The following is a 71239-nucleotide window of genomic DNA, read 5'->3' as shown; positions in this document are numbered from 1 at the left end:
CCCCTCTTCCCCCATTGGGTTGCCCCACTCCCTCTTCCAGCCAGTAGTCTGAGCAACAATAAACAGAGTTGGAGAAAGAGGTGGGTTCCACCTCTTGGGACATGACTTAAGAAGCATGAGTCGCTCTGACTGGGCATGCTGCGTACACGCATGTCCTACCCCTCAAGTGTTCTGTGGTCATATGTATTCCCCGATCATCTTTTTTCCTCAGGCATATTCTCTCTCCCATCAGTGGTATGAGGGTCTGGGGGATAGTGTACTCTCAGGTGTAGGGAGTAATTTGTCTTAGCATTTATTTTGTTTTTTAAATTAAAAAAAATTTTTAATGAACAAAGGAGGTACATATCAGTTGGGGAATGACTGAATAAATTATAGTATATAATGGAGTACTATTGTGCCATAAGAAAAGATGAAGGGGACAGTTTCAGAAAAATCTGGGAAGGCTTTTATGAACTGATGTAGAAGGAAGTGAGCAGAACTAGAAAAACAATGCATACTAGAACATTGCAAAAATGAACAATTTGAAAGACATAAGAATTCTGATCAATGCAGTGACCTACCCACCAATGATTCCATGGTATGCTACCTACCTCCCAACAGAGAGAGGGGCGATGGACGAAAAATGCAGAATGAGATACATTTTTGGACATGGATAAGGTGGGAAATTGTTTTATTTGACTCTGCATATTTCTTACAATAGTTTTTTTTTCTTTTCCAAGGTGAGGGGGCAAGTGAGATAATATTTGTTAAGCAATTAGCGGAGTTCCTGGCACATAGTAAGTGCCATATAAAAGCTAATTCCTTTCCCTTTATTGTGTACCTGGAAAGAGACTGAGCTTTGAAGTTCTTTCCTTTAAACCAACCCCTCTACCCAGTATATTAATATTCCCTGCCCCACCAAGGAAAGTGCAAGCAAACAAGCTTGAAGAGGGAAGTTGAGGCTGGTACTTTGCATCAGTCTGAGAGGCAAAGCTACCCAGGGCTCCCAACTAGTTTGGCACACAGTAGGCATTCTATAAGTATTTGTTGAGAAGGATGATAACCAAGCCTAACAATCTAGTTCCAGGAAACTATGTCTACCCTGGCCTCAGGGCTCTGGAGACCTAGCCCTGCCTACGAGAATCCTTTCTATTGAAAGATTAGGAGAGTCAGCTGCTAAACTTTGGGGATAATGATGTTTGAGAGGCCAAGCCAATCCCTGGAGGATCAGGCAAGGGGGAGTAATATTGCCTCCAGGGCCACTCCCCATGCCCACTCACTCACTACCTTTAGCCTCCTGTCTGCCCAAGTCCAAGTCTGTCACAGGCTAAAAGCCCTGTAATCACAGACTCATAACATGTTAAAGGTGGTAGAGCCCTTAGAACATGGAATATTAGATTTGAGAAGAACTTTAGAACACAGGATGTCAGAGCTGGGAGGGGCCTTAGAACACAGAATATCAGAGCTGGGAAGGACTTTAGAACACAGGATGTCAGAGCTGGGAGTACCCTGAGAACACAGGATGTCAGAGCTGGGAGGGGCTTAGAACACAGAATGTCAGAGCTGGGAGGGCTCTTAGAACATAGAATGTCAGAGCTGGGAAGGACTTTAGAACACAGAATGTCAGAGCTGGGAAGGACCTTAGAACACAGGATGTCAGAGCTAGGAGGAGTCTTAACAGTTAGAATGGTGTTACTTGGCCCCACCTCACACACTAGATCCCAGAAAAGCTACTCCACATTGAGGCATTCTGTGGGTACCTATGGGGTACACCATAGGAGGAAGTGGGAAAGAAGGTACATGCTAGAAAACATTGTGGCCAGGGTGGTGTGTCCTTCTGATACTGCAGAGCTGCCAGTGTCTCCAGTGATGTCACAGAATTTCAGAGTTGTAAGGGATTGCAGCAACCCCCAAGACAATGTGCCTGACAAGCAGTCATCTGGCCATTGCTTATAAACCTCTGGTGAGGAGAAACCCACAACCTCCCCAGGGATCCCATTCTACGTTCAGATTGCTTGAATTGTCAGGAAATGCTTTCTCATGGCAAGCCTCAATGCATCTCCCTGAAATTTTTAGCCCCATTGAGCCTTGTTTCATTCTCTGCCCCCTCCTCCCCAGCCCAACCCAAGTCCGATCCCTTTTCCACATGACAATCTCTCAAGTACTCAAAGACAACTGTCATGTTCCCTCTGAGCCAGGGGTATGCTGGAGCCAGCTCAAACCCTGCTATGTGCACATTCCCCCCACCCCAAAGAGCTAGTTATTAAGCATTTAAGGGTAAACATCTCCAGTTCCTTCATCATCTCTTCTTTTTTATTATTCTAATTTAATTTTTTTTGAATTCCATTGTAAACAAAAATTTTCAACATTCTTTTTTAAAATTTTGAGTTCCAAATTTTCTCCCTCCCTCCCCCTTGAGAAGGCAAGCAATTTGATATAGATTATACATGTGCAGTCATACAAAACATTTCCATACTAGCCATGTTGCAAAAGACAACACAGACCAAAAAAATCCAAAAAAAACCCAAAAAAACTGAGGCAGCTAGGTAGTGCAGTGGATAGAGCACCAGCCCTGAAGTCAGGAGGACCTGAGTTCAAATCCAGCCTCAGACCAAACACTTGACACTTACTAACTGTGTGACCCTGGGCAAGTTACTTAACCCCAATTGTCTTAAAAAAAAAAAAAACAACCAACCAAACAAAAACCCAAACAACTAAGAATATTAAAGTTCAGAAAGTAAGCTTCAATCTGCATTCAGACTTCATCAGTTGTTTCTCTGGATGTAGATAGCATTTTTTATCATAAGTCCTTTGGAAATGTCTCAGATCATTGTATTGCTAAGAACAGCTAAGTCATTCACAATTGATTGCTATTTCTAAATATAATGTTCTCCTGGTTCTGATCATTTCACTTTGTATCAGTTCATGTAAGTCTTTTCAGGCTTTTCTGAAACCATTCTGCTCTTCATTTCTTATAGCCCAATAGTATTCCATCACAATCAGATACCACAACTTGTTCAGTCATTCCCCAGTTGATGGGCATCCCCTCAGTTTTCAATTCTTTGCCACCATAAAAAGAACTGCTATAAATATTTTTGTACATATGGACCCTTTTTCTTTTTCTTTTATCTCTTTGGGATACAGACCACTAGTAGTGGTATTGCTGGGTCAAAAGGTATGAATAGTTCTTTGGGTATAGTTCCAAATTGCTCTCCAGAATGGTTGGATCAGTTCACATCTCCACCAACAGTGCCTTAGTGTCCTTATTTTTCCATGTCTCCACCAACATTTGTCATTTTCCTTTTTCTGTCATACTAGCCAATCTGATAGGTATGAGGTGGTACCTCAGAATTGTTTTAACTTGCATTTCTCTACTCATTAGTGATTTAGAGCATTTTTTCATATGACTACTGATAGCTTTGATTTTTTTGTGAAAACTGCCTGTTCGTATCTTTTGACCCTTTACCTATTGGAGGATGACTTGTATTCTTATAAATTTGACTCAGTTCTCTATATATCTGAGAAATGAGGCCTTTATCAGAGAAACATGTAAAAAAAATTTCCAGTTTTCTGCTTTCCTTCTAATCTTGGCTGCATTGATTTTGTTTGTGCAAAAATAGTTTAATATCATGCAATTAAAATTATGCATTCTACCTCCTGTAATGCTTTCTATCTCTTGTTTGGTCACAAATACTTCCCTTATCCATAAATCTGCCAGGTAAAATATTTCATGCTCCCCAATTGGCTTATTATATTATCCTTTATGTCTAAAATCATATACCCATTTTGACCTTATCTCAGTATATAATGTGAGATGTTGGTCTATACTTAGTTTCTGCCAAACTGCTTTCCAGTTTTCTCAACAATTTTTGTTAAATAGTGATTTCTTGTCCCAAAATCTTAGATCTTTGTGTTTATCAAACACCAAATTACTATGGCCGTTTACTACTGTGTATTGTGTGCCTAATCTATTTTATTCCACTGATCCACCACTCTGTTTCTTAGCCAGTATCAGAATGCTTTGATGATTACTACTTTGTAACACAGTTTGAGATCTGGCATGGTTAGGTCACCTTCCTTCACATTTTTTCCCCATTGGTTATCTTGATATTCTTGGCCTTTTATTCTTCCAGATGAATTTCGTCATTATTTTTTTTTCTAGCTGTATAAAATAATTATTTGGTAGTTTGATTGGTATAGCACTGAATAAGCAATTTAGGTAAAACTGTCATTTTTATCATATTGTCTTGGTCTGCTCATGATCAATTAATATTTCTCCCATTGTTTAGATCTGACTTTATTTGCGCGAAAAGTATTTTGTGATCGTGTTCATGTATTTCCTGGGTGTGTCTTGGCAGGTAGACTCCCAAGAATTTTATATTTTCTGTAGTTATTTTAAATTGAATTTTCTTTCCATCTCTTTCCACTGGATTTTGTTGGTTATTATCTCTTCTAATGGCATGGAGTTGAGGCCTGTTACTATTTTGGTTGTCTTCCTTTGAATGCTTATCTATCTCCTTCCTAAATTGTGGTGCTTAATTAATGCCCTAATGGTAGAACTGTGAATTGGTCTAAACCAGGGGTGGGGAACCTGTGGCCTTAAGGTCCCGTGTGGCCCTCTACGTCCTCAAGTGTGGCCTTTGACTGAATACAAACTGTACAGAACAAATCCCATTCTATGAAGTTTGGAGGGGAAAACTCATATAAACTACTGACACAGAGTAAAGCATGCAGAACCTGGAAAACAACATACAAAATGACTGACACGATGTACACAAAAGGAACAATAGAACAAAAAGTAATGTTCTTTAATTATAATGACCAATTTTGGCCTTAGGGAAAAGATGAGAAAATTTACCTCCTCTTCTTTAGTTGGAGAGGTAGTGATGAGGTGGAGATGCTAGGGGTGCTGGGACCCCGAAATCATGACCCTCAGGTCCTGCCCGAATGAATTCAACCCAAATCTTCTTTCAGCCAAAGACAAAGTTTTATTAGAGATGAACCATAGAGGCCAGACTCTTAAGGAATCTCAGTATTTAAATGGTGGCCAGGATGGATTTTATATACTGCCAAGTAATTTGGGTTGTTCAAAGGAGGGGCTGGGAGGAGGATCTGGGGTGACTGGGAATGAGTTTAGGGAGAATGAGAGTGTCTGGGAGGTTGAATGGGGTCATCTGGGAATAGACAATGAAGGGCTAGGCTTTATTATGGTAACAAAGAACTGGGAGATAGGGAAAGAAGAGGGTGAATGGGGTCTGGAAAAGATCAAAGAAATACACTACGGATATACAAATATACAAAGGAAATATACTAGGCTTCTTCATTAGGGTATCAAAGGGAGATAAGGCCTAGGAGAAGGGAGAGCCTCTCCACTAGAATAAGTATAAGAAATAAGGAAAGGCCAGTTGAGTGGATTACAGCCTCAGGCAACCATTTGAGACCAAGTGGGTGAGTGAGGTCAAAGAAAGTTTAAGGGTTTGCTGGGGCCCATAGACAAATGGGACCCAAATTCTTTTTGGGGCAAGGGGCAAAGGGCTCTACTTGGGCCCATAACCCATCAGTGGGGGACTATGACCAGTTAGTCAATAAGCATTTATTAAGCACCTACTCTTGGCCAGGCACTGTACTAAACGCCAGGGATAGAAAGAAAAGCAAAAAAAACTGCTTACAATCTGAAGGGGGACACTTAAGGAAGCCAGAGCAGCCAGGAAGCTATGTGGGTGGAATATTACTATCAGATCTGTCAATGGATTTTGCTTAACCACTTTCTTCTTAAAATGAAAGGTTCAGGAGCAGCTGGGTGGTGCAGTGGATAGAGCACCAGCCCTGAAGTCAGGAGGACCTAAGTTCAAATCCCACCTCAGACCAAACACTTGACAGTTACTAGCTGTGTGACCCTGGGCAAGTCACTTAACCCCAATTGCCTGAAAAAAAAAAAAAAGATGAAAGTTTCACTAAGAGGCAAGGGAGATAGCTTCATGATAGAAAAATAAAAGGCGTGAATAAAAATATAGTTCCCAGAATTGAAGCCAGTGCTTTAAATATAGCCATACCAGGATTGTAGCAAGACCAGCACCTCCTCACTCCTGGAAGATATACCTTTCTTGATGCAGCTTAAGATCACATGAACTTGTTTGGCTGATATATCATACCAAGTCATATTGAGTATGCAGATGACTAAAAACCTCATATGTTTTTCAAACTACTACCTACCCATACCTCCCCTTATTGTGTCCTTGTGAAGCCAATTTTTTTTTATCAAGTATAAGACTTTACATTGATCCTTTTTAAATTTCAAATTTGACCCAATATTCTAGTTTATCAAGATTACCTACTCTTCTATTCAGCTGTGGGCCCAGTTGATTTCCCATCTGTAAAGTCTATTCAAGGTGTATCTACTTAGAAATTATATCAATGAGTTGTCTTTTTTAACTGCATGTCATAATCTAGATATGTTTTTCATCCACTTTGTTTTTCTTCTGTAGATTGTTAGGCAAATCTCTAGATGACCATGAATTGCATTAATGAAGCCCAATAATGTTCTCAGGTTTGATGTAGTCAGAACAATGCCATTCATGGAACTGGTGGTAAATTTGTTGAACTCATGATCCTTAGGATTGAGAAAAAAAATAGTTTAAAGATCATTTTAAAGTAATTCATGTGTGCCAAATCTACAACAGGTTAAAAAGGAAAAAAAAAAAGTGGATGTCCCTAACCTTTCAGGCTAACACCAAGAAAGTGGAGTAGGCAGGATAGTAGAGTGGAAAGAGTGTGAACCTTCAGAAGACCTGGATTTGAGTTCTGACTCATCTTTTACCTATGTGATCTTGGGCAAGTCATTTCATTCCTGAGCCTCAATATCTTCATCAGTAAAATGTACATAGTAGTTTCTCTTCCCCTGGAGGCCTCCAGGTAGAAGCTATAAAACCATTCATTAGAATGTAATGAATGGTATTGTTCCATAAGAAATGATAAGCAGGTGGATTTCAGAAAAACCTGGAAAGACTTACATGAACTGATGCTGAGTGAAGTGAGCAGAACCAGGAGAACATTGTACATAGTAACAGCAACATTGTTTGATGATCAGCTTTGATAGACTTACCTCTTCTCAGCAATGTAATGATGTAAGACAATTCCAAAAGACTCATGATGGAAAATGCTATCTACAGCTAAAGAAAGAACTATGAAGTCTTAACGCAGATCAAAGCATACTATTTTCTCTTTTTTTGCTGCTTTTTTCTGCTGTTTTTTCTTTCTTAAGGTTTTTCCCTTTGGTTCTGATTCTTCTTTAGGACATCACTAATGTGGAAATATGTTTAATATGATTGTACATGTATAGCCTATATCACATTGTATGCCATCCTGGAGAGGGGGGAGGAGAGGGAGAAGGAAAAATTTAGAACTCAAAATCTTAATTTTAAAAAGGTTGAAAACTAAAAATAAATTAATTTTAAAAAACCCACTAGATATATTGTTGAAAACATCCTTGTTCAGGTAAACGTTAGCCCTGATGATGCCAGCCTGAGGTCCCATCCATTTCTAGGATTCTGTGAAAGTGGGGATAGTCATACTTTTGCTCCATGCCTCCCAGATAACATGATATAGTGAACTGGGAGTCAGTCTGCTTTTAGATGGCTCTAAAGATCAGGAAACTTTTCCTTATAACAAGCCTAAATCTGCCTGTCTGAAACTGCAGTCCATTATTACTGGTTTTGCCCTTTAGAACCAAACATAATACGTCTCATTCTTCTTCCTTTGCATAAACAATACCTCCCCTGTCCTTTCTGTCTCTGGGCATCTTTCAATGGTTCAGGTGGTGGACAGCTCGAAGGGAGGGGTCTAGCCCAGGTGACCTCCTTCCTGCCTTCCTGCACACAGTCAATTTTGGATGACTTATTTGATCCCCAGCTCCTGCTGGGTAGATTAATCAGCCAACAGAAGCCACTCTCTGATCTGCACTAAGCTTTTTATAGACTGTGGGAGCCAATCACCAACCACAGCTTTAATTAGATCTAGGGTGGAAGGACCGCTGTGAGATTCTGCCATCTCCCTCCCAATGACTTTATCTTGTCTCTGAGCGGGAAGCTGTGGTGGTGGCCTCTAGGGCGCTGCCTGTGGAGACAGGACGTTCGCAGCTGACTCTTCCAATTCTGACTCTAACAGCTTCTTTACAACAGGGCATCAGAGCAGGTGGGAAGCCATCTGACCTGTTAAGATCTCCAGATCATTATTCTTTGCACGGGGGAGGTGCTGCGGGCTCAGTGGCTAGAGAGCTGGCCTCAGAGGCAGAGAGACCTTTGTAGGATTATATATGTAGAACTGAGTATGGCCCTCCAAAGTCCTTTAGTCCAACCCCCCTCCCCATTTTACAGACGGGGAAACTGAGGCCCAACGTGGTTGAGTCACTTGCCTGTAGTTACACAGGCAGTAACTGCTCAAATACCTTGACTCTAAATCCAACCCTCTTTTCCCTACACTTCTGATACAGTGACTCTGGGCAAGTCCTTGATAATAATGATAATAACAGATGACCCCTCAGGGCCCCCTGGCAACTTTTAAGACTATAAGCTGCAGATCAACCACTGATAGTGCACTGGTAGATCTTCTGGTAATGAATGGAGTCACAGGCCTGACCTCTACCTTGACAATGCCTGACATATAGTAGGTACTCAATAAATAGGATTACTATGGGCTAGGCACTATACTAGTTGCTGGATATATAAATGCAATGAATTATACAATCCCTACTTGTAAAGAGCTTATATTTTATCATGAGAGATAAATACATATACATGTGTGTATATATATAATATAGTATATATATATATATATATATATATATACACATAGGCAGACAGACAGAGAGACAGAGAGAGAGAGGTAGGGAAAGAGGGAAGGGAAAGATGGGGAGGGAGAGGGGGAGAGAGGGAGGGAGGAGAAGAGAGAAAGAATAAATTAAAATGAAGAAATACAATGTTACCAACTAAAAGGTAGTTTGGCAGGAAGGGTACTAGTTCCTGGAAGGAATCAGGAAAGGCTCTTGTAGAAGGTGGTTTTAAATTCCACCTGGAATGAAGAGAGATCCTTCCAGGTGGAAGTGAGGGTGGTGTGCATTCTGGGAATGGGGCATGGCTCTGTGCAGAAGTAAGCACATAGATAGGAGATAATGGAGTGTTATGTGTGAGGAACAGAGTGCAGGAGGGGGAATGATGTCCTGTGGAGTACAGAGATAGGTTGGAACAAGGTTGTGGAGTGCTTTAAAAGCTAAAGAGAGGAATTTTTATATTTTATCCCAGAAGCAAAAGGGAACTATTGGAATTGATTGAGGAGGGGAGTGATTTGGTCAGTTCTGTGCTTACGGAAAATCATGCTGGCAGCTGGGTGAAGGATGAATTACAGTGGGGACAGACTTGAGGCAGGAACACCCATAGGAGGCTCTGGCAATATTCCAAGTGAGAGGTGGGGAGGGGCCAAACTAAGGGGGCACTGGTGTGAGTCCAACAGAGCCAGGCTGGGGGTGAGGAGAGGTGGACGTGGAAGATGTTGGAGAGGTAAACATGGCTAGATTTGTCAACTGACTGGACATGTGGGGTGAAGGAGAGTGATAGATCGAGGATAATGCCGAGGTTATGAACCTGAGCCTGGAGGAATGATGGTGCCTTTGATGGAAATACGGAGTTTTGGAAGAGTGAGTTTTAAGAGAAAGATAGTGAATTCTCTTTGGGGCACATCAGTTAAAGAAACGAGGGTTGTTTGGCACAGGGAGGAAAAGACTTAAGCAAACAAATTAACACAGTCTCCGGGTATTTAAAGTGCTATCCTGTGTTAGAGGGGCGGCTAGCAAGCGCCAGAGTGCATAGAGTGGAGCACCGGGCCTGGAGGCAGGAAGACTTGTTTTTCCGAGTTCAAATCCGGCCTCAGAGATTTACTAGCTGTGTGACCCTGGGCAAGTCACTTAACCCTGTTTGCTTCAGTTTCCTCATCGGTAAAATGAGCTGGAGAAGAAAATGGCAAACCACTCCAGTATCTCGGCCAAGAAAACCCCAAATGGGGTCACGGAGAAGAGACATGACTGAAAACAATTGAACATGTCTTAGAAGGAAAAAATGTTCTTGACCACAGAGGGCAGAATAAGGAGCAATGGATGGAATTGTAGGGAGGCAAGATTTTGGTTCCATTTAAGCAAAAACTTTCTAACAATGAATTAAAAGTAGAACTGTCCTCTTTAGGAAGTAACAGGTTTTCTCTTTACTAAAAGTTTTTAAGAGGAAGCTGAATGTTCACTTGTTAGGAATGTTGCCGAAAGGATTTTGGTTCACATTTGGATTGAGCCAGATGCCTTCTGAGGTTCTCTTACCACCACCAAAAAAAAAAAAATGTGAGGTTCTATGTTTTGGTGGTGAGGGCAAAGGTTGAGGGCCTTTATTACCATGAGACTTGTTGAGAAGCTTCTTAACCTGTATGGGGGTAAGATGGTTGCAATGTAGAATGTAGGGTGTCCTCTATCCCACATGGGCCCACAAAAAGCTACCCCAGGTTCAGAGTACTGTATAGGTCAGCACCCATTCAGAACCATAGCTTATGAGCCCCTAGTGGTTATTTCAACCAGCCAGCCAAAGGACAAATTAGTTCAAAACAAGAGACATTTAATCAAACAGCATACCAAATAAAGGGAAAATACCACCCTGTCCCCAATGCACAAACCACATAAACTCCTACATTTTATCTTATCACCAGTGTGGAAGGGCACACACATGGGGAAAAGAAATGGTCATTAAAAATGTATGAAAGTGAATATACATGTGACCAGGGAAGGGCAAATCACACCTCTGATGCCACAGCACAGCTAATGCCCTTGCACGATACCATGTTTCTTTCCAAAGATTCTTTTTTTTCTTTTTTTTTTTTTTTTGGTAGGCAATGGGATTAAATGACTTGCCCGGGGTCACACAGCTAGTAAATGTCAAGTGCCTGAGGTTGGATTTGAACTCAGGTCCTCTTGACTCCAGGGCCAGTGCTCTATCCACTGTGCCACCTAGCTGCCCCTTTGAGCATGTCATCTTGGCAGAACTTGTCAATTTCCAATGGGCATCTATGCTAGTTTCATGGTCATCAAGTTTCTCTCGGCTATTTTCTTCTGTGATTTACTTCTTTAGGGCCATCTACTATGTTATCTATTCTTATCTACTAAGATACGGTAACTAGAAAGCTTCTCCCTTTCAAAGGCTTATGAACATTCATTACACCATAGCTAAAGCTGCAAGTCACCATACCTAGCTAAAAACTGTTGACAAAAGTCAGAGCACTCCTAGGCTAAGATTAAGTTTTTCTTTTGCTGTAGTCAGGTGCTGATTTTGAAGTCTGTGGTCCCATATAGCCACCATATTTAGTGAGAAAAATCCTAGTGTTTCCATTTAACCTGAGATTGAGATTTCGGTACTCCTCAAATTCATTTCAGAAACTCTGCAAAAGAAACAAAAAAACAAACAAACAACACACCTAGAATCCCAAGATTGTTGTCTTTGATAGGCATGAAAGTTAAAAAGAGCAAGGACAAAAGCTAAAAAGCAAAAAGTCACTTACTGGTTATGTGGCCTTGGGCAAGTCACTAAAGCACTTCGGGCCTTGATGTCCTCATCTGTAAAACTGGGAGGTTGAACTAGATGGTCTCTGAGATCCATCCTTGCTGGAGAGAGATGATAAAATAAGGTCACTGCCTTCTGGCCCACATTACTGCCTACAGCAAAAGCCCTTAACTTTTGCCCTTTAGGCAACATGTACCAGTATGAAATAAACAATGACTAAGGCTGAGAGAACCGATGTTATCTGGTACAACTTATCTGAATCATGAGCAGCTGAGTGGGTTTCTAGTTCCAAAAGAGTGTGTTAAGTGAACGGAGACACTGGGTAACGCGGATTCTGGTGTCATCTCAGACGCAGTTTTGACAAGAGGTTCTGCTTCTTAGGCTTCAGTTTCCTCCTTTGTAAAACGGAGGTAACAATGCTTGCATTACTTAGCTAGGATCACAGGATTTAAAAATTAAAACGACTTTGGAGACCATTCCAGTCCAAACCCTCATTTTTAGAGAAAGAAACTGACGCCCAGGGAGGGGAAATAATTTACCCACAACGAACCAGATATAAGTAATGGAGACAGCATTCAAATCTGGGTCTTATGAGTCCCAATAGGGTGCCTTTTCGATTAGAGCAGGATTATATCATGCAAAGCAAATCCTGAGGGTCAGGTTTTCCTTCATATGAGAAGCATACACTTTCCTAGGAGTTAAAAACAAATAGAACCAGATGTGGCTCTTTCAGAGATCACCCCAGGGAATTTACCTGGACTAGAAGTGCGGTGAAAGGTTACTGTGATAACAGATTAACAAAAATGCCCTCAAGCGGGACTCTAAACTGTAACTCCCCCTCTTCCCTCACCTCACCCCGCCCCGCGTCTGAAAGGGCGGCTCCTTTCCAGCCCACCAGAGGGAGTAGCAGCCCAGACTGCATCCCAGTCTGGCCTAAAAGGCCTATGGGAGATGTAGTCATAGAAAGCCTAGCTCAGGGAACCAAGAAGGAATAGCAATGCCCTCTGGGAATCGTAGTCCTGTCGCCCGAAGGAAAGCCCTCTCTCGAGATGACTCGCGATGCCTTTTGGGAATTATAGTGACAATCGGAAGGCCTTCCGGGCTTCCTCAGCTTCCGCTGGTCCCACCCCTTCTTCTAGGAACCCTAACTCCCAGAGGGCAGCGGGGCGCGAGAAAGTGAGAGGTCGAAGTCTGAGGGGGCTCCGAGGCAGGGTGAGTGTGACTTGTGGCGGCCCCCGGGCCCCGCGGCCCCCGGGCCCCGCACCCCCTCTTGAGCCCCTTCCAGCCCCCTCCCACGACTCTCCTCCTTGACCCCGGGACACCGACCCTGTCATGATCCTTTTCATTTACCGAACCGCTCAGTGAACCCCGCACGACGCCTCATAGCCCCCCTTAGTGAGACCCCGACCCTTCAGAAACCTCCAAAGACTCCTCATAGCCCCTCTTACAGGCATACCCCAAACCCCGCAATGAGAGCCTCTCCAAGTCTTAGGTCTGACCCCTTACGAACCCCCCAAATCCCTCAGTGGAACCCCATGACTCCTTATTGACCTCTTTACTGCTACCCCGGCCCTTCAGTGACCTCAGATTCCTTGTAGCCCCTTTTACAGTGCCATTCCTGACACTCCCAAATCTTTCAGTGACCTCCCATTGACTGACTCCTCATAGCTCCCTTCTGACACCCCCAAACCTCTCAGTGAGCCCCCTTCTTAACATCCCTCAAGCTTCTCAATGTCCCTAATGACTCCTTAAAGCCCCTCTCAAACCTCTCAGTGACCCTCATGATTCCTTATGGCCCCCCCATGCCTGTCAGGAACCCTCTATGACTTCTCATAGCCCCTCTCACAGTCCCTTTACTGACCCATCTCAGATCGGTAGGATTCCCCCACCATTGACCCCTTATAGTCCCCATTATAGCCCTCTTATTGACATCTCTCAAACTCCTCAATGACCCCCCCAACACTCAGCTCCCTTAATGAACCCTTACAATCTCTCAGTGACCCCTATTACTTCTCATAACCCCTCTTTATTGCCCCGTATCGACCCCCCTTAAGCCCCTCATTGATCCTCTCTAATGTCTCCTAATATTCCCCTTTATATCCCCACCTTCCTGACTGCGCTTTCCCTTAGATCCCTCATTGACCTGTCCTTGATTATTCGGCCTTTCTTCTGACCTCCTGTCTGATTCCTTCAGTGACCCTCTACTGGCCCCTAGAGTACTTCTTAGACACTACCCTGTACACTGGCAAGTACAGTTAGGTTGGCTATAGTAAAAAAGAGTGTGAGATAGGAACACTGGAGAGAAGGCTGGAAAGATGGAGGGATTCCAATTCTGGAGACCTTTTAGGGACAGGATAAGGAATTTGGACTTTATCCTGTAGGCATTGGAGAGCCATAGAAGATATTTAAGCAAAGGAATGATTGGATCCGACCTATGCATTAGAAAGATGAATGTGCCACACTGTGCTAGATGAATTGGGGATGAGGAGGCTGGGAACAGAGAGCTTGGATAGGAGGATGTTGCAACCCAGGAGGAGAAGACGAGGGTGTGAAATTGGGTGGCCATTGTAGGAGTGATAAAGCACTAGGCCAGGAGAGATTTGGCCTTGGTTACTGACTACTCAGTCACTGAGAACCTGTCCCTTGGCTGGTTGGTGTCTCATTTATGTAAGATGAGAATGATTTCTTATCTCATCTCATCTGGTGTCTTCCAGGGCCTCAAAGAAGGCACCAGGGACTTCCTTCTTTTAAATTCCATTTTGAAAAGGAAATTGACATTGACATTGACATTGACAAAAGCTTTACCTAGCCAGTTTTGGTGGCATTGGTCTTTTTAATTCTGTCCTTTATCAGTCCTGCTGCCCAGTCCACTGGGGTCTCAGGAGCAGATGGACAGATGTGGAGTTGAGTTTAGGGCTTAATCATTTTCTGAGCCCCTCTCTGTGGAAGGGGGCATTCCAGGTTCTGGAAGAACTCTGAGCACAACGGCCCCTGTACCAAATAGATTGGTTGGAAAAGATTAAAGGAGCTTAGGGTTAGGCAGCTGGGCCCGTGATCATTTAAAGGGGAAACAGCATTTTGAAATGTCAGGGAATAAGGAAAGTAAAAGAGAGGCAAGGCCTTGTTAACACAAACTTATCAAGTATCTACTGTGCATGGTAAACTATTAAGCTATAAACTCCTTGCGAAAAAAGTTTTTAACTTTTATGTACTAATCGCTCATAGGATCATAGCTTTGAAACTGGAAGGAACCTCAAAGACTATTTAGTCCAACCCTCTCATTTTACAGGTGAGGAAACTGAGGCCTGGAGACATGAAGTGACTTACCAAAGTCACACAGGTTAGTAAGTGACTGGGCTAGGATTTGAACTCAGGTCTTCTTATTTCAAATCCAGCTTTCCCCCTCTACCCCCTTGCTGTCCTGCCTCCCTGTTTTCCATACCTTCTGTCCTGGAGCAGTGGTGTAAAACTCAAATAGAAATATTGTACATAAGGATCCCCAACGTTGCCCATTAACCTAGAAAACTACATATTAACATTATCTGTGTTTTATTGTATTTTTACTTGTTTTGTTAATATTTCCCAATTACATTTTGATACAGTTTGGGCTGCACTTGGGAGTGTTTGTGGCAGGCTGAGTATATGATATTTCTGTCCTAGAATACTGGGAAGATAAGGTTTGAAAAGCAGTCAGATGGTGAAGAGCCTTGAATGCCAGCCAGGGTAAGGAGTCTGGATTTGATCTTCTTTACTCCTGGAGGGAGCGGGAAGAGTAACACACTTTGTGTGTTAGGAAGATTAATCTGTTAGTTCCTGCAGGATGGCGTGGAGAAGACGGGAAGTGGGAAGCAAAGAGCAGACATAAATGCAGACACAGTGTGAAAAAATAATTTATTCCAATGAGGGAGGCTGTGTAGAATAGTAGAGCACGCACCAGATTTGGAGGCCGGGGATCTGGGTTTGAATTCTGGCTCTTTCACTCTGAAGTTGTGAAGCCATCGGCAAATCCCTTCACCCTGAACCTCAGTTTCCTTGACAGTGAAATGCTCAAAACTCTTCAGTGGCTGACAGTTGCCTCAAGAGTAAATTACTTAGCATTTAAGGCCCTCCAAAATCTGGCTCCAGTCTACCTTTTCAGTCTGATTTTATATTGTTCCCCTTCCAGAGCTTTCTATTCCAGCCAAGCTAGACTGTCCTTACAATCTGTTCCCCAAACTCAGCATTACATCAGTGTTCTATGTTTGCACAGACTGTCCCCTATGCCTGGCTTCAACTCTCTCCTTAGCTCTGTCTCAGAATTCTTCTTTTCCTTGAGGGCAAGAGCCTCTGTTTAGGTGGTACCGCCTTCATGAAGTATTCTTTTATCTTCCTCTCCCTACCCCCAGTTTGTTAGTTCTCTCTCGCCCTTATAGTCATCTTGCATTGACTCATATCTGTGTGTGTGTGTGTGTGTGTTTTGTATTCCTCAGCAGAGTGGACGCTCCATGGGGTGAGGGACTCTACTGCCTTTGTATCCCATCCATGGCTTACTTACATATAGTGGAGACTTAATAAACATGTATTGAAGCTAGTTAAATAACATACTACATACACTATTTGCTTCTGAGGATGTTGTGAGAAGAGCATTTTGGAAACTTTCAAGCACTATAAAAATAGGAATTATTACTTCCCTCATAGATCAAATAAAAGGATATCATAATAACTCACATTTTTATAGTGCTTGAAAAGCATTTTGATCACAACCACTCTGTTAGGTGAGTAGTGCAAGTATTATCTCCATTTTACAGATGAGGAAACTGAGGATCTGAGGGGTGAAGTGACTTGCCCCGATCCCACAGCTGAGGCAGAATTGATGGCTCCCGTTTGTAAAGCATTTCGCAAGTTACCTGGGATTTGGTGCTCTTATTAGCCCCATGTGACCGAGAAAGAAACTGAGGCTCAGGGGAGTTAAGTGGTTTGATGAATGCTGCATAGCCATAGAGTGTCTAATGATGGAATTTGAACTTAGGTCTTCCTGACTCCAAGGTCACCACTCTACTTCAGAAATGACGTGCAAACTATAAAGTGATATAGAGCTAGTCAGCTGATCAGCATTTATTAAATGCTTGCAGTGTGCTAAGCACTGTAGATTCGAAGAAGGGCAACAACCATGGGCCCTACCCCCAAGGAGCTCCGGTATAATAGGGGAAATAATACGTAAGCAACTCTACACAAGTTGTAGATACAGTGTGAGGGGGAATCAGGAATGACTTCTTCTAGGAGGCAGGTGGAGTCTTCAAGGATGCCAGGAGGCAGCAGAGGTCAGGAGCTGGAGCATCTGAGGTATGGGGGACAGTCAGAGAAAAGGAGATGGAGCATTGTGGGTAAGGAGCAGCAGGTCGGCCAGAGTGGAGGATATGGAAGGAGACTGGAAAGTTAGGAAGGGCTCTAAAAGCCAAACAGGATTTTCTGTTTGATCAAGAACTATCTCTTGCCTTTCTTTGTATTCCCAGCACTTAGCACGGTGCCTGACACCGAGGAGGCACTTAAGAAATGCTTATTGACTGACTGATCCTGGAGATACAGTAATAGAGAATCATTGGAGTTTTGTGGGAGGGTGATGAGGTGGGTCCTGTGCTTTAGGAAGATTGTTTTGCCAGCTGAGTGGAAGACAGACTGTCATGGAGAGAGAGTTGAGGGAGGGAAACCAGCCAGCAGGCTATTGGAGTAGTCAGGCCAGAGGCACTGAGGGTCTGTACCAGGGTTCTGGCCATGTCAGAGGAGAGAAAGTGGGCATTTACTAGGGATATTGAGGGGGTTAGAAATGATATCTTGGCAACAGGCTGAATATGTGCAGTATAGGAGAGTGAGGACGCAAGGATGACACTGAGGTGGTGAGCCTGGGTGACTGGGGGATGGTGGTTCCCTTGATAGTCAGAGAGACTTTGGTGGATCTTAGGAGGAGAGAATGAGTTCTCTCTTAGCCCTGTTGGGTTTGAGATATACACAGAGCATCCAGTCGGAGATGTCCATTTACAACTACAGACAGAAAATGAATACGTGTGTTCTTTAGCTACATAAGGATGACTGTCACCTGGTGCATGTTATTGTTGTTCAGTTGTGATCTCATGGATTATAGCATGCCAATACCATCCATGTGGCTTTCTTAGCAAAGATCAAACTGACACCTGCTAAAGACCTTAGCTTTAAAAGGCCAAGGTCTTACACTGCATCTATCTGGAGCTGTCTCCAGTCATCTCCAGCTGTCCTGATGTGTATCTGGCCACTGGACCCAGATGGCTGCAGAGGAGAAAGTGAGGCTGGTGACTTTGCACAGCCCTCCCTCACCGTAATCCAATTCACTTGCACATCATGGCATCACCTCTCTGATGTCATGGTCCTCTTCAAGAACAGAAGGACAAACAACAATAACAAGAAAGATGTTAGCAAAGATACTGGAATGGTTTGCCATTTCCTTCTCCAGTAGATTTTGCATTTTTTTGTTTGTTTGTTTTCTTTGCTAGGCAATGGGGTTAAGTGACTTGCCCAGGGTCACACAGCTAGTAAGTATCAAGTGTCTGAGGCCACATTTGACCTCAGGTCCTCCTGACTCCAAGGCCAGTGCTCTAGCCACTGCGCTACCTAGCTGTCCCCCCTTCTCCAGTGGATTAAGGCAAGCAGAGGTTAAGTGACTTGCTGAGGGTCACACAGCTGGTAAATAGCTGAGGCTGGATTTGAATTCAGGTCTTTCTGACTCCAGGCCCAGCACTCTCTCCACTGAGCCATCTAGCTACCCTGCATGTTATTACATAGGCACATCAGCTGCCCCGTCTCCCCCTTCCACCTTGGCTGTGAACACTTCTATCCTCTTGTTTGCAAATTGGCAAAAGAGAGGGAAGAAAGCCTTGGCATCACGACATATGAATAGTATCTTTCATCTGTACCCAAAGTGCCACTGTTAAGACAAATGTGGTGCTCTGTAAGGGCTGGAGAGGCCAGAGTCCCGGGTCCCATCGCCCTCTGCTCTGGACCCAATAACTGTGTTTGCTTCTGCCCTGCCCTGCCCTCCCCAGAGCCAGGCATCCAGCTCAGTCAGCACCACCCACCAGTGTGCCTGGCCCCTGATAGCGTGTGGGTGTTGGCTTCTTCCTGTACGTGGAAAGGGGTTTTTTGTTTTGTTTTGTTTTGTTTTTAATCCTAGCATGGGACCACTTTGATGAAGTTCAGTCTGCTTCAGCCTGGGGTAAAAGCAAACAACCCTCCAAATGTTCATTTTGCCAAAGCCAAGTGGAAGGACCTTGAGTGTGCTCCTTCCATTAGCAGAGATGATTTCGAGTAGACAGCTTTTCACTTGAGCCCTACTGTGTCTGTGAGAGAAGAGCAGAGTTTATCAGCTCTAGAGAAAAAAAGAAATGGGGGGAGGGCATAGTTAAAACTTGAACCTTGAGCTTTTCAGTTTGTGGTTTGGTTCCTTGTACATGAAATGTATATTTTGAATTCAGTTCAGGTAACATTTATTGAGATCCTGCTGTGTGCAAGGCACCATGCTGGGGCTGCAAAGATACCAATTTAACAGCCCTTATGGAACTGAATGGCCTACTAGAGGGATATAACATATATACAAATAAATATAATACAAGGTAAACTGAGGGAGGCAGCCCTTAAGATGGGGGTGGGGGAGATACAGGAAAGCTTCACAGAGGCGGTGGCATCTCAGCTAAATCTTGAAGGAAGTCAGAGATTGGGAGAGGCTGAGATGAGGAGGGGAATGCATACCCAGGGGTGGGGGATGGCTTGTGAGAATGTTTGGGGACTGGAAATGGTAAATCCAGTTTCGGAAACAGCTAGTATTCCAGTTTGGCCAAAACATTGAGTTTTTGAAGGGAAGTAACATGAAATAAAGCTGAAGAGACAGGGAGGAACCATATTGTGAAGTATCTTAAGCACAAAGCTAAGTAGTTTTCATTTTCTCCTAGAGGCAATGGGGAGTCACAGAAGGTTTTTGAAGCTGGGAGTGACCCTATCTTTGCCTTAGAAATTATGTTGGGAGAGATGTGGAGGATGAATTAGAGAGACTGGAAGCAAGGAGACCAATTAGGAGGCCGTTGCAGTGTTTGAAGTGAGAGGTGCTCAGAGATTAGACTAGGGCAGTGACGGTGCTGCAGAGACAGGGGAAGGGCTCCAAGAGATAAGGGGTTGGCTCATTTTGTGGACTCACCATGTTCTAACTTTTGTTTTTTGTTCTTTTGCTAAGGTAGTTGGGGTTAAGTGACTTGCCCAAGGTCACACAGCTAGGATGTGTCAAGTGTCTGAGGCCAGATTTGAACTCAGGTCCTCCTGACTCCAGGGTCAGTGCTCTGTCCACTGCACCACCTAGTTGCCCCTTGTTCTAACTTATATTGTACTTAGTCTGCATATATGTGTGAGCAAAGAGATTCAGAGACTGGGTGCGCAGAGAGACTGCCCACCTCCTCCTGCTTCTCTTCTGCCAGAGCAGGCCTCTTTGTTTGCTCTCCTCAGCGGGTGGTTCCTGGGCCGAGTTTAGGAGCCAGAGTAAATAACCAGGAAGAGCTGAGCACTCCCAGGATGGAACAGATAGGAATTCCCTAGGTGAAGACAGATGTGAGAATCTTCTAGGGGCCTCTCACTAATGCACAAGGTCCTGATGGACCCATGCTGAATCCCTAGGCTTGGAGGCAAACAGGACACCTGCTTAGAGCTCTCAGGCTTCACCCCGTTCTCCAGACAAACTCACCCCGAGGCGCCCTCCTTGGGCACTTCTCCTTAGTGCCCTCCCTCCTGCTCTGCTGCTCTGGTGTGTCTCCTCCTTTCTACTTACAGCTGATTCCCTTAGGACCAGGCTTTCTGCTGTACAGGGTGATGAGAAGCTGCTTCAAGAACCTCACTCTACTAATGTGCTAAGTCAGTGCCCTAAACATTTGTCAAATAATTACCACGGCCTCTGAGCTTGAGGCTGGACAGACAACGATGAAACAAATGATGCAGTCCCTGGCCTCAGGATTCTTATAATCTAATGGGTGTGGGAGAGGAATACAACGTGGGCACAAATGAGTAGGATACAAGTGAGGATGAGATCAGTTCCCAGAAGTCCAGACTGAGAAATTTGAGGAGGGAGCCATCACTTTCCTCTGAGGAGAGGAAATAGGGAAGGCTTCGTGAAGGGGATGGCACCTGAGTTAGGCCCTGAAGGAAGGACTTCCTTCCTTCAGGAGGATGGAGAAGCAGGTCTGCGCATTTCAAGCATGGAAGAAAGTTAGGAGTAAGGGCACAGAGAAAAAAGAAGACAAGATTAAAATGGGGGGAGCAGAATAGTACAGTTTGAGGAAGACAGAATTCACAAAGGGGAGGAGTGTGAGGTAAAGCTGAATGGTCCCTGGACCCTGTTTGGGGAGGGCCTAGAATGCCAGAACCAGGAGCTTGTACTACATTCAGCAAGCAAAGAGGGGCATGGCTAAGAGATGTGTGTGTATTAGCAAAATTGTATACAGAAGGCGTGGATGTAGACAGTGTGGAGCGCAGAGAAATTTAAAGGCAAGAAGAGCAGTTATGATATTATTATGATAGGCCAGGTGGAAAAAAAGGTAAAAAAAATTGGAGAATGACTCATTTATGTAGTGTGTTAAGGTTTACAAAGCTTTCCCACCCGATCCTGAGAACCAGCCAGTGCCACCATTATTATCTCTTTTACAGATGATGAAACTCAGTGCCAACATTATTATCTCTGTTTTAGAGATGAGGAAACGTGGGTTTAGATGGGTAATGTGATTTGTCCAAGGTCATTCGACTAGAAACAATCGGAGCTGGCATCTGAACCCTGGTCTTGTGACTTTCAGTTGTTTCCTACATATTCACCACTGCATGATCCCACATAGCAGGCCAGTGAGGTCTCAGGCATGCCCAGAAGCAGTGAGCACATCAGTATGGGCTCAGGTAAGGGAGGGAGAGAAGGCAGGAGAAGTAGGTTGTGCCCACAGGGGAGAGAACATTAAATGCCAGGGTAAGGGATTCTGTAAGAATTCTAGGCTAAGCTGACAGTTTCAGAAGCAGTAGCTTCCCATTCAGACCTTCTTGCCTTTCTTTACTTTGCTTTTTCACCTGCCTATATACCTTTTGTCTCAGCCAAAAGACCTCAGTTCCAGGCCTTGTTCTACCACTCATCAGAATGAACAAGTCAGGCCCCACCATGGGCCCCAGTTTCTCCTTTGTAAAGTGAGGGGGTCGGATTAGTTGTCTTTGAGGCCCTTGCTAGCTCTGACATGCCATGTTCTAAGCCCTTCCCATTGCTAACGTTCTCAGTTCTAAGCTGTCTTCCAGCTCTGACATTCTGTGATTGTTATCTGCCCTCTTCTTATCTGTGTCCTAGTTACTCATCTTTCAAGCTGATGCCCTAACTCTTCTGCGAAACCGTTCCTGACTACACACTGATCTTTTCTCCTTTCTGTACTATTGTACTTATGGTTAGGCCTGTTAGGCCTGTAGTTTAACACTTACTTGGCCTGGAATTGTTTCATGCATGTCAATTCTGTATTCTCAGCTGGATTATAAACTTCTTAAGAGAGGGGAAGATATCTCACACGTATTTCTGAGGTTTGCAACCTCAAAATCATCTTTAATTCTTTCCTTTCCCTCCCTCCTCATATCCAGTCAGCTACTAAGTCTTGTGAGATTCTACCTCCCTAACCTCTCCTGCATCCATCCACTTCTCCCTGCTCAGCACAGCCACTGTCCTCATTCAAGCCCACATCCCCTCTTGCCTATACTATTTTAATGGGCTCCTGATTGTTCTTCTCACTCCAATTTGTCTGCAATTCAACTTCCAAATGAATATTCCTAAAATATAGATATGACCATGTCACTCTGACCCTCATTTTCTTGATGTAGCTAGTGGCTGCTATTATAGGATTTTTTATGCAAAAAATTAAGAACACAAAGAGATCACACAAATGGGAAAAGGACCCACATATACAAAAATATTTGTAGCAGCTCTTTTTGTGGGGGGAAAGAATTGGAAACTGAGGGATTGCCCATCAGTTGGGGAGTGGCCGAACAAGTTGTGGTATATGAATGTAATGGAATACTATTGTGCTATAAGAAATGATGAGCAGGCAGATTTCAGAAAAACCTGGAAAGACATGTATGAACTGATGCTGTGTGAAGTGAGCAGAACCAGGAGAATCTTGTACAAAATAACAGCCACATTGTGTGATGACTAACTTTGATAGACTTAGCTCTTCTTAGCAATGCAAGGATCTAAGACATCTCCAAAAGACTCATGATGGAAAATGCTGTCCACATCCAGAGAAAGAACTATGGAGTCTGAATGCAGATCGAAGCATATCTTGTTCTCTCTCTCTCTTCTTTTGTTTGTTTCTTCTTTCTTGTGGTTTCTCCCATTGGTTCTAATTCTTCTTTAAAACATGACTAATATGAAAATAGGTTAAATATGAAGGTGCATGTTGAGCCTCTATCAATTTACATGCTGTCTTGTGGTGGGGGGAAGGGAGAGATGAGAAAATTTGGGGAAGTGAATGTTGAAAACTAAAAATAAATTTATTATTAAAAAAAAAAAAAGATAAATGTTGAGGCTTCCTTGAAGTAGTCCAGTGATACCGCCATTCACAGATGTGAGCCAGTGGATACCACCCAAAGAACTTTGCAGTGCTGCGGTGCCCAGAGCGCCACAGACTGGGAAACCACTGACTACTGCTCAGAGAAAGGGCTTCCCCTGGAGTCACTGCAGGGTTCACAGTTGTTCTTGGGCTGATAGGAAGGATCTGTAGAAGCAGAAACAGGAGGGCCATGTTGTAAAGAGTGGCAACTGTTCCTGGGCGGGGGAGGGGGCGGAGCCAAGATGGCAGACAGAAAGCAGTGACTGTCTTGAGCTCTCTCCCAAAGCCCTCCAAATACCTAAAAAAATGACTAAACAAATTCTAAAGCAGCAGAACCCACAAAAAAGCAGAGTGAAACAAATTTTCGGCCAGAGACAGCCTGGATGGTTGATAGGAAAGGTATATCGCACCGGGCAGGGAGAGGAACGCAGAGCTGCGTGGGCACGCAGGCCACAGTGACCCTGAAGCAGGCCTCAGAGGACTGAATCACGGGCAGCTGTCACGGTTTCCAGACTTCTCAACCCAGGAACACCAAAGACAAAGTGGAAGGTCAGTGGGAAAAGTCTGTGACTGCAGTGAGAGAGGAGCTAGGTCTCAGCCGCAAGTCTCGAGCGTGGCCTCTGAGGCAGTGACTGTTTCCTAAGCTTCCGACCCACACACTGAGGGGGAATCAAGTGGCTGATCAGAGTCTTTGCCAGTGCTGAGGCAGGAATCTCTTGCTTTGCCTGTGCTTGGATCTGGGTCACAGTTCTGAGGGGTGGTCCTGGGGCGAGGAGGAGCGCTGGCATGTGGCTGTGGAGAGGAAACACCTCGCCCCTTATCATACCACCTTGGAAGAACTGAAAATTTACAGGTCCCTAGAAGTACCTCTGAAAACAGCTGTACAAACCCCCAAAGCTTGGGACAGTATACTCTTCACATTGGAAGCAGACTTTTACCTTAACAAAGAGTTTAAAACTCAAGTAATTGGGCGGGATCATGAGTAAGCAGTGCAAAAAAAGTCAGACTATATTATCTTACTTTGGTGACAAAGAAGATCAAAACATACAACCAGAAGACAACAAAGCCAAAGCTCCTACATCCAAAGCCTCCAAGAAAAATATGAATCAGTCCCAGGCCTTGGAAGAGCTCAAAAAGGATTTTGAGAAGCAAGTAAGAGAAGGAGAGGAAAAACTGAGAGTGATGCAAGAAAATCATGAAAACCAAGTCAACAACTAGCTAAAGGAGACCCCAAAAAATACTGAAGAAAATAACACCTTAAAAAATAGCCTAACCCAAATGGCAAAAGAGGTCCAAAAAGCCAATGAAGAGAAGAATGCCCTAAAAAGCAAAATTGGCCAAATGGAAAAGGAAGTCCAAAAGATTACTGAAAAAAATACTTCCTTAAAAATTAGAATAGAGTAATTGGAAGCTAGTGACTTTATGAGAAATCAAGACACTGTAAAACACATGCAACTGGGAAATAAGAAATACAGGAAATGGGGTACAGAAATCTATCGTGCCCTACAGGAAAATAGAAGGGGGAGGTGGGGAGAGATAGCAGGGAAAGCAGACTAGGGGAAGGGGTATTCAGAATGCATGCCATCTTGGGGTGGGGGGAGGGGTGAGATGGGGTGAATATTTGGATCTCAAAATCTTGTGGAAGTAAATGTTGAAAACTAAAAATAAAAATATAAAACAAATCTAAAAGAATGAAAAACTAGAAAACAATGTGAAATATCTCATTGGAAAAACAACTGACCTGGAAAATAGATCCAGGAGAGAGAATTTAAAAATTATTGGACTGTCTGAAAGCCATGATCAAAAAAAGAGCCTAGATGTCATCTTTCAAGAAATTATCCAGGAAAACTGTCCTGATACCTTGGAACCAGAGGGCAAAATAGAAATTGAAAGAATCCACCGATCTCCTCCTGAAAGAGATCCCCAAAGGAAAACTCCTAGGAATATTGTAGCCAAATTCCAGAGTTCCCAGGTCAAGGAGAAAATATTACAAGCAGCCAGAAAAATAATTCAAGTATTGTGGAAACACAATCAGGATAACACAAGATTTAGCTGCTTCTACTTTAAGGGACCACAGGGCATGGAATATAATATTCCGGAGAGCAAAGGAGATAGGATTACAACCAAGAATCACTTACCCAGCAAAACTGAGTATAATCCTGCAGGGGAAAAAATGGTCATTCAGTGAAATAGAGGACTTTCAAGCATTCTTGATGAAAAGACCAGAGTGGAATAGAAAATTTGATTTTCAAATACACGACTCGAGTGGAACATGAAGAGGTAAACAGGAAAGAGAAAATCATAAAAGACTTTTTAACGTTGAACTGTTTACATTCCTGCATGGAAAGATGATATTTGTAACTCATGAGGCTTTTGTCAGTATTAGGGTAGTTGGAGGGGAAAAAATTATATGTACGTATATATAGATATAGATAGATAGATGGCACAGGGTGAGTTGAAAATGAAGGGGTCATATCTGGAGAATAAAATTAAGGGGTGAGAGAGGAATATACTAGGAGAAGGAGAAAGGGAGAGGTAGAATGGGGTAAATTATCCCACAAACAAAAAACAAAACAAAACAAAACAAAAGGCTCTTACAGTGGAGGGGAAACGGGAAGGTGAGAGGGAATGAGTGAATCTTATTCTCATAGGATTTGACTTGAGGGAATAACATACACACTCAACTGGGTGTGGAAATCTTACCCTACAGGAAAATAGGGGGGGAAGGGGACAAGAGAGTAGGGGAATGATAGAGAGGAGGGCAGATTGGGAAAAGGAGTAATCAGAAGCAAATACTTCTGAGGAGGGACAGGGTCAAAAGAAAGAATAGACTAAGTGGGTGGGTGGGATAGGATTAAGGGAAATAGAGTTAGTTTTTCACAGCATGTCTACTATGGAAGTGTTTTGCATAACTGTACATATATAACCTATATTTAGTTGCTTGCCTTATCAATGAGTGAGGGTGGGGAGGGAGGAAGGGAGAAAATTTGGAACCCAAACTTTTAAAAACACATGTTTAAAAAAAATGTTTTCACATGCAACTGGGAAATAAGAAATACAGGAAATGGGGTACAGAAATCCATTCTGCCCTACAGGAAAATTGAAGGGGAAGGGGATAAGAGAAGTGGGGGAGAGATAGAAGGGAGGGCAGACTAGGGGAAGGGGTATTTAGAATGCATGCCATCTTGGGGTGGGGGGAGGGGCGAGATGGGGTGAAAATTTGGAACTCAAAATCTTGTGGAAGTAAATGTTGAAAACAAAAAAAATAAATAAATAAAGAAGCTTTTCCTAGCTCCCCTTAAAAAAAAAATGGCAACTGTTAGCCAGTCAGAAATGGGCATTGTGGCGGACATTTCCTCTGGGCTTGCTTGTTTCTAGCCGATTGGTGTATTTCTGGCCTGCTGCCTCTCTGGGTCCACCACAAATAACCAAAATGAGATCGTGTAAGCTGGTAGTTGACAGGTCCATGCCTCTCCGACCAAGCTTTAGGATGTAATTCTCAGCTCCCTTCCTTGGAAAATACTTCGTGGCCTTCCATATGCAAACTGCCGAAAAGTTGTACGAACGGAATCCAATCCAACTACCTGGCAGTTCTAAGTCCTCCACCACTGCCTCCCCACCTTAGCTTTTCACAGCTAGGAGAACTTTAAAAGTTAAGTTGAGCTAACACAGGTGGGAAGAGTTAATGTGTGTTATGGGTAGCAGCTGCCTGCCTTCTGGCCTACAACTGCCCTTTCTTTCTGTGTGGCTTTTCCCCAGTGGCGGGCTCTGCGTTCTCCTTGTGCCTTGGTGTGATGTGATGTCGGGATCATTTGATTATGTAGCCCCCCTCCTCTTTGGTGTTCTCGAGTCTGCTGCTGCAGGGGAAAGCGAGCCCTGTGCTCATCAAAGGCTCTCCTGTTTGACTGTGTGGTTCGCAGCAGGCAGCTGCTGGGCACAGAGCTCACACCTGAAGCTCCAGAAGCTTCAGTGGCTCCCTAGTACCTCTAGGATAAAACGCAGACTCTTCTGTTTGGCATTTACAGTCTTTCACGGTTCGACTCCATGCTACTTTTCCAGGCTGATTGCAGATTGCATGATGATCATTATGTTCCAAGCAAACTGACCTATTGGTTCTTCCCCATGTTCAGCATTCTGTCTCCCACTTCCAAGCCTTTGCCAGTGTGTTTTCCATGCCCAGAGCATCATCCACCTCAGGTGCTTACTCCCCAGGAGGCTTATCTGGATCTCTCTGGCTAGATCCCTCCCTCCCCCCTTTTCCTTTGCATTTCCTTTGTGTATCTTTATTTTATATACTTGCTTGTACACTGTCTTCCCTCAGTAGTTTTTAAGCTCCTTGAGGGAACTGACTGCTTCATTTTGGCATCCTCAGAACCTCAGACAATCTCTGGCCCAGAAAGCCAGGGACGATACCGGGGACTTCATCACTCTCAGCAACTCTCAGATGAGAAAACTCCCTGAATGAATGCCAATGAGTCTGCCACCTTCCCAGCAATTTACCATCATAGAGAGTTGCCTAGAGCACCGAATGACTAAGTGATTTGCCCAGCCACTATTTGTCAGAAGTGAGGACTTGAACCCCTATCTTCTTCACTCCAGAACTGGCTTTCTCTCTCTTAAGCCATGCTGCCTCTCACCCGGCACATCGTAGGTGCTTAATAAACTTGTTGAGTGACGTCAAATGTGAAATTTAACAAAAAGGTAAACTGAGGCAATTCTCCACACAAGATAAGCTTATTAATAGGGCGCCAGACCTATTAATAAAGGATGAGTGAATGGCACTGCCTCTGGCCAGAGACCCAGAATTGAAGGTGCAATTCATTTGTATAAGCATGGAACAAAAGAACAACAGAAGGCATATCATTGGTTATGGGATTGGCAAAGTCATGGGGTTGAGGAATCATGATTGGTTACATTACAGAAGTGGGCATAACCCACACATGGAATGAAGACCACCTCTGTCTCTAAGGAATGCTTTTGTGAATTAACAGGTCCCAGCTCCTCCTGAGGTCACTGATCAGGACCCAGGTATGTAGGCCCACTGGCCCCTGGGGGATTAGACAAGACCATCTTTTTAATTGCTAAAGATAGGACGAGGTCAGTTAGTCAAGCTTCTCAAGGATAACACAAAGACCTTGCAGGAAATGATGAGATCATGTTTTATGAAGGTATTGAGAACAGTCTTCTAACTAACAGTGATTGTGGGCAAGTTGAAGTCTTTGGAATCTAACTTCAGAGACTGAACCTTTGAACTCACGAGCTTCTTCGCTCAGAGACTGAGGCTGAGATTTGTTACATAGAATATGCTTACAGAATAAAACCACCTAGAATAAAATCAAATATAAAATGCACAAGCAACATCTGATTTTGACATGGCACCTAAGTGGTGCAGTGGGTAAGTGCTGGGCCTGGTATCAGGAACACCTGAGCTCAAATCCAGTCTCAGACATACTTACTGTGTGACCCTGGGCAAATCACTTAACCACTGTCTGCCTCATTTTCCTAAGCTATGAGGTGAAGGTAATAATAGCACCTACTTCCCAGGGTTGTAGTGAGGATTAAATAAGTTAATTTTTGTAAAACACTTTTCAAACCTTAAAGCGCTATATAAGTTCTAGCTATTATTATCATTATTATCACTAATAATTATAGCATCTGAAATAATGCTGGATAAGCATATCGTGGGTACTCTAGTAGATAGTAGCATATAGTATATGCTAGCATATAGTAAATACAGTATTGTGTAGTGGAAAGTGATCATTTTAAGGGATGCAGAGGGTTTCTAGCCCCTTTCTCTGTGGTCCTTGCCTGAGCTGTTCTGGCTGAACCAGCGTTGCACAAGTCTCAGAGTCAGACTAGTGGATGGTAGGTATGATCAACAGGAAACACATAGAGGAAGCCAGTGGTAGGCTGCTCCCTGCAGCCTCTGTTCTGTTCTGCCCCAGCCGTCAGGCTCAGCTGCCTGTGTTGTCCTCCTAGGTCTGACCAGGCCATTGGAAGCCATGGGAGTCAGCCCTTCCCTGGGGCTTCCACCTGTAGCTGGCCCCCATCTTGTGGGCTGTGGAGATGTGATGGAAGGCCAGACTCGCCAGGTATGCTGTGATGCCTCAATCCTGCTTCTCTCCCTTCCTCTGTCTGCTGAGAATCCTCTGTTTCTCCATTTCTCCCAACGTTTCATGTGATGGTAATTTACTTCTAGTTCCCAAATAGGGAAACTGAGTTTATTCTAGTGATAGAGCCCTGAGGATCAGTCCCCTTAGACTCTTCCCCTTTCCCGTTAGAAACATCCTTACAGAGAGTTAATGATTGGTTCCCTTCAATAGACTAGGCTAGGGGAAAGACTTGGAAAGGCCTCTAGAGTTCAGGCACCAGGGACCTCTTTCAGATCCATTAACCCTTCCTGGGGGGAGGGGTTGCAACAGATGTACTAATGAGAGATTTCTCTGATCTCATCTTTAGCTGCCTCTAAAAATGGGAGAACAGATGGATCATGGGTTAGACTGCATAGTGCATCTGTCTTACTCTTAGGAGTCAGGCTGGCCCCTCTGAGGTCATTGTTGATATACTTTGGCTCCCCATTTCTCCACAGGGGAAGAAATTCTTCCCTTCCTCCTCAGGACGATCCCTTCCACCATCCTGTCCTCTATCCCCTCCTCTCTCTGCTTCTAGCTTCTTCTTCTTGCTTTATTCTTCTTTTTGCTGTCTCGATATTATTTTCCATTGTTTCTCTCTCTCATTCTGATTTCTCCCTTACAATGGACACTCAATTCCTGGCAACTCTGCTACCTCCTGCTATGTAGGATAAATTTGTTGCTTTCTTCTTGTGACCAACCAGCAAAAGCCATCCTAGTAATCTGTTAGTCCTACTTCCTGGAGCACTGGGCCACATTCTCTAGAGTACAGGGACTCAGGCTGTCTTGAGGCAGGGAGCTTGCCTGTCCCGAGCAGCCGTTGCCTTCTTATCTCCAACAGGGGAGCTTCTTCCGCCTCTTCTACCCCTGCCAAGAAACCGAGGGGGAGGTTGAGCAGCCTCTGTGGATCCCCCGATATGAATACTGCGTTGGCCTGGCTGACTTTCTGCACATCAATAAGCGCTGGGGGGGAATGCTATTCAGCGTAGCCATGGGTAAGGATAGGACTGACCTCCGGCTTCTCCTTTCCCTTCTCTGCTACTCGAGAAGGCCCTAAACAGGCAGGACAACTTTTGAAGTGAAAGGAACAGAACCTGCAAACCAAGGTTGGATAGGAATGGGCTCGTACCCACTGCTTTTGACAGTGGGCTGACAAGGTAGCCTCCGTGTTTTGCTACTGTGTTTTCCTCTCCTGGGTGACATGATCCATCCCTAGACGCCCTTCCCCCTAGAATCGCTAATAACCTGGGTCTTTTCTCAGCCCTACCTTCCTGGATCGATACCCTTCTTGTACTCTTCACACCCTCCCCAAGAGAGTGGTGGGATATTCGTGATGTAAATAAGTACCACTGCCTGTTGGGGTCTGGGAGGGCGATTGCTGTCACCCATATTCACTTGCCCCCGAAGCTGCCAGCTCTGGTGCAATGGGGAGTTCCATTTGCCATGTTTCTCCTAGGATCCTGCCGCCTACCCATCAGCTGGAACGGCCGCTTTAAACCACAGGACTCTGGGTACCCACTGATTATCTTCTCCCATGGCTTGGGAGCCTTCAGGTAAGAGCCCTTCTCTGCTTCTCCTGTTCAGCAAAAGCTACTGGACATTAACCCAGGAGGATCACGCTGTCGGTGGGCAGTAGCCAAGCAGAGAAATAGCAGTTTCTTTCCATTTGCTATCCTTTCTGTATTGGGTCACATTCCTATCATAATCTATAGTTTACGAAGCACTTGGCTCCCCACCTCGGAAGGCAGGTACTGCAGTGCAAATGTCAGGGTTCCCATTTTGTAGATGAGGAAAATGAAAGCCAGAGAGGTCTTGACTTGCTCATGATTATACAGCTGGCAAGTAGCACAGAGACTCAAAGTCCTGTCTCTTGACTGCATATGCAGTGCCCCCAGGCAAATGCTATACAAAGATTTCCCTTCTACTTGAGTTCCTTGTCCATGAAGCCTTTCTGGAGTGACCCAAACCCTTTCCCTACCTCAGATACCTTCCCCTCTAAGGTACCAGCATTCACTGAGATCTACAGAAGATTTACCTCTAAGGATGTGAAATGGTAGATAGAAATCTAAGATGTGCTTATCAGGCTGCACAGTGCCCTTTGTCCTCTTGGGGGAAAGTGGCCAAAGATGGCCCTCCATTCGATGAGCCAGTCAAGACTCCTAATGAGATTCTTAAACTCTAACTTCCAAACCTTGGTCCCATCTCTCTCTGAATCTTGCGGATTTTCTCCCTCCCTTTTTGTTATTGACAGATACCGTTCTAATGCTAATCTGTGCTAATCCCTTAGTATTTCATCATTATGGATACTTCTTCCTCTGATGTAGACCAAGCCCTGCTTCGCGAGCTGCTGTGCTCAAAAATTTCATCTCCAGCCTTCTAGGGATGAGTTGGGCAAACATACTTAGACCTCCATGGAGCCCTTCCAACTTGGTAGCATCTGCCACAGCTCGTACCCTGCTGGTGTAGGTTTTGAAAGACCAGAGAGCCCTCAGTGCCACAATGAGGTGTTGGAAGATAACTTAGACAGAGGACCTTTAGGTGGCCTTCTTTTTCTCTTCTTTTTTTTAATTTTTTTATTTTTTACTTTTTATTTTTAGGCAATTGGGATTAAGTGACTTACCCAGGGTCACATAGCTAGTAAGTGTCAAGTGTTTGGTCTGAGGCTGGATTTGAACTTGGATCCTCCAGACTTCAGGGCCGGTGCTCTATCCACTGTGCCACCTAGCTGCCCCTGGGTGGCCTTCTTGAAAGGAAGGATAATGTCTTCTTCCTGATAGTCATTCAGTTCATTCAGCAAATATGTATTAGGTGCCTAGTGTTTACAAGACACTGTCCACCATCCTGAGAGGAATTCCAGCTTGAATAAAACAGCCTCCCCCCTCAGGGAGCTCCACTTTAATAGGGGAATTGAGAAATATGCATAGGGGAACCCAGTTCTAGGCGGTAGGAGACATACCGTTGTCTTATCAGTGACATAAGTGTAAGGGAGCAGATGAGCCAGGGTGGTTCGGGAAGGCTTCCTTCAGCAGAGAGCATTCAAGCTGGCCCTTGGCCAGATGGGGAGGTGGAGCTAGAGCCCCTGGGTATTCCATACAGGCAGAATTGCATGAGGAGCCAGGGCATGGGGCTGGAAAGTGCCCAGTGTTTTCATGGGGTAGTGATTAGCCAGGCTCACCCAGAGCAGAAGGATTTTGTGGAAAAATAGGACCAAGAGATTGGCAAAGACAGGAAGGGGCTGCAGAATCCTCAATCTGAACAATAAGAGTCACTCACATTTCTATGGCATTTTTAACAACTACAAAGTACTTTCTCACAGCAGCCCTGTGAGGTGGAGGGTGTATGTATCTCTCCCATTTCACAGAAGGTGAAATTGGTGCTTAGGCTGACTAAGTGATTTCCTCAGGGTCCTTCAGTTAGAGTGTGCCAGGACCCAACTCCATGTCTTCCAAATCCCTCATTTTACAGATGAAGAAACTAAGGAACAGATTGATGACAAGCCCCCTGAGGCCACAGAAGAAGTGGCAAAGGTAGCAGTTAAGCTAGGCCCTGGGACTGCTGCTCTGGTGTTCTTTCCTTTATGCTGCTTGGCCTCGTGGAAGGCCTTTGAATGCCAGGCCAAGAGGCGTCCTCCTCCAGTCCCCCAGCATCTGCAGTGTGAATTCTCTTGCTTTGAGGATTTCTATCTGACCTTCTCACTTTTGCAGATCTGAATAGAGATACTCACTCATGTAGGAGTGAGAAGTAATATTCTGCTGGGGAAAGATACCGCACGATATGGGGGGCAGGCAAGGGAGGCTTCCCCAGCTTCCTTCCGCTTAGCTATCATCCTCTGCTCCTTTCGCCACAATAACCAAGCAACTGTTTGGGTCTCTGGGACTCCCCTGGCCAGCAGTGGGCTCCCTGTTGCTGCCAGCCCTTTCTCTGGCCATGGAAGAAGGAAGATCAGAGCCTGGGGGTGAGGAGTGAGGTAAACAAGGATAGGCAACAAGCATTTATTAAGCACCAGCTGCATGCCTTGCACTGTGCTAAGCCCTGGAAATACAAATACAAGCAAAAAGGACTGGCCCTGTCTGAAAGGAAGCTACCACATAAAAGCAGAGGGGATCGAGGAAGGCACCTGTGTAGGGGCATGGAGGGAAGGTCTGGACAGAAGCTTGGGGCTCTTCTGGGGCCTTCCTCAAAATGGAAGTTTCAGGAAGATTTCACCAGTGGGAAAAGAGGAGCCAACTGAAACGTAGCATGGTGTCCAGAGAATGAGAGGGAAGCAAGAAAGGAGAGACAGCTTCCTTTTCCTGGGAAGTTGTGGGGTAAAGCCCAAGCCCCTGTAAGGCAGATAACCACTTGGGTCCCTTTTTCTTTCTTTCTCTCTTTCTTTCTTTCTTTTTAAGGCAATTGGGGTTAAGTGACTTGCCCAGGGTCACACAACTAGTAAGTGTCTGAGGCCAGATTTGAACTTAGGTCCTCCTGACTCTGGGGCTGGTGTTGGGCCACATTTTCAAGAAGAGCTGCCTGCCCTTGAGGAGTTTGCAGACCAATGGAGATCCAGGATAGCCCTTTTGTCTGGGCCACTGTCCAGGGGATTCATGGGCAGGTTCAGATGGGACTCTGGGCCAAGGTCCCCACTCAGATGCTGGGATTCTATAATCAGCAGACGTAAAACAATGTTGAAATGCCTAGAGAGGGAAGGATAAAGTCTGTGATTGTCTGGGCTTAGAGAATGACGTGGCCGCTGCAGTGGTGAGCATGAGACCAGCTCAATACTCTTAACCCGGAGGCGCATTGATGGGGTGGGAGACAGCAAGATGGCAGAAGCTCTGTTTATTAAGTGCTAGTAGCTTTCTTTTATATCCCTAGTAACACCTGATCAAAGCATGATCTCCACGTGATAGCCAGTCACCAAGTCTTCTGGACACATGCAGCCCTCGTGTCAGGGGTACGAGTAGGACTTTTCTCCCAATGAGAGGAGAGCCAAGCCAACCGTGGGAGCTGTGTGTCAGCAAAGGAGAGGTCTTGTGAGACTTCCTTGTTTTTGCCACGCAGCAGGTTGTGACCCTCAGCATCTGCTGAGAGAAGCTAGAACTCCCATGAGAAAATTATCCTAACAGAGAACGTACTCAGCGAGTTCCCCATGGCTTCCTGAAGAAGGTGATCTTGAGCTGAGCTTTTAGTGGGAATAGGGAATAGGTGTTGTAGGCAGGAGGAGGGAGCTTGGAAATGAAGGACCTCATGTGAGTCTTCTCCAAAATCAACCTTTGCGGCCACTTCTGGGACAGGGAGGTCTGTCTTCTGATCAGCCCATCTGCTCCATTCTGTATCCTCAGGACCGTGTATTCAGCCTTCTGCATGGAGCTGGCTTCTCGTGGCTTCGTGGTGGCTGTGCCAGAACACAGGTGAGGGATGAACCCTAAGGGGGAAAGATGACAGCTCTTCAACTGCCCTCTAGCTTTCTTCTCCAGCCAGGATCTTGGGGGACCCAGGAAGTGGCATGGGCCAAAGTCCAGTCTCTCATCAAGAGCTGTAGAGGGGGAGAGGGGGCTCAAGAGTGCCTTCTATCTTCCCCTTCCCTTCCTCCAGACAGCCCTATGTCTTTCAAGGGACCATTCTGCCTCAGCCACCTACTTCTACAAGCAGACTGCGGAGGAGAGCTGTCCCCAAGCTGGGTCACTGGAGGAGGAGTGGATTGCCTACCAGAGGATAGAGGAAGGGGAGAATGAATTCCAGATTCGTAACCCCCAGGTGAGTTTGGGAGGGCCAAGGTGTGTGTTTCCCCCAGGCCTGACTCCCCCTCACCCACTCAGAGGTTCTGTTGCAGAAGGTCAGAGGTAGCCCCTCAGGATTGTGGGAGAGGGCAGTCCTGCAGCACAGTAAAGAAAAGGACCTGAAGAGCCTTGCTTAGAGGGCCTGGGCATTGTGGTTTTCTATTCATCCACATTTCTCCAGGACTTTATTGTTCACAGAGCTCTCACCTCACAATAATCCAAGTATTATTATCCCTCTTTTACATGAAGGGAAAACTGCAGCTCTCAGGGGAAGTATCCTGTCCCCCATCCCATAACTAGGAAGTGTCTGAGTTAGAATTTGAACTCAGGTCCCAGAGCCCCAAGTAGAGGGCTTTTTCCCTTATTCTTCCCCATGGCAGTCAACCAGCTCCACAAATGGGAGGCCTGGAGAAGCCTCAGCAACAGCTAAGCCAAAAACCATTAACACTTGACTTGCCAGTGCACATTTGGCTCATTACATTACCGCAAAATGGGCTTGCAATCCCCGAGCATGCAGGGGGTCTGAGGGTGGGGCCCTGCTGGGATTGTCAGAACTGTCTCCTCCTGCGCGTGATTGAGACTTGGCACAGATCAGAGGCTGGCAGTCTGTAAGAAAAAAGAATCATGATGCTTAGAGGATATGCTTTTGAAGTCGCCATAGATAGAATCTTTATTATGTAATGTACATGCATTCACATGTGTGTATTATACATACATATTTATCACACACATACAGCTATGCAGTACACTGCACATGTATGCAGTATACACATATACGCATGCACGCACATACAGCTGCAATACATGTATAATGCATACATACACATATGTAAGTATTTTCTTTTCCGCTATTGCCAGAGATATTTTTAGTCAACCTCACCCATACTGGCTTATACATTTTAACATGTTAATTTACATAAGTGAAGACAGTAACAAAGAGTCCTCCTCCTGAGGCCCTCCTTGAGGGCCCTCAGAAGGCTTTTGTTGGGATGCGTGTAGGGATCTGTGATCGTGATCGGCCCGAGGAGCCCCCCAGTCTCTGTCAGCCATTCCCTCCTCTCCACTTCCGTGTCAGCCATCCTTGTTCACACCTTAATGTAATTTGATTAAGTTACGTGATAGAAAAGCAACAGTAACAACAACTGCTTGGTCGGTTGTTCTTCACAGCATTAGGGTTACTTTGCCTGAATTACGGACTAAAATATAGTCTCTTTATCTGGGCAACTGCTGTGAGTACCCTGCTCCTGCCTCCTGAGCAGCTCTGTTCTGTTGCCTGGGGGGTCCCTTCAGACCTGGCAGTCCAGGAGAGACAGTAGAGGGCATGAGGAAGAATACTGAATTTGGAGCCAGAGGCCCTGGGTTCAAATTCCACTTTTATTGCTCACTTTGTATGACCTTGGGCAGGTCACTTCACTTTGGGCCTCTGTCAAAGGCAGTACTAGATCACCTCTAAGAGAGAACCTCTAAGATCCCTTCCAGGCCTAAATCTTTGATCCTGTAATTCGGGCTAAAATACCAAATCTGACATGTACTAGCCATGGGACCTTGGGAGGGAAGAGAAGGCCGCAAGCACTTCTATGGCACCTGCTATATGCTGAGCACTGTGCTAAGTGCTTTACAGATATTAATAATAGTTAACATTTATGTAGCACTTAATTATGTGCCGAGCACTGTGCTAAGTGCTTTACAAATGTTAATAATGGTTAACATTTATGTAGCACTTAATTATGTGCCAGTCACTGTGCTAAGTGCTTTACAATTGTTATCTCATTTGATCCTGACAACAATCCTGGGAGGTAGGCACTCTCATTATCCCCATTTACAGATGAGGAAACTGAAGCAAACAGAGGTGATGTGACTTGTCCAGGGTCACACGGCTCGTGAGTGTCTGAGGCTGGATTTAAGCTCAGGTCTTCCTGACTCCGGGCCCAGTGCTATGTGCCCTGTGGCGCCACCTAGCTCCTTAGCCCCTCACAGCCTGTGTTTCCTCATCTATCGGTAAAGTTCTATTAGGTTGCGGGATGCTTTTTAACCGTTTAACTAACGTACAGGTGACTGATTCTTGTCTTCTGAGAAGCAGCATGGTGTAGTCAATAGAAAGTTGGACCCGACGCAGGAATATCTGGCTTCAAATCCCGCTTTTGATGCGTACTGTCCTTTTGACCCTGGACAAGCCACTTGTAACCGCTCTGTCCTCTAGGAAACTCTCTGAGACCCTAAGTGGCAGAGAAGGGGCTGAGCTGCTCTGGGAGAGGGGGTTCCCTGTGCCAGGGAAATCACAGACTCTCCCCTTCTGATCTCTTTTCATCTGGACCAGGGGTCAGCAAACTATAACTCGTGGGCCAAATCCAGCAAACCACTCTTGGCTCATGGGTCGTACGGAAACAAGTGGCGGACCGGATTGGAATCTCAAACCTTGGCCTCTGATCTAAAGTATCATAATAGTTTCCAAGCTCGTCTTCTTATCTTCAGACCATCCCCTCTCCCCTTCAGCCTTTATACCACTGCTAGAGTCATCTTTCCAACATTTCTAATCATGTCACTTCTCTACCTTCAAAACCTACTTTGAATTCCACACTGCCTACTAAGTAGAGGAGGGAATAAGCATTTTATGTAGTGCCTATTATGTGTCAGATGCTGTGATAAGCACTTTACAAATGTTATCTCATTTGGTCCTCACAACAACTTTGGGAGGTAGGTGCTATTGTTATGCCCATTTTACAGATGAGGAAACTGAGGCAGACAGGTGAAGTGACTTGCCCAGTATCATATAGCTAGTAAGTGTCCGAATTCAGGTCTTTCTGACTCTAGGCCCAGGGCTCTACCCACTTTGCCACCTAGCTTCTGAATAAAGTATAGGATATAATTCTGACCCTCCCAACATCCAGGGCCAGCCTGTCTTTCAGCCTTCTCTCTTACTCTGTGGCCCATCTTTATCTCCTACTTTCCCCTCCATGGACTTTAGCCAGACTCTGCTGTTCTCCAGCTTCCTTTCTCAGTCAGGCCTCTCCTCTGCATCCCTTCCTTTGAGACCCAGCTCAAGTGCCACCTCCTTCAGAAGCCTTCTCTGCCTCTTCTCCTTAAGTGAATGTGATCTATTCCTCCTCACATGCCAGATAGCACTTTGCCTGGACTTGGCCTGTGTACTTGTCTCCTTCTCCTTCATGTCATGCTCATTGGCACCTGGGTTGAAACCGCCCCTTCCCATTAGAGTGAAGCCCTCTGTGTTGTGGACACAGTCCTTAACCTTTTTGTCACCACAGCCCCAAGGACAGAGCCTGGCTCATGGCGATCACTTCATAAATGTTTGTTGAATTGAATTAGCACATTAGTACAGCCAAATTACTAGATTAGCTGATCATCACCTCCAGAAGGTGACCGAAGAAAGGCAGGACGAGCCTACCCTAAGGGAATTCAATCTGAGTCAGAAAAGAGTCGAGCTAGGAAAGGGGAAGCCCAGTGGTAGCGAGCCCAGGAGCCAGGGAGGTTGGTTCATTCACTCAATCAACAAAGAGTTATTAAAACTTACTGTCTCCCAGGCACTGTGCTAGGTGCTAGGGATTCAAAGACAAAAGATAAAACATTTCCTGCCCCCAAAAGCATATATTTTATTGGAGGAGACAATAAATACATAAAAATGTGCAAAATTTATAAAAAATAACTGTTAGGGCACCTGGAGGGAATCTGGTGGTTTGGGGGGAAGTGGGTAAATTGTGAAAGCCCCCAGCTCACACTCTGCTTCCCTCAAAGCACAGATTCATCGTTAGTCCTGAAGGCCCTTCCTTGTGTATAAACGAGAGGCTCTTAGAATGTCTTCTCTTCTTCTCCTTACCTGTTGAATTCCTGCTCATTCACTCTGGTGGGCACTCAGTTCCCATGGTGTAGTGAATCCTGCCTCCACGCTGGGTGGGCTCTGCCAGCATACCCTCCCCCGGGAGGGCAGCCTAACAATCACCTCCGGGTGGGGGTGGGATGGAGATGGGAAGCCATCTGTTCTCAGAGACCTGCCAAGTTTCTTTGCTCAGACATGTATGCAGATTCAATATGCTGCCAATTAGAATATGGCAAACGTGTAGTAGAACACGAGCCTTGATTCTGCCTCGTGAACATTTCTCACATTGGACCCTTTTGCTTTCCTCCCTGTCGTTCCCCAAATTTAGGACTTATTGTCTCTTGCCTCCTGTTGCAGAAGCCTCCCTGCTGGTCTCCCTGCTTCCATTCCCTCCCCTCTTCAATCCAGCCTCTACACCGACAGATGCCTGAACAACTGAATAATGTATGGACCTGTCCCTCTTTTGCACCAGGGCCCTCAGAAGACAGTTCATGGCCTTTAGGCTAAAATATAAACCCAGGCTGACTTCTTTTGTTCCTTTTACTCTGCTTTCTTTCTTTGTAACTGATCCCTCACCCGGCATTTAAGTCCCTGTCACACCCTCACTACCTCCTTAACTTCTTGAACTTTGTCACAGCCAAGGTGTCCTTAAGCTTTCCATTTCTGGGCTTCTACCACAAGGACACATTCCTTTCTCATCCCTGCCTCTCAGAATCCTTGACCTTCTTCAAGGCCTTCCTCAAGTGCCTGGGAAAATCTTCAGCTCTCTGAAATTGTCTTTGACTCCTTCACTTAGTGTTGCCTGTCTCCCTCAGTTTACCTTGTACTATACTTATTTATATACATTTTGTATCCCCTGGTAGGATGCAAACTCCCTGAGGCAGGGACATGAGAGGTAGCCTGACTTAGTGCAGAGGTGTCAAACTCCAGTAGGAACAGAACTACTAAATCCATACATAAGGATCCCTGTGGGCCACATATTGATATAGAAAACTACATATTCACATTATCTATGTTCTATTGTGTTTTCATTTATTTTGTTAAATATTTCTCAATTACATTTTTAGAATATTTTAATTTTAGGGGGCAGCTAGGTGGTGCAGTGGATAGAACACCAACTCTGAAGTCAGGAGGACCTGAGTTCAAATCCAGTCTTGGATCAAACACTTGATACCTACTAGCTGTGTGACCCTGGGCAAGTCACTTAACCCCAATTGCCTTTAAAAAAAAAAAAGAAAGAAAGAATATTTTATTTTTATTTTTTCTTAATTACCTGTAAAAACAATTTTTAACATTCAGTTTTTGTATTTTTTTTTTTGCTGCTTTTTGGTGAGGCAATCGGGGTTAAGTGACAGTTTTTATAATTTTTGAGTTCTAAAGCCTCTCTCTCTTCCCTACCCTCCCCCCTCCTTGAGAAGGCAAGCAATTTGATATAGATTATTCATGTGCAGTCATGCAAAATATATTTCCATATTAGCCATGTTGCAAAAGAAAACACAAACCAAAAAAACATAAAAACAACCCAAGAAAAATAAAGAAAGCAAAAAACATGTACATCGATCTGCATTCAGATTCCATCAGTTCTTTCTGTGGATGTGGATAGCATTTTTCATCATGAGTCCTTAAGAAATGTCTTGGATCTTTGTATTGCTGAGAATAGCTAAGTCTTTCACAGTTGATCATCCTTGCAGTACTGTTGTTACTATGTACAATATTCTCCTGGTTCCGTTCACTTCACTTTGCATCAGTTCATGTAAGTCTTCCCAGGTTTTTCTGAAATCCTCCCACTTGTCATTTCTTATAGCACAGCAGGCTTCCATCACAATCATGTTCCACAACTTGTTTAACCATTCCCCAGTTGATGGGCATCCGCTCAGTTTCCAAATCTTTGCCCCCACAAAAAGAGCTGCTGTACATACTAGCGCTGTACCTTGTACGTAGTAGTTGCTTTCTCTGTGTGTGACTGGCTTTGACTTTGAATTTTAGGGTGATCATCCTAAAACAAGTTGCTTCCATAATGTGGAACCTACGGTGAATGTGTCTTGCTGACCATATAAAACTCAAACTCTTCCTACTGGATTTCAGGCTCTTCCTGGGCTCTGTGTTACCTCCCCTCCACGTGGATACGTCTTTGGGTGATACTGATAACTAATATGTCCAGAGCCCTGTAAGGTTTGTGAAGTGCTTTCTTCCCAGCAGCCCTGTAAGATAGAAAAGTGTGGCTCCTGTTCTCACCATTTTACAGATGAGAGAAGTAAAATGCCTTTGACAGGGTCCCAGGGAGTAAATATCAGAGACAGGATCCGAATTCAGGCCTTTGATTCCAGGGCCAACACTATGAACCACACTGGATACTTGTACACAGAGTCCCAGTGTCTGGGGAAGTCTTGGCCTTCTCAGGCTCCTGGGAATCAAGCCAGTTACATCAGTGTGGGGAGGAACATCATATGATGGGCCTCACCAGGAAAAACGCCTATCACAGGTGCATCAGCGAGCTAACGAGTGTGTTCGGGTGTTGAAGATCCTGCAGGACATTACCACGGGCCAGAACGTCTCCAACATCCTACCTGGCGGGTTGGATCTAAGGACTTTGAAGGTACAGTGGCTACCAGTTTACATCAGAGGATTCTGGAGGGGATATTTGGTCTTCGGTCCTTCATGCCTACTCCCCTTAAAGGCATTGGCCTGAATTCCTACAAGGAAACATGTCTTGTCAAGGCAGCAAGCATTTATTAAGCACCTACCATGTACCAGGTGCTGTGCAAAGTGAGTCCTAGAATGTCAGCTGGAAGGGACTAGAGGGATCTGGTACAACCAGTACTGGAATGGGCATCTTTTTTTGAATATCTCCCAGCAGATGGCCGCCCAGGCACCACTTGGGGACCTCCAGCAATGGGGAGTTCACTACCTTGTGGGCTGGTGAATTCACTGCCTCATGAAGCAGGCCAGTCCCCTTTTGGATAGTGCTCATTAGAGTATGATTCAAAACTTGATTCCTCAGTAATTCAGCAAACATTTACAAAACACACTGAATGCAGAACATTGTGCTCGGTGCCTGGGTAGGTGCACAGTTTAAATATGACATAGTCCCAGTTTTCAGGGAGCTCCCAGTGCATTAAAAAGATATGACACAGATACAGATAATCACACACCCAGTTTACATGTGAAGTGTAATTGAGAGGCACAGACAAACTATCATGGGACATCCGAGGGGAACAGTAATGCCCAGAGACCCTTAGAGTCTCTGGGCTTGGCTTAGTTAAGGACTCCTTTCTGTTTGTTAGACAGGTGGGAAAAGAGAGGCCAGAGGTGAGTGTGTGTGTGTGTGTGTGTGTGTGTGTGTGTATACGTGTGTGTGTGTGTGTACGTGTGTGCTCATGTGTGTGTGTGTGCATGTGTGTGTGCATGCATGTGTGTGTATGTATGTGTTGGGGGCAGCTAGGCAAAGTGGTGGCATTTGAGTTGGACTTTAAAGGATGTGTCTGAATTCAGTAGGTGACAAGGGGGAAGGAGAACATCGGAGCTTTAGGAAGTAACATGAGCAAAGGTGAAAGTGGGAAAGTGGAGAGAGATGGGGGAAGGGAATAAGTGTTTATGAAGCACCTACTATGTGCCAGGCACTGTGCTGAGCATTTTCCAAATGTTGTATCATTTTCAGGGTGTGGTCACTGAACTGAGTAACAGTCTAGTCTGGCTGGAATATAGGGTGCATGGAAGAGATTAATGTGAGATAAGGTCAGAAAGGTAGAGGGATACTAGATTGTAGAAGCCTGGAATACTAGACAAATAGTCTGAAGTAAAATCCAAGGGAAACAGGCAGCCTCTGAAGGTTATTGAGCAAGGGAGTGATTTGACTAGATCTTTCTAGTAGCACAAAGGGTAGACGGAGACCTTTGAGGAGGCCATTTCACAGCGTAGGTAGATGGTCAGGAGGGCCTGTACTGTGGTGGTGGCAGAAGACATTGATCATAGGATTGAGGTTTGAGGTAGAAGTCAGAGATGCTTTGGAAGTAGCCCTGGTAACTGGCTAAATATGAGAAATGAAGGACCAAGAAGAACACGGAGGATGGATAAATAGCAACAAATATAATGAGCTTCGTTCTAGACATGTTGAGTTTGAGGTGCTGGTGGGATATCCAAATAAAGATACTCTGTTGAGTTCAGGAGAAAACTCAAGCTTGGCCCTAACAGTTCTGGAGTCATTAGCATAGAAGTGTAATTGAAGTTGTGGGGGTATATGCCAAGGAAGATGGCATGGGGGGAGGGATGGATAGTGCAGAACTCTGGGACGCAGCCACCTTACAGAGGGTCAGGAAGAGAAGGGAACAGAGCAGGAATGGTTAGAGACATAGAAGGACAACAAGGGAGTGTGGCCCTTCTGAAGCCAAAGGATTGGCAGGAAGGAGTAATCATGCACTACAGAGAGGTCTTGGAGGATGAGGACTAGAAAAAAATGCCTTTGGATTTAATGAGTAAATAATTGGTTACCTTTGAATAGGGGGAGTATATACCAGGTTGCAAGGAGTTGAGGAAAAAATGGCTGGTGAGAGAGTAGAGGTATTGGGTGTAAATAACCTTTGCAAGAAATAGGATGTTGGGGGCAGGTAGATGGCATAGTGGATACAGCACCGGCCCTGGATTCAGGAGGACCTGAATTCAAATCTGGCCTCAAACACCTAACACTTACTAGCTGTGTGACCCTGGGTAAGTCACTTAACCCCATTGCCTATCCTTTAAAAAAAAAAAAAAAGAAATAAGACATTGAAGAGAAGGAGAAAGATGGGAGAGTAGGCAGATGGGGTCAAGGGAAGGTGGCTTTTAGGATTGAAGAGACATGAGGGTGTGTGTTCACAGATGGGAAGGAGCGAGTGGAGGAGGGATTAAAGGTATATGATAAAGGGAAAATCTTAAAGGGGGCAGGTGAGAATGAGATTAACGGCAGAGGTAGAGATACTTTTTTTGTTAGCTGGGAAAGAAGGTAAGAGAGCTGTTGATGCTGATAAATTCTGAGGAATAGAAGAGGGGAGTTAAAGATGTTGGATGATTCCAGTTTCTCTTTGTGAATTAGAAGTCTAATCGTGTGCCATGAGATCATAAGTGTGAGAGAGGGGGGCTATCATTAGAGATTTAAGGAGGAGAGGGAAAGCTTTGGAGTGCAGCCTGTGACAAGAATGAAATAAGGAGTCAACAGAAGTAGAATTTTCAGAGAGTCCTTGATATTGAGACAAAATCTGCCTCCCTGTAACTTTCCCTGTTGTCTCTAGCCCTCCCTTCTGGGTCTTGCAGGACCAGTGTGATCCCTCTGCCTTCAGATATATGAAGTTAGAGATAACATCTCAGCGTAAAGGGAAAGTTCCTAACAATTAGAATCATCTAAAAGTAGAATAAATGGTCTTAGGAAGCAGTGATTTCTCCATCACTGGAAATCTTCCTGCAGGGGCTGCATGACAGATGTCTGGGATATTGGTGAGGGGCTTTCTGATTCAGATGGGGGCTGAACTAGATGACCTCTGAGGTCCCTTTGTACTCTGGGTCTGATGCTTCAGTTTAAAGTGTTAAAGTGTTCTTTTCTTTAAGCTAAAACTGGTTGGTCAGACATTGGCAAATCAATTATTGTAAATATGGAACATGGGATACATGTTAAAGGGAAGGTTCAGGGACTGAATCTTTCACAGAGGAACTCCCCAGACTTTTTTTTTTTTTTTGGCTAGGCAATGGGGTTAATTGACTTGCCCAGGGTCACACAGCTAGTAAGTGTTATGTGTCTGAGGCCAGATTTGAACTCAGGACCTCCTGACTCCAGGGTCAGTGCTCTATCCATGGTGCCACCTAGCTGTCCCACTCCCCAGATTTCTAAAAAGAGTGATAAGACCCACATTTATGGATATGTGGTCAAAGCTGGCTGGAGAATTCCCTAGGCAGTTGGGTGAGTGGGGTTTCTACAATGGATTGGGTGACCAGCTTGACTTCTTCATACCAGCCAGCCACAGTCCTGTGAGTCAAGTAGACTGAGAAACAGAAGATCCCAGTTCATCCTCAGCTTTATTCATGTGCCAGTCTCCGCCACCATTACCCCTGGACCAGGTAGAGGTCCAGAAAAGGAGGACAATCCTAGCCTCCAAGTAGGCTGATGAAAAACTCATGCTTCCTGCCCTGGGGGAGCCCCTCATCTGGTGAAGGAGACACTCTGAGTCTCCAAGAAGTTCTTCATATAAAGGTTGTTTAGCTTAGAGTAGGGCCCTCTAGGTCCTCAAGTGTAGCCCTTTGACGGAATCTAAACAGAGTTCTCTATGAAGTTTGGATTCAGTCAAAGGGCCACACTTGAAGGCGTAGAGGGCCACATATGGCCTTGAGGCCACAGATGCCCCACCCCTGGGCCCTAGAGGGTTGATTGAGCCTCTGCCCTCAGTGGAGGGTCCTAACAATTAGAGCTGCTGAGAAGAGGAGGCTGCTTTGAGGAATTAATAAGTGACAACCTCATCACTGGATATGAAGCAGAAGTGTGATATTGTCACTTATCAAGAACAGAGCAAAAGTAATTACTGTTCAGGTACAAGTTTAAGTGGATACTAGTGCCTATGGCCGGGGTTGCCTCCTCTCCTATTTCTCCTTCCCCAATACCTGGTGAAGAAGGAACATGTTAGCTATCGTTTAGCTAAGGCATTTCCTCCTATTCTCAGGGTAGCATCGACCTGTCTAGGGTGGCAGTGATGGGACACTCATTTGGAGGGGCAACAGCCATTCTAGCCCTGACCAAGGATACCCGTTTTCGGTGAGTTTATTGTTGATACTATGGTCTTGGCATGACTGGAACCAGAGCCTAGAAAGGCCCATAGTAGAAATGAGAGAAATGAACTCTAAGTTCCTGGGAGTTTGGGACCATTCCCTTCTTTTTGGACCTCTTTTACCCCCTCCCTTTGAGGTTGATGTTTTCTTTGGCCAACTTTCCATGGTTCTTGGTGGCTGAGTTCCTTGGAGATGCCACTACATGTCCCATGACTCAGTCTCCAAGCTATATTGAGCATCCTTTGTGTGACAGATCCAGAGGAAAGATCCTTCTGGGCTTTCCCTTCAAGGAGGCTACATTTTGATAAGGAAGCTTAGAATAAAACTGAAGGTGGTCACCCAACTACAGGTGGGTGCAGGTGCCTCTCATTCCCTTTATAAATAGTGTCTTCCCTGCTCCCAGTCTGTAAAAGGTAAGCCCTACAACTACCACCTTGTGGCCCTGGGTTCCCAAACAGCTAGCCACCGTTTCCGGATGTGTGCTCTCATTCTAGGTGTGCAGTAGCTTTGGATGCCTGGATGTTTCCTCTGGAACACAACTTCTACCCCAAGGCTGGGGGCCCTGTCTTCTTCATCAACACTGAGAGCTTCCAGACAGCTGAGAGCATCAGCCGAATGAAGAAGATTTGTGCCTGTCACAGCCAGACCAAGATCATCACCATCCTGTGAGTAATAATCATAATCGTAACCATGCTCCAGCCAGCTCGCTGGCTCCTTCCATTTTCCTGTTATTTCCTACAAAGTGTTTGGAGCCATCTCTTAATGGAACTATCTGGGAGCCTCCTGGAACACTGTAGGATCCATATAAAATTCTGTACCTGTCCTTAAGTGGTATGATGGAAAGAACATTGGACTAAGAATTGGGTTCCAGGCCCAGCTATACTGAGGCCACCTCTCTGGGCCCCAGTTAGCAATAGTCACAATAACAAAAACTGCCCACTTGGCAGATGAGACTAAAGAAAATAGGTTGTGAGAGCTGGAAGACATTATTGTGGATTAGATGATCTCTAAGGTTCGTCTCGTAAGCTCGGTAGCACAGTAGATAGAGTGCCGGGCCCGGAGTCAAAAAGACTCATTTTCCTGAGTTCAAGTCTGGCCTTGGACACTGACTAGCTGTGCTACCCTGGGAAGGTTTCTTAACCCTATTTGCCTCAGTTCTCTCATCTGTAAAATGAACTGGAGAAGGAAATAGCAAATCACTCCAGTATCCTGCCAAGAAAACCCCAAGTTGGACACAACTGAAAAACGACTGAACTGAACAAGGTTCCTCTCAGCTCTGACATCTTCTATTTCACATTCTATGTTCTAAAGTCCCTTCCAATTTAACATTCTGACTTTTAACCATAACCATAGTATCGAGGCATCTCCCTTGGCCCAAGAACTTGGCTACAATTTTTCCATGGCCCATTACACATCATTTCTGTAGCTTGTGCCCCAACCCAGGAAAGCTTGGGAACATCAAATGTCTGGCCGGTTCCTCTTGCCTGATCCCTCTGGTTTGTACCGCTGCCCAAAGAAACTGTCGGAACGTCAGTGTCTGGCTCATTTAGCTCAGCTCCCTTACAAGTCCTCAGGCAGATGTTAGAAGAACAGAATGGCTCATACTTGAGCCCCTCATCCACGAAGAACGTTGTGCTTGCCCTTCTGGAAGGCATCAAGCAGCCTTCCCCTCTGGTGGCTGCCACCTTTCCTGGTGACCTCTGTAAGCCGTGTGATTCTCAGTACTAACAAGGGCAAGGTAAGTGGACTGGCTCATCTTCAGGGCTGTCTTGCCACTCCCCAAGTGGTTCCCCATTGCACTGATCTCTCCACTTTCAGCAAAGGAAAGCTCCATGGCCCTGCTCCTCTGAGACTGTCATGATTTCAGCATCCGTGTCTCGCACCAGCTCCCTGGTGCACGTGGTTCACGATAGGGGCCGCATGGGTGCTTTGTCCTCCCTTCAGGTCTCCTGTGCCCCCTGATGTCTGTGTCTCTTCTTCCTGGTTTATAATCTCCTTCTCTGTCCCTGGGAGCAGCTCTAATTCCCTCTTACTTAGAGGTGGGGACCTTACCTGGATACCCGTTTTATAAGATCCACTCTGCTCATCATTCTGAGTCCGTGAATCCCACTCAGCATTAGCTCATGTGTCCTTATCTTCAGTCTTGTGGCATGATTAGCCTGCTGCTTTCTTTCTTTTTTTTTTTTTTAATTTTTTTTTGGCTAGGCAATAGGGTTAAGTGACTTGTCCAAGGTCACACAGCAAGTGAGTGTTATGTATCTAAGACCAGATTTAAACTCAGGTCCTCCTAAATCTAGGGCCGATACTCTATCCACTGTGCCGCCTAGCTGCCCCAGCTTGCTATTTTCTGAGCATCACCCAGTGGAGTTTGTACAGAAGGTGGTGTAGTAGTCAGGGAGGGGGATTTTTCTGGTGAGAATCCACAGATAATTAATCTTCACTCCCCTTTGGTACTTTAGGTTAGTCTTCTGAGAGAAACATAAGATGCAACATTGTATGCTCTCCTTAACTCATCTTAACCTAGACTCCGTTGTTTTCTAGTCATCTCTGACTATTCCTGACCCTATTTGGGGTTTTCTTGGCAAAGATACTAGACTGGTTTGACATTTCCTTCTCCTTCTCAATTTACAGATGAGGAAACTGAAGCAAACAGGGTTGAGTGCCTTTCCCAGGGTGGCACAGCTAGTGAGTGTCTGAGGCCAGATTTGAACTCAGGGAGATGAGTCTTCCTGACTTCAGGCCCTGTGCTCCATCCATTGCACCACCCAGCAGCCCAAACCTAAACACTCCTTACTAGCTAATAAGAAAAGGCTGCTTGGAGCCCATGGCACAGCACCAAAGCAACCAGTTGAAAAATAAAACACAGCAGGCATTAAGTACCTATTGTGTGCTAGTCACTGTGCTATTCACTGGGCAAACAAAGACAAAAACCAAACAGTCCATGCCCTCAAAGAGCTTATATTTTACTAGGTGGCTAGTACACAGATAAGGATAGTGCAGGTGTATCAAGGGACACTAACTGGGGGCATTGGGGAAGATCTTACAGAGGAGAGAGCAGTCCTTGGGCTAAGCCTCGGAGGAAGTCAGAGTGAGAGAGGGAGAGGAGAAGACTGGACAGCAGGCCTGAGGGACAGCCTGTGGGTGTACACAGAGGGAGAAAAGTCAGTCTACCAGATGGATAACCCGCTAGACTGATTGCGCAGTGTGGGACTTTGATCCACTGCCCTTCACTGGGCCTCACCTTCGTCATCAGTCAAATAAGGTCCCTGCTTCCTGTTTGTCTTGTGATGTACCTGTGCAGAAAAGTGGTGACAATGGCTTTGCTCTGTGTGGACAAATGCCGTTTGGATGCCTCATGGTGGCCGGGAGATGGCCCTCGGTTCTCAGAGGCTCTTTAAGGGGAGCACCTGTCATCCTGGGTTCTGCCGTGCTGGGAAGGTTTGGAGTCTGGTCCTGGGAAGAGCCCAGCTTCTCTCTGAGGACCAGGCCAGCCATGGATGGAGACACTCACCCTGAGCAAGCTGCTTAGTCAGGAAGTTTTTGACCAACAAGTGAATGTCCTCTTGGAGAAACTGAGTCTTGTCAGTATTGACATTTTCAATGTCACAGACCAATTTGAAAATGCTTGGAATAAGTCATTCACCAATACCAGTGACTTAAAACATTATGATGCCCTAGTGGAATGTGTTGGAGAACTTGGCCAATTCCCCAGCAACCCTACCTTTTCCTTCTTCTAAGGCAGTTTTTTGCTGTGTGATTTGTTTATTGTGAACAAACATCTGGTTTTTTTTTTAAAGCACCTAATCAAACTCTGTATATCTTCAGCTTCCTTTCTAGTGTTTATTAATGGACATGCTTGTTCTAACATTGCATGTTCTAAGCTTCCTTCCTTCTGTGTTTTATTTAAGATTTCTTACAGTTTTGACATTCTATGTTCTAAAACGAGGTATCAAACTCAAATAGAAACGGATTGTGCAGATATTGATTTGGAAAAGCACAACTTCACCCTACCTATGTTGTGTTGTATTTTTATTTATTTTGTTCAACATTTCCCAGGTACATTTTAATCTGATTCCCCTGGAGGCCACCCTGCCACCAGTTTGACACCTTCGTTTTAAAATCTCCTTCCAGATCAAACATTCCATTTTCTAAGGGCTCTGCCAGCCACAGCCTTCTATGATTCTGTGAGGTGTGTCGCTTCTCTGAAGCAGGTGTTTGTTTTTCTTCCCTTTTAGCGGTTCTGTTCATCAGAGTCAAAGTGATTTCACTTTTGTGACTGGAAATCTGCTTGGCAAACTCTTCTCTACCCAAACTCGAGGGAAGCTGGACCCGTACAAGGGTCAGGAGATCATGGTGCAGGCCATGCTGGCATTCCTGCAGAAGCACCTTGGTAAGGGAGTGGGGAAGGGGCTGCAAGAGGGGCAGGGAGGCGGCCCAGAGAAACGGAGAGGCAAGGCCTTGCGTTTCCCAGCAGGTGCCGACTTATGTGGGAAGAACTGGGAGCTCCAAGATTTTTGGGAAAAAGGAAAATGTGATTAGGATGAATATTGAGTGTGAGGCAAGGCCAGAAAGCCGGGGCCCAGCCATTTTTCATCCTTTGTTATCCGTGCTCTTTTCATTGTTGATTTCTGTTGCCTCCTTCCTTCCCTTTGTAACAAAGTATGGAATGTCAAGCAATTCACAGTATCGAATGAGAGAACATGTAGTAAAGTTCTTTGCAGACCTTAAAGTCCTATGTAAATGTTAGCTATTATTATTACACTGGTCATGCCTCATTCAGCAGCTGCATCGCTGCCCCCCCCCATCCCCCATGAGAGGCAGGCTGCAGTTCTCGGCAGGATCCCTGAGGCTACCACAAACTGCCTAAAACACATCGCAATCAGTCAGTGGTCAGTGCACATTTGTTAAGTGGCACCTGTGTGCTGGGCCCTGTGCTAAGCCCCGAAACCCTCTGCACTCACCTCCACTCATTACCTCTCACAGCTGATAGTCACCTTGTGCTTGCTGACCTTGGGGAGGGGGCTCCCCTCCCTTCTGAAGCACAGTAGACATTTACCAAGTATCTGCTCTGGCCAGAGCCCCAGCTAGGCCCTGAGGTGGGGGGTGGAGGACACTGAGTTAGGCAAAGTCCAGTTCCTTCTGTCATGGAGTGTAGCAGAGGGAGAAAACCCGTCCCTGCAGTATGAAGAGTGGCAGTGCAAACAGTGCACCAGGGGAGGTGAAAGGGGAGGAGGATGTGGGCAGCCTGTGGAGCAGAAAGAAGGCTGGTCTGAGTTCAAATCCCAGCTCTGCCACTTAGCTGCATTACCCTGAGTGAGTCACCTGACCCCCTGGGCCTCAGTCTCATCTACAAAATGAAGAGGTTGAGCTAAATGATCTCTAAGTTCCCCTCCAGCTCTGAGTCTGTGAGCCTGTGGTCCTATATAAGGTGGACTGACAGTGGAGAGCAGGGAAGTTTCCATGAAGGAAATTCCTGTCCTGAAGGAGCTTTCAGTTGCCGGAGAAGACAGAACACATACACAGAAAGCATAGTGCAAACTAGGACAGGAGAAGGGTGGGACAAAGGAGATTCTTCGTTAAGTGTAAAGAAGGTTACTTTAGACTGGGGGGGCAGTGATTAAGGGAAGCTTCCTTGGAGAAGGTGGGGTGGGAGCTGGGCCTGGAAGCAGGATTCAGCAGGTGGAGATGGGGACAGGGAGGAGAGGGGGCAGAGTGGGCATTCCATGTATAGGAAGTGATGGGGTGAGGCCACAAAGTGTGGACTTACACAGGGAACCATAAGCAGTTGAGTTAGTCTGCAGTGTTGAGTATAAGGCCATCGACTTGGAATGGAGCTAGATTAGGGTGGGGGGTCCTTGCCATTGGTGAACGTGCCTCATTCTCCCGAGCCCCATACAATGACCAGTTATTATCACCTCCCCCAGCATGGCACAGATCTCTGACCTGTTCCCCTCCCACCCCACAGAGCTGAAAGAAGATTACGATGAGTGGGACAGCCTCATTGAAGGTGTCGGACCATCTGTGACCCCGGGGGCCCCACAGCATCTGAGCAGTCTCTAGAGACATTGGCCATCTGGCGAACGGTGACTTGAGCCAAATTTCTCTTTCGGTTTGGGTGGGATTGCCCCAAATTGCCAAATTCATGGGGCGTCCGTGGTCTCTTGTTAGAAAGCTTCCAACAGGATAGTTCGAGATAAGAGTAAGTAATCATGCTGCTCATTGAAGGAAGTGGGCACTTTGCTCTTTGACTTTTGCTGATTTGAAACTCACATGTAGAACTTGGAGATCCCTCGGAGCCAGGCAGTGGACAGATGGAAAATCCAGGAGCCTGGTACCGTGAGGGGGGCGCATGGATGGGGCTGGGCCAGGGACCTGGAGCTTCATCTCTAGCCAGCCCCCCCAGTCAGCTGCTAGAGCGACTTCTGTGCTTCCCGGTCAGGGCAGACCTCTCACTGATTTATAGCACACGCCGGAAGGAGACTTGGAAGGAAATCTAGAGGTGTCTAGTCAGCCCTTCCACCCAATGCAAGGACTCCTCCTACAACATTCCTGCTACATGGCTTCCCAGACTCTGCTTGAATGCTTCCCAAGATGGAGAGTTAACTCACTGCTTCCTAAAGCAGACTGGGCCATTTTTAGACAACTCGAGTGTTCGGGAAGCTTCTCCTTATGTTAAATTGAAATGTCCCTTTTTGTAATTCGTTTCCGTTCATCCTAATTCTTTCCTCTGGAGTCCGTAGTGGGGATGTAACCCTCTTTATTCTGTGTGTCTCCACCAGAACTTGCTTTAGGCTAGTTGTTGAGATGGCTATACACAAGGCCTCCAGAAGGCCCCTGAAGGTCCCTGATTATTCTCCTTCCATGTTACTGTGACCCACGAACACTTAGTGGGGAGCACAGTCGCTGTATCCAAATCTCATGCCACTTCATGTATTCGAGACCACCATTTTCTCCGACCACAGGCAACATTGCAGAAGTGCACATAGGGTCTGTCAGGGGTCAGCTAGGCCATTCCCTTCATCTTTGGAAAGAGCTGTCCTAATCAATGAGCCTCAGACAATTTCTGATGGCCTCTGTCCTGTTTTTAATGCCCCGAGGGAAGGAAACTGATCACTTCTCCAGGTGGCTACTTTCACAAAGACTTTTGTCCCATCTCCTAATCCCTGAGATCTCATTCACTAGCCACGTGACACCAGCAAGCCACTTCATGCCTCCCTTTCTTGTCTGTGAAATGAGGGTATTGAACTTGATGACCTCTAAGGCTCCCTTCAGATCTAAATCTATGACCTGTGCCTTTATTCCTCCCCAAAGGAATTTGATGAAATCAGAGCACTCTAATTTCTGAACTGTGAGCCCCTTTATAGAACTTTTTTTTTTTTTTTGGCTAGGCAATGGGGTTAAGTGACTTGCCCAGGGTTGCACAACTAGTAAGTGTCGAGTGTCTGAGGCCGGGTTTGAACTCCTGACTCCAGGGCCAGTGCTCTACCCACTGCACCACCAGCTGCCCCCGTGAGCTCCGTTACAGGGATAGACCTCACCTTATACTTGATCTGCACAATGATTAGCACAGTGCTGGGCACATAATTCCTTGAATGAATGGACCCTGGGCCACATTGTTCCTGGGGGGACAGAGAAAGGAGCTGAGGTCTGGGGTATTTGGGGTTTCTCCAGGGCTTTGTCAATAACAACCTCAGCTAAAATCAGCAGGAGGAGGGTGAGCCCAGGACAAGAACAATGATAGTCTATTCAGCATCCCCTTGTACCAGCCACTGTTCGCAGAGGCCAGTGGGTTCCCTTGGCCTTCTGGAAGAGCCTGGGGAGCAACCTAGGTTATCGCTGGATTCAGGGGCCTGCACCCTGCTGGCATGGGTCACGATTGACATCGAGGTGCCATCTTTCCCAGACTCCTTTTGGTCTCTGTTTTAAGGCTATGAAATAACTTGTAAGCTCAGACTCCATTTTTCTACTGTGATCTATACCATGCTTTGGAGTTTATTGATGAGAGATCATACAAAAATGAATACTCATGTATTTGCCAAGTGATATATATTGTAATATTCTCTTTCAAATCTGCATTAAACCAAGAAGGGAAACCATCTGGACCTGGTTTTACCTTCTGTCTTCCTTTCTTCTCTTCCATCCTCCAAGAAAGGAGGCAGAGTCCTCCCTACACCCACTCCATGGATCTAATTTGAAGCTATATTTACCTCATCAGTCTGAGCCCTGTACCCAACCAGAAGGGGGTGGGGCGAGGACTGTGTCTAAAGCAAAGGCAGAACCTGACCTCTCAGCTTCTCCAACAGGTGTCTATTCCCAAGGCAGAGTGGGAAGCGGCTGGTGGTCCAAGTGTTACAGACCTTCCTCCAGAGGTCCCTTGATTTTAGGGATGTTGTGGCAGAAAGAGCCTGGCTTCTCTGGGGTTGGGGAGGTGTGGGGCGTGGAGCCAAGGCCCCAGAGGACCAGCCTTGTTGGAGGGACTTCCAGTGTTCAAATGGGAGCTAGCCTTTTCAAATTGAGGCCACCTCAGGAACCGAGCCCCGACACGTGGGAGAAGCAGATGCTCAGGAACCGAGTTCTCCAAGGAATTTACAGAGATTTCTTCTGACAGAAACATGGTGTGTGAAATCTGGCCCTGGAAGTGCCTGGTTGTAGTGAGAGCCATATGCTTGGAGCTCTCTTTGAGGGTTGGTGGGGTCAGAGGTGCCTGGGTCAGGAGGCACCTTATTGGGGGGGAGGATCTGGTCTGTGTCCCCCTCCAACTCTTGTGAGCGGTAACATGGTATAGTAGAAGAAATCAGAAGATTTGGGTTCAGACCCCAGCTCTGCCTCTTACTAGCTCTACGACCCTTGTAAACTTGTCTTCTCTGGCCTGTTTTCCTGTTTGTAACACAGAAAGAGGAACATTCAAGCTTTCTACTTCATAGTTTGTGAGGTGCCTTGTAAACCCTAAAGCACTATAGAAATGTGAGTTTTAATTAAAAATGGCGCAGAGCTATTATTTAAACGGTTGATACAGGGAGCAGGACAACGGAAACTTAATTCACCTCATCCTTTCATCAGCAAGCACATATGCCCTTAGTACTATTGTTAGGGAATGAGCTGTGTAGGAAAAGAATGAATTTTCCAGATAACTGAAGCTTAGCCAGTGAATTTTTTAAAAATTTAAATAATTTTTATGGAAACCATTCTCCAATGTATATTACATGCTACTGCCTTCTTTGCTAGAGTCTGTGTCATGACTTCAGACATATCTTTTAATTCCATCCATGCAGATAGAGCATTGCACTTCTCCACTAACATAAGATTGCAGCTCCTTCCTTTCTCCCTCAGTAGATGTGGCCCCAAAAGGTGATTTCCTGGAGGGGGGGGTACAGCAAGGAGCCTCTCCACACTTATCTAAGCTAGCCCTTGAACAGCAGGTGCTCAGCATGGTGGGATCTCCCAACACCTGATCTCCACTGATGTAACCTCGATATCTGGATGAATGAGGCATTGGAAAAGTACTTGAGTTGGGAAAATAGAGTGGGGATTACTGAACATAATAACATTTTTGTAATAACCCAGGGATCTAAGTTACGCTACCCAAATAGTGATGCCCCCCAAGAGGTAGAAAGGAATATTCTGTCCCTGTACTCAGTAGCCCTGGGCAACTAGGATTTTTAAAATTGCCCCATCTCCCTTTGACATTTGTTTTGTCTTTTCCCTTTCTGTTATGAGTCACTTGGCTCTCATTAGAACCGATAATGCCGATTATCTCTACTACCATCAAAGTCATCTGTTCCTCCATTTTACGGATAAAGGCCAGAGAGGTTGGGATTTGATCAGGGTTACTCAAATAATAAGGGCAGCTAGGTGGTGCAGTAGAGAGAGTGCCAGCCCTAGAGTCAGGAGGACCCGAGTTCAAATCTGGCCTCAGACACTAGCTGTGTGAGCCTGGGCAAGTCATTTCACTCTCTTTGCCTCGATTTCTTCTTCTGTAAAATGATTAGCTGGGTGAATCTGCCTCAGCTTCTTGATCTGTAAAATTGCTTTCCTGGAGAAGAAAATAACAAACCATTGCAATATTTTTGCCAAGAAAACCCCAAATGGGGTCACAGAGAGACATGACTGAAAATGACTCAACCAAAAATTGTCAGTGTTCTTTAAGGTTCATATACAATTTTTTTCAGTGATCCCACGAGGTAGGTAGTGGTAGGCCAATATATGTTTTGGAGTGATTTAGACACTCTTGACCCTCAGAGTGAAAGGGCCAGGATTTAAGGAAATGGCAAACCACTCCAGGATCTTTGCCAAGAAAACCCCGAATGGGGTCACAGAGCCGGGTACAGCTAATCAACATACACAACAACAAAAACAAGTAGTAAATGTCCAAGTTGGGACTCCAGCCGAGGTCTTCTGACTTAGGCTTTTGCCACACTAGACCATGCTCCTCCTACTGTCCCAACACACACACACACACACACACACACACACCTCAGAACAACAGTCCATTTCTGCTAACTAAACCAGCCAGGTCGGTGTATGCCCTGGGTGCTCCTGTCTTTTGTCTTTCCAATTGAGACAGCAGATGTCTGTAGAAGAAGGAATACTTGAGGAACCCTTTGCAGGGCAGTTACTAGGTCAGCGGTGGGGGTGGGATTGATTTCAACTCTTCGAGTTCCCCGGCCCCTTCTGAGACTGGTAGCAAGTAGGAACAGAATAGGAACTGGGTGACCAGTTTTGAGGTAGAGTCTTGGCCTGGGATTGAAGGTGCAGTCTGAGGTTGCAGAATAAATCTATGCAATATCAGTGTCTAGAATTTTGGTCTTATACCAAGAGGCTCCCCTCTTCTCCCCCCTCCCCAAAATAAATAAATAGATGAAATCTGGTGTGATTCTAGGCTGCATTAATGGAATTCTAGTGTATAGAATAAGAGAGATGGCAGCCTTGCTGAGTTCACTGCCTCAGCTAGAGGGCCCTTCCAAGGCAGAAAGATCACGAGCGTCAGAATCATAAGACCTGGCATCAGGCTTCCAGGAGGAGGCCTAGTTTCCTCATTTGTGCAGTGGGGATAATCTTCCTTGTGTTGCTGACCATGCAAGTTGGTGATGAGGAGAGCACTTTGTCACCCTTCAAGGACTAGAGAGATTGGAAGCTGCTAAACAAAGAAATGGCCGCTGGTGAGCTGTCATGTTCATTCTGCATGTCACATGTTAGACTTGACACGCCCATTTGGGAAAATTCATTGTGAGGCAGGAAAAAGAGGGCTGAGTTTGGAGGACCTGGGTTCAGATTCTGGCTCTATTTACTGTCCCATAAGGAGAGGTCCTTTAGGGTTGGCCTAAATGGCTTCTGAATTCCCTTCTAAAGCTGAAATTATGTGGGGGAAAAAATGTGATTCTGTGATATAAGAGGTCTGGATTTGGTCTTGGGTTTAAATATTTCCTCTACCATTTACTTTTTAGGGAAATCAGCTAACCTCTCTGGGCCTCGGTTTCTTCATCTACAAAACAAGGGGACTGGACTAACTTCTAAGGCTCCTTCCGGATCCAAATTCAGACTCTTTGACCAAAAGTGTGACTGGAACTGAAACCGGGGAATTCAATGAATCGAGAGGTCAGGTCAGGGTGTCCGGTCCTGGGGATCCAGATGAAGTAGTGTATGGCAAAACCCTATGTCAGCCGGAAGGGCTTTATAAATGCCAGGGGTCATTACTGTGATTATGTCATACACTCCAAGCCCCATCCATGTCTGCCTCTGTCTGACACCGTGCAGCAGAGGCAAGCTCCAGGTCCCTGTGGACACCAATCATCACCTGCTCCCCCTGCCCAGGGGCTCAGAGCAAACTACCGTAATTCCTGCTGGTTCTGTAAGGGACCCTTAGGATGATGAAAGAGTGGGAAAGTAGAACCTCAGTGGATTCTGGATTTAGAGCTCCGAGGGACTTTAAAGGTCATAGTTCAAGGCCTTCATTTTCTGATTGAGAGAAACTGATCCCCAGAGTGGTTTAGCAACTTGTCCATACCTGAAAGAGACTCCTCCCTACTTTGTACCCAAGTGGTCGGACAGACGGCTGACCCTTGCTTGAAGGCAATCAATGAGAGGAAACCTACTTGTCTTCAAGACAGCCCATCCCATTTTCCCAAAACTCCAAGTGTCAGGAAAGGCAGAGAGGAGGAGGAAGAAGGACCCTGGAGATTGATGTGATCAGAAGCACCACAGCAGAAGTGAGCATAGTATAGTCAGGAAAAATTCATTAGGCAGACAGGTAAATTGACCATAGCAGGTGAATGATGCCCCTTCCTCAAACCAGCCCCCGAAAACTGACACTCATGAGCTGTCCTCCCTATGTGGGTCTGAAACAGAGCTGAGCATACTGCACCAAACCAGCCCTGTGAGCCCACCCTGAAGCAACTTGGCCCAGCTTCACCCTCGCTCAGACTTTCCCCTTCTTCCATGACCCAGCCTCTCTTCTGCCCTCTCCCACAGAATCTGGGCTATTCAGACCAGAACCTGACTAGAGGACTCATTCTTCCTCCTGGTCTTTGTCCACAAGGTTCCCCTTCATTTCCCCGGCACCCTGGCCAAACTCCCTACTGATTCCTTAGATGCGGACCATCCAGAGCGGGTGGCATGGCTGCCTCGTTGCCTAGTTCCTCTGCCTGTCTCAGGACAGAGCTGCACCTCAGCTGTTCAGAACTGATGATAAAAATACGACTTCAACACCTGTGACTGGTGGGAGTGTTTGCTCCACCCACACAAATCACAACCCCTCTACAACTTGGTAGATGCTATTTTGAGAGTTGCTATAGTAAAAAAAAAAAAAAAAATCATCACCCTGAGATTAACCTAGTGACGTACCTGTCTGAACTTAGGCTGGTCCTCAGGAAACAGACATACAGCAGTCTGTCCTGGGCCTGCACCTGCTGGGTAAAGTCCACCCAAGTGTGCCCTCCGCAGATAGAGCCTTCAGGATTCCAAGGTCGTTCTAGGTCACAGCATCAGAAGCGTAGGAGTGGAAGAATAAGAATAGTAAACCAGAGGAATATTCTTTTAAAGACTTCAAAGTTGCTTCCTGGCCACTTGCATGCCTTTCCTAGAAGTTATCAAGAGGTTCCGTCCTTTACAAATGGAGAAATAAAGGCCCATAAAGGATAAAGGGTTTATCCAAAGTCTTATGTACTCAATCAAATAAGATCCCAGAACTGAAAGGGACCTCAGATGTCAGCCAATTCAACTTGTAACTAAATAGGATTACCCTTATAACATCTAGCCTCCACTCAAAGTGACAGGCAGCTCACTACCTCCCAAAGCAGCTCATTTCCACTTTTGACTGGTTCTGATGATTAGAAAGTTTTTCCTTATGTTGAACTAGAATCTGCCTCACTGCAGTTACCTCCCCCCCTCCCAAATGCTGCTTGTTCTGTCTTCTGGGACCCAAGCAGAAAAATCCACTCTCTCTTCCACACAACAGACTCAAATACTTGTAGACAGCTTCTTCTGTCACCCTTCTGCCCTGACTAAATCATCTCCTCTTTGGGTTCAACATTCCATATTCTTTAGCTCTTCACCTGTCCCAACACTCCCCCCACTACACCCACCCACACACCCACACACCCACACACATCCTGGCTGTAACAGGGGCCACCCAGAGGGAAGTTCTGCTCCAGGAGGCAATGTCGGTGGGAGTCCCTCCCTCAGTCACTAAGGAAGCCTGCATTCTGAGGACTGTGGCTCCCCCCTCCTCCCCTTCCCCCTCCCTTATGGGCTGAGAGCAGCTCACAGGTTCTCTTTGAGCCTGTCTTGTTTGAACTAGGTGGGGCTGAAAACCAACAGAAAAGGAAGCTCGGCCTCCTTCCTCCAGTCCAGACTGGCAGGGGTTTGGATGGATTAACTGGCAGCTGGCTTTCACCCCCACCAGCTCCCCCCCACCCCACCTTCTGCCCTTGCAGTTCACAAGGGAGGGGGAGAGGGAGGGGAAAGAAAAAGAAAGGGTGGAAGTCTGTCTCAGGCCCTGGGGCTGTGACCCTGACCCCCTTAGGTAACCTCAAAGGGGTGAAGGCCCATTGAACCCAATCCCCAAGGACAAATAGAGATGGCAGCAGCAGATAGTGCCTAGTTGATAAGACAAACAGCCCAGGTCAGTCAGTCAGTGACCCCTTTGGACAACCTGCCTCCTATGGGCAGAGCCTCACTGCAATTGATGATGAAGAATGATGATAAGGTCATATGATTTCATGCTGGTAGTAGCTTTCGAGATCCTGTAGACCAATTACTTCATTTTATAGCTGAAAAGACAAAGGTCTTGGGAGGGGAGAAGGAATTAGGTTACAAAGTTCTTTGCATGTATTTCCTTAACGGCATTCACAGCAATCCCACAAGGTAGGTAGAATAAGTATTCTTATCCCCAGCTGCTGGAGCCCCAGAAAGAAATGACTTCAAAGTCCAACAGCTGGTAAACAGAAGGGCTGGATTAGAATCCAGGGCTTCTAATTCTAGACCCGATGACTTTTCTACCACATCAGTAATAACAGGAAACCAATGTATGCCCCTTTACATTACCTAAGTCTTTTTCATGGATTATTCCATTTAATCTTCACAACAACTATGGGAAATTAAGAGGAAATATCATTAGTATTATCATTAATCCCATTTTGTAGATGAGTTGGGTGATGTTCAGTCAGGTTATAAAGAATAATAATAGCTAACATTTACATAGCACCTACTATGTGCCAGGCACCATGCTAAGTACTTTACAAGGTAAATTTGCAGGTGAGTCACTAGCGCTTCAGGGAGGGTGAAGGTGAAGAGGTTTACCTACAATTCCCAGAAAAACCTTAAAACTTTTAGACTCACTTATCTCTCTTTGACATCTTTCCTTCCCGGCCCCCCAAGATCTCGGGGAAAAGCCCAGATCATGGCACGGATCTGCCTGAATGAATTCAACTCAGATCTTCCAGTCAGAGAAAAAGTTTATTAAAAAATATAGCATATAGGCCAGACTCCAAAGGAACCCAAACATCAGTGATCTAAATGGGGTTTAAGGTGGTCAGGTGACACTCAAAAGCAAGAGCAGCGTGAGGCAGTCTAGAAAGCTCAGCATCTGAGTGGGGGCTGGGGCTAAGGTGGTCAGGTCAGGTGACACCCGTTAGGGGCGGGCATGGGGTCTCATCCTCTAGAGGCATGAGAAATTCCCAGCGTCTGAGTGGGGGCTGGGGTGGATAGGCCATGTGATGCCCGTTGCATGAGGGGTCTCAGCTTTTAGGCTTGAGAACAGCTCAGCATCAGAATGGGGGAAAGGTGAGTCTTAAGTACAGACTGATTGGGGAGGGGTCTAGGAGTGGCCAAGCATCGTGGAGTGACGGGTGGAGGGATCTAAGGAGATCTGGATGGGAGTGGCCAGCAAGCTGGGGGGAATGGAACTCCTGGGTCCCAGGGTGGCCCTAGCTAGGATTAAGGGTGGGAATGGCCAGGAAGGCAAAACAATGGGAAAGCCAGTTGATGGGGAGGTGGATCGTTTGGAAAAGGGTCCAGGTGAGAATTTCTGTGTGGAATGTTGAGAATAGATAATGAAGGGAGCTGGAAGGGGAAGTTTGCTTCCAAAGGGCTTTTAAAGGGAAATAAGGCAGTTTCTAAAACTTTAAGGGTTTCCTGGGACCAGTAAACAAACTGAAGCCACCAGGTTCTTTTTGGGGGCTGGGAAGGAAAGATGTCAAAGAGAGATAAGTGAGTCTAAAAGTTTTAAGGTTTTTCTGGGAATTGTAGGTAAACCTCTTCACCTTCACCCTCCCTGAAGCACTAGTGACTCACCTGCAAATTTACCTTGTATTTGTTTTACAATACAATTCAATAAACATTTATTAAGTGCCTACTGTCTGCCAGGCACAGTGCTGAGCTGGGGGTGCAAATAAGCAAAAGACAGTCCCTACCTTCAAGGAGCTTACAATCTAGTGGGGGAAGAGAACATACAAAAGGACGCTGAAAAAATGGGAGAAGACACCCAGCACCAGGGCATAATGATGGTGAGTTAGTTTGCTCCAAGCATTAGAGCTGACAGGAGATGAAGAGTTGGCTGGGCTTCTGAGCCCTCTTTAATGGAGGCTCTGGGAGGAGGTTTTACCCCACCCTCCAGTCCTTCAATCGGAGGGGTCGAGGCTGCTGAGAGTACTGATGAAGTGTGAGCACCAAAGCTGATGCAATCTCTATGGTGATGAGTTCTTGGTGATGAACTTTCCCTGGAAAGGCATGAAGCTACTGGAGTCAATCCAAGCAGTGCAGATGTCATGGAATATCAGATCTGGAAGGTATCTCCTAGATCTTCCAGTTCAAACCTCCCATTTTACAAAGGAGAAAACTGAGGCCAGGTTGGGAAGGTCAAAGTGAGTTAGTGGCAGGGCCAGGAATTGTCTGTAGACAAAGTGTTTTGCATGTATTTTGTATGTAGAGCTTATGTATGTACATGTTACATTCCCCCAGTAGAGGTAAGTTTAGCAGAGACTGTTTCTTTTTTTGTCTTTGTATTCCTAAAGCCAGCACACAATAGGCACTTAATAAATGCTGGATGATGGATTGATGGAGAGAGGGGACACACAAGGTCACAGCTGTGGGAGATGTTGGCGGGGATTGCTTTGAGGATTAAAAGAAATAATTCCCATGTGAGTAGCAGCAGCAGGTGGGGATGCTGGAGGAAGTGAGGACAGTTTGAGATTGTCTTAGGAAGGCTTCTCAGAGGAGGTGAATATGGAGCAGTGTCTGGAAGCAGGGTAAGGAACCCTGCTTGTTAGAGAGAAGATGGGGGTTGGGTGCCGCATCCTGAACAGGGTGGGGCAATGCGCTTTTTGAAAGCTTGGGGATGGAGGGAGCAGTGAGGCATGGAGGTCAAAGGGAGACCAGGCAGATCTGGTAGGAAGCTAAGAATCAGAGCTGGGGAATAACTGGATGGAGGGAGTTAGTTAAGGTCAAGGACATTGAGGACAGGATCATTTCAAGTAACAATTACGTTTCTAAGCTGGGAAGGTATTAAAGGACAGAGGAAGGAGCACTTGAATGGGGATCCTGGATTCTAAATCCTGGCTCAGTCACTCACTGTGTAACTATGGACAAATCATTTTCCTTCTCAGAGCCCCAGTTTCCTTATCAGCTCAGGGGGAAAGTCAAAGTATCTAATAAAGGAGAGGAAAAAAGAATGATTGAACCGTGAAAGATTTAGTTACTCTGATCTAAGACAATTCCAAAGGACCCGTGATGAAAGATGCTTTCCATCTCTAGAGAGAACTGATGAAACTGAGGCAGAGATTAAGTGACTTGTCACTCAACAGGGGGTCACCTGCTAGTAAGTCACCCAGCTAGTGAGTGTCTGAGGCTGGATTAGAACACAGGTCTTCCAGACTCCAGAGCACTGCCACCAGCTGCCCCTACCAGTAGTCTCCTCTGATAGAAAGGAAACACCTAGATGGCAGGGGCTATTTCCTGAGCCCCTCATACAGTGCCTGACACATAATAAGTACCTATTGTTTATTAATTGACCAATTGAACAAAGAGTTTTTAAATGCCTACTATGTATCCATGACTCTGTTAGATAGGCACCAGGGACCTGAACACAAGAAGGGCTTACATTTTATAGGTAGGGCAGCAGAACAAAGTGCATGTAAATAAAGAAATATAAAATATATACCAAATTATCTGGGGGAAAAAGAAGGGTCCCAATACTTGGGGAGGGGAGGCCCTCAGGAAAGGCCCCTTGTAGCTAGGAGGTGGTTCTGCAGCTGAGCCTTGAAGGACACCAGGGTATCCAAAGATGGAGGACAAAGCTGCCTCGGGAAATCAGTAAAGGGAAGGAATGGGAGGGGGCTAAGGTTAAACATATTCAGAAGATATCATAGGATTAAGGAATAGAATATCCTATATAATCTTTGATCAAAATATTAGTGTGAAATGAACATGATTAATATGTTGTTGATTCTGTATCCTCAAAGGACCCTCCCTGAAGCTGGGTGGTTCCCTTAGTAAAGTCTCAGAGCATTACAATGATAATGAATCACGTGCTGGTGATATCATACTACCTGTGTGATCCCTTTCCCTCTCTTGGCCTCAGTTTCCTCATCTGTAAAATGAGGAAAATGGGAAGAAAGTGCTTTATAAAGCACCAAATAAATGTGAGTTGTTATTACTAGACTGGCTGACTTCTAAGGTCCCTCCCAGCTCTGAAATTCTATATTCTTTGTTCTAAGATCCCTCCGGGCTCTGGCAACTCTTTGTTCTAAGGCTCCTTCTAGCACCTAGATTCCATGATTCTATGATGATTTTGTTAAAATTTGGATCACAATGAAATAAAAGCTCTCTGAAAAATAGAGATTTAAAAAAAATTTTTAAAAGGGACTTTACATTTCTTTTTTCTATTAGTGCAGTGTGAAATATGGTGCCTTATTCCAAATACCTGCATTGGTTCAATGTGCCTGATCTATTTTCATCTCTCCACACTCGTTGCTTAAAATAAAAGCCTATTGCTATTCCATTCACGGCCATGTTTAAATCATAACTGGGAGAATACATTTTTCTCCCTCCGAGTGCTGGTTTTATCTTTAACAGACTCCACAGGCTCCCAGCCCACGCCCCCCTCTCTGGAGCAGTAGTCTGGGTCTGATCCCGAGGGAATGGACAGACACAGAAGGTCCCAGGGGGCGCCCCTCCCAGAGAGAAGCTCCCACTGGTCCTTCTCCACATATACCCTGTCTATCCCCTGTCCTCCCAAGAATTCACCAGCAAGCACACGGTGTAAGCTGCCAGAGCCGCCGTTTTGTCTCTCCCTGCAGTTCCTCCCTTTCCCTCTGTATCTCGTTCTTTGGGATGGAGAAAGGAGGGGGAATGTGTATGGGAGGGAGAATCAGATCTAGTAAGACCGATTTCCATCTTCACAAATGCCTGTGTTGAAAGCTCCTTCTGGTCTTGCATCTGCTCTGACTTTCTTTTGGGGAGGCTGAAAATAAGTAAGATGAAGAATTAAATGTACTCCCTAAAGAAGTGGTCTGCTCAGAATGAATGAATGAGTGGAGATGGCCCGAGCTCCTGAGCTCCTGGGCTGTGAATTTGCTCCAAGGTTCTGGCTTTGTTATCATCCCTCCTCTTCCATCTCCCACCCCAGACTTCTCCCCATCTCCCTCCCAGCAAAGGGTCACAGTTATTATCATCATTTCACAAGCAACCAAATGAGCCCCAGAGGGAAGACAGGCAGGGGCAGAGCCCAGATTAAGAGGTGGGGCTCTTTCCTGGGCTGTCTCGGGACTGAACAATCCCTCAAATGCCTCATTATTTTCATCATTATGGAGTTTTCCTTTTCTGGTGTCACCTTGAGCAAAGAACTTCCTGTTCTTGGATCTCAGTTTCTTCATATGTAAAATGAGAGAGTTGGACTAGATCTCTAAAACTCCTTCTAAGCCTGATACTTGACAATTTAGTGCTCTTGTGCCAAGAATTCCCATTGCCTCAGACCTCACCTAAAGAAGATATAATAAGGGGGCAGCTAGGTGGCACAGTGGATGTGAAGAGGTTTACCTACAATTCCCAGAAAAACCTTAAAACTTTTAGATTCCTTGTAGACTTACTTATCTCTCTTTGACAAAAGGAACCTGGCTTCAGTTTTGTTTACCGGTCCCAGGAAACCCTTAAAGTTTTAGAAACTGCCTTATTTCCCTTTGAAAGCTCTTTGGAAGCAAACTTCCCCTTCCAGCTCCCTTCATTACCTATTCTCAACATTCCAAATGGAAATTCTCACCTGGACCCTTTTCCAAACGATCCACCTCCCCATCAACTGGCTTTCCCATTGTTTTGCCTTCCTGGCCATTCCCACCCTTAATCCTAGCTAGGCGTCAGTGTTCCTTTCGCCCCAGCTTGCTGGCCATCCCCATCCAGATCTCCCTAGACCCCTCTTCCCCTCACTCCAAATTACTTGGCCACTCCTTGGACCCCTCCTCCCGACACTCCAAACCGGATGGCCCCTCCCTCAGTCTGTACTTAAGGCTCACCTTTCCCCCATTCTGATGCTGAGCTGTTCTCAAGCTTAGAAGCTGAGACCCCTCATGCCCCGCCCATAACAGGCATCACCTGGCCTAACGACCCTAGCCCCAGCCCCTACTCAGACGCTGAGCTTTCTTGACTGCCTCACGCTGCTCATCCTTGCGAGCATCACCTGACCGCCCTGAACCCTATTTAGATCACTGATGTTTGGGTAACTTTGGAATCTGGCCTATATGCTTATCTTTAACAAACTTTTTCTCTGGCTGGAAGAAGATCTGAGTTGAATTCATTCAGGCAGATCCGTGCCGTGATTTGGGCTTTTCCCCCCAATCTTGGGGTGCCTCTGTGCATCTAAGAGCACCCCAAAACCCCCACCCTCTTCAGATAGAGCTCTGGCCTTGGGGTCAGGAGGACCTGAGTTTAAATCCAGCCTCAGACACTTGACACATATTATTAGCTGTGTGACCCTGGGCAGGTCAGTTAATTCCAATTGCTTCATCAAAAAAACAACAAAACAGAGAGAGAGAGAGAGAGAGATACAATAAGGCAGTAAGGAAGAGGTATTACATTCTACAGGGTGTGTGTGGGGTGGGGACTGAGGCCTATAGGGGGTGGGGAGGTGAGAGGAAGGGAATAAGCATTTATGTAGCACCTACTATGTGCCAGTCATTGTGATAAGCGCTTTATGAATATTATCTCATTTGATCTTCACAGTAGCCCCAGTGTCATAGAGAGCCAGGAATAGAAAGGTTTCCACTGGGCCCCACTGCCTCCTCTAGTCTGAGACGTATGAAGATGGCACCATGTCCCTCCCTCAGTAGGATGGGAGCTTTGAAGTGAGTTGGTTGTTTTCTTCCCAGTGACATCTCCCCAGGGTACATCAGCCTCTGGAAGTTTTTCTCTGGTTGAGTGATGCCAACAGAAACTGGACCCATGGTTTTGACTTCCACCAGTCCTGATTACTGAAAGCAAAACAGGTTCCCCTTGGGCCCAGACCCCACTGCCCTCAAGCTTGGACTAACCTTGGAAAGAAACTCCTTCTGTATTTCTGACTTCTCCACAGGGTAGTCCCCCTGAACTGAACACTGAACATTCAGCAAGCACAGTTTTTGGTTTTTGTCAATCTTAGTGACCTCCTAGGTCTTCCAATTCAACAAACATTTATTAAGGGGGAGGGGATGGAGCAGAGATACAAGAGTAATAAGTCAGTATTAGTCCTTGGCCTCGAGTAGCTTACAGTCTAGTGGGGGGGATATCTTTCAAGCATTTATTAGTTGCTGTGATGTTCCCCGCACTGTGCTAAATGCAGAGGATGCAAACAAAACAGCCTCTTCCTTCAAAGAGCTTAAATTCTATTCAGTTAAAATGTTTATGCAAATAACTCTGATACAAAATATTACATAGATAAGAGCTGCTCAAAATTCTCTCCAATTTTCAAGAATTCCCTGTGCCCTCTCATCTCAAGAGGTCTTTGCTTAGCACTTTTGGAAAGTTGAACCTGTTGTCAAATGAGAGGAAACTTCTCTCTCTCCCAGACCCCTCTAAATCTTGAGTGTCTTCTATTATTGGATGGGATGGAGGAGAGAAAAGGGTGTGGAAGGGGACATTGAAGCTCCTGCCCCCAGGCCTACTGAACCAGACAGGTACAAGGAGGGATCCCTCTCAAGGTATCCAAACTAGCAAAGCACAGAGCTGAAAAGACCTGGGAATTATTCTCCCCACCAAGAGGGGACTGGAGTTTGGAAGGGGACCACTCCACAAAGGACCTACCCTTTGCCATCTGCTCTGGGAAATCCTGCTTGGAGCCTTGAACAACAGCTGGACAGTGTCTAACAAGGGGTGCATTCGGAACGTGAATTGTCCAACGGTTATAGAGCAAAATGAGCTGGGCTGGGGGGAGTTGGCTTGATTTTCTCCTTCCCTAGAAGGCAGGGGTCTGGAGAGCCGATGGAGTGGCTTTTTTCTCTTGGTCCAGACCTCTCCTCTAATACTTCTGCATACTACCTCCTCCCCCACCCCAGCAGGACTAGTCTATTCCCTTATTTTAGGTAGGTAGGATCGCAGCACTTGGAGCTGGAAGGACCATCTAGTCCAACCCTTTTCTTTTACGAAGCAGGAAATTGAGGCCCAGTGAGGTGAAGCGTCTTGCCTTGGGTCATACCGTGTGTAAATAGCGGGGCAGGGATTTGAACCCAGGTCCTCCCATTCCAAATCCTAGGGCTCTTTCGACTACAACACCCGTTTCCAACCTGGGTAGATCAGGCCCTTGCCCCAGTTACCATGGAGACAGACAGGCAGCAGCTGCAAAAGTGGGGGGGGGCGGGGAGGAAAGAAGCAGAAGCTTTCTCTCCTCTTCTTGGTGCTTAAGGTAGCGATGGCTGCTGGTCGGGCCCCCTCTCCCCTGTGCCCCTCTCGTGGAGTCCCCCTGCTTTGGACACCTCTCGGAAGCGCTCCTTGCTTTTCTGGGAAAATAGATAATCCATTCCTGGATCCCTCCGCATGGTCAAGTTCCCACCTTGGAGTGGAGGAGTTGGTGCTTAAGATGCAGCCGCCAGAGACCAGTTTGGCTCAGAGCTCTGTCCCCTTTGTCGGAGCAGACAGAAGCAGGGGCTGCACTGGGGAGCTGACCAGCTTTATCTAGCCTTCAGACACTCTGCTTCCGGACTCTGGAGCCAATCTTCCATAAATGACAGGTTTATTGTTTCTTCCAATGGAGGATACTCTGCCGATATCGCTGGAGACCCTACCTGACACACTGCCCCCCCACCCCCACCCCCACCCCGAGCCCCCTCCTCCTTCCTGGAGCTGAAGCAGCTTTTCCGCTTCCTTCCCTCCCGTGCATTACGTCTCTCAGTCGAAGGGGGTTGGGTGGCCTGGCATTCAGGTCGCTGCCTGGGTCCTCTTTCTCATCAGAGCTTCGGAAAGGTCAAGCCAGCGTCTCCATTTCATCGCCTTTGGTAAAGTGAGAAATGGGGCCAATGCTACCTTGGCAGGTTGAGTTCCACCGCTTTGGTGTAAGCAGAATGGCGTTACATAAGAAAACAGTAGGCTAGTATTAAGGCAAGAGCCGGAGAGATACAGAAGAGAAGCCTGACACCCAAAACGTCAGAGCCACCAGGAACTTTATGACCTAAAATATCAGAGCCTAGAATGGCTCTAGAACTGAACATGCGCTGTGATTATGATCATAAAGAGGCTTTAGAAGAGAGAATGTTGGAACTGAGAACGCCAGAATGGGAAGGATGCTTTGCAGGACAGCATTTTGGCCCATAGCAGGCTACAGTTATTAGATACTATCTCGTCCCACATCTTCATTTTCATAGAGGAGAAAACCAAGGCCCCAAGGGCGAAGCATCTTGCCCTAGGGCACACAGAAAATAAGTAAAATGGCCAACATCAGAATATGGTTCCCAACTCTCTCTGCAATCCTCTTTCAGCCGCTGGGGAGATGGCAGAGGCTGATTGACAGAAAGGGTGGAGCTTTATTTCAGGAGGTTTTATTTTAGCATTCAGGTGAAAATTTTCAGTCCTAATAAGAGGAGCTGAGGGGAAACAGGCTGACTGTGAGACTATGATTGGGAAATAGCTACCTAGCGGTTAACGGTGCCCAGGGATAGCTACCCGGGATCAAACAATTAAATATAGAAACATTGTCAGGGGGATAGATGATTTGATTACACTTGGAGAGATTAAATGTTTGTTAGAGGAGAAAAATGCATTCTGCCTGTCAGAAATGGAGAGGCTCTGGCAAGGAAAAGCAGTCGGTATCATCGGAGGATTTAGAGCAGAAAGGGACATTGGGCCTCATCTCATCCTCATCTGGAAAACAAGGGGGTGAGGTTAAGTGATTTTTAAGGTTCCTCCCTCTCTAAATCTACAATTTAGGACTCTTTCACTTTATAGCTAAAGAGACTGAGGCCTAGAGAGATTAATTGACACCCTTAAGGTCACACAGACAATAAAGTAGTAAAGACAGGATTTGCAATTTGAACCCAGGTCTTCAGACTCTAAATTCAGTGATCTTTCCAGGGTACCACACTGTGGGCTCCCTGTAACACAGTAGCCCATCTTGTTAGCTTGACTGCTGTTGTGGACTGAAGTGGACAATAACAAACGAATGAGGGCCGGCCCTTTAAAAGGGACTGCCAATCTCAAATCTACTCCATTTGATTAGACAAATCAGAATCCAAGCACGGTGCACGAGGCTTGGGATTCCAAGACCTAGGTTCAAATTCTGGCTCTGTGATTACAAAAATCACAGAATCCCAGAGTTTTTAAGGACTTCAAAGTCCTGAATAAGAAAAGGGAGCTCAAGACAAATAGCCTACTAAAAAAAAGGGGGCATCCAGCCTTCACTTGAAGACCACCAATGAGGGAGGAAGGCCCCACTACCTCCTATGACAGCCCAATTCATTTTTGCATGTAGCTTTCATTGTTAGGAAGTGTTTCCAGACATCCAGCTTAAACCAACCTCTTTGCAAGTTCTTCCCATTGCTCTCTGATGTGAGGGGATGAGGATGAGACCAAGGCCATAAACCTGGGGTGACTAAGGGGACAGTGGTTTCCTGGACAAAAATAGTGAATATTGGAAGAAAAATATGTTGACTGGTTGGGGGAGGGGGAGGGCAAGGTGGAAGCGAGAAAAGAATAATGAGTTCTGTTTTGGACATGAATTCGAGTTGCCTATGGGAATCCAGTTTGGAATGTCCAGTTGGTGGTTATTAATAAGTTACTGGAGCTTGAGAGAGAGATTAGAATTGAAATTATAGATCTGAGAGCCATAAGCATAGACGTGACCATTAAATCCATTTGCGCTTATGAAAAAGAGAGACAGAGATAGAGAGAGAAAGAGGAGAGGAAAGAGAGAGGAGAGAGACAAAGAAAGAGGAAAGGGAGCAGGCATGAGGGGAGACAGCACTCAGGACAAAGCCTTGGTATATCCCCACAATCAAAGGGTCTGATATGGATGATGATCCAGAAAAAGAGACTAGAGAAGGAATTGTCAGATGGGTAGGAAGTAAACCAAGAGAGAGGAATGTCATGAAAACCCAGAGAAAGCAAAGATGGCCAACAGTGCCAAAAAGAAGGCTGAAGACTAAAAAAAACCCAAAATCTCATCAGATTTGGCAGTAAAGACAAGACTGGTAACTTTGGAGAGAGCAGTTTCAGTTGAGTGGCGACCCTTGAAACCAGATTGCAAAGGGTCAAGAAGCAAGTAAGAAAAAAAGGTGTGGAGGCAGTGAGTGGAGACAGCTTTTTTGAAGAGTTTCTTCCCTCCCGCCCTCCCTCCCCTCGCCCCTCCTTTGAGAAGGCAAGCAATTTGATACAGATTAAGATGATAATTGTAAGGCACTTAGCACAGTGCCTGGCACATAGCAGGTGCTATATAAATATTATTATCACTATTCCTCCTATTGCCATCAGCAGGGAGGCAGGGCAGTTGATCCAGAGGGACAGAAAGGCAGCAGTTGCTGCCAATGGCCCTTAAAGCTACATCTGCCTCTTTTCCACTCTGAGACTGCCTGTGGGGTATTGTGCCCCAAGTCTCTGGGCCACTGGAGCTAAC

At 45.7% G+C, this 71239-nt stretch overlaps 1 protein-coding gene and 1 pseudogene across 3 annotated transcripts; both read left to right on the top strand.

The window, feature by feature from the left end:
• Nucleotides 1-12625: 12625 nt before the first annotated feature.
• Nucleotides 12626-53114, top strand: PAFAH2 (platelet activating factor acetylhydrolase 2). 3 transcript variants are annotated; one of them, XM_027864862.1, is made up of 12 exons: nt 12626-12776; nt 28165-28201; nt 29153-29265; nt 30146-30299; nt 30761-30857; nt 34626-34694; nt 34899-35040; nt 41378-41491; nt 45576-45667; nt 46176-46346; nt 49917-50071; nt 51647-53114. In XM_027864862.1, exons 3-12 carry the CDS (start codon nt 29176-29178, stop codon nt 51739-51741), a joined length of 1179 nt encoding a protein of 392 aa, XP_027720663.1. In that variant the 5' UTR covers nt 12626-12776; nt 28165-28201; nt 29153-29175; the 3' UTR covers nt 51742-53114. The 3 variants fall into 3 exon arrangements, with proteins under 3 accessions (XP_027720663.1, XP_027720664.1, XP_027720665.1); XM_027864863.1 differs by lacking the exon at nt 28165-28201 and having other exon boundaries at nt 12689-12776; XM_027864864.1 differs by lacking the exons at nt 12626-12776; nt 28165-28201 and adding an exon at nt 14854-14904.
• LOC114045058 lies at nt 18511-26741 on the top strand (annotated as a pseudogene).
• Nucleotides 53115-71239: the final 18125 nt, after the last annotated feature.

The sequence above is a fragment of the Vombatus ursinus genome, unplaced genomic scaffold (assembly GCF_900497805.2).
Source record: "Vombatus ursinus unplaced genomic scaffold, bare-nosed wombat genome assembly UNPS02014777.1, whole genome shotgun sequence".
NCBI lineage: Eukaryota > Metazoa > Chordata > Mammalia > Diprotodontia > Vombatidae > Vombatus > Vombatus ursinus.
The sequence above is the reverse complement of the archived record's forward strand: the minus strand, read 5'-3'. Positions and strand labels throughout refer to the sequence as shown.

Bases quoted from the DNA above. Each gene is read 5' to 3' on its own strand.
- PAFAH2 (XM_027864862.1), top strand. From the start codon at position 29,176: ATGGGAGTCAGCCCTTCCCTGGGGCTTCCACCTGTAGCTGGCCCCCAT. The intron at 30,300-30,760 runs GTAAGGATAGGA...TGTTTCTCCTAG, and splicing joins GCTATTCAGCGTAGCCATGG to GATCCTGCCGCCTACCCATC. The intron at 45,668-46,175 runs GTGAGTTTATTG...CTCTCATTCTAG, and splicing joins ACCAAGGATACCCGTTTTCG to GTGTGCAGTAGCTTTGGATG.